Below are 72,089 nucleotides of genomic sequence, written 5' to 3' on the forward strand. Positions count from 1 at the left end.
ATTGACAAACCTCCTAATCATAGTGGACTGATGAAAAAATATGATATTTCAATCATTCTTTCTGATCCACTAAATTCTGGACTTCTGCCTCCACGATATCTCCTACTGTCTCGGCAATGAATGGTGCAATGGAGCTTGTGACGAAGCTCCCTCAAATTAGGCTTCCAAAAGCCCCTCTCCTAGTCCTTCCTCGGCTGTAGCTCCACAATGTTTACCTTCACCCTTTCGAGTCGTTTGAAGATATCACCAACCTCCAGACAATTCCATTGAAGGAGCATGCAACTAGCTAACTTTAACCTCTGAGTCATCTGGTACCTTGCATCCCCACCGATTGACATCCTCTACACCTCCCGAACTAGATCCCATAATCTATGATAGAAGGTCCAAAACTTTTTAAATTTGAATGGGCCCCTGAGCAAGCACAGGCCATCCGTCATGATGAGAATCGAGCACTAATCTGATGCAATCCTTGAGAGGTATTGAACCTGATATCCTGAGAATCATTGGAGCCACCCGATAGTGATAAGCGCTCAGTCGATCCTCTCCCAGACTTGAGCCATCCCCTACGGTTGTTGCACTAAGTGAATCTAAGATTGGAGTAGCCAAAATCAATCAGACCCATATTACTAATGAAATCTCAAAACTCTCTAGAGTCAATGTTGTCCCTAGATAGCCTTCCTCCCCTCTTCTCATGGGACTCAATAATACAGTTGAAGTCTTCAACAATGAGGGAAGGCAAGCTCTGTGACACCATCCAGGAGATCTCTAACTATAGCACTCTCTACTCTTGAGACTTGGTGCTCGTATAGACTCTGAAAAGAAGCTAAGATCCTCCAGCATGCTCTACTATGACTAAGGCCACCCGCTACTTGCATATGTGGAAGGTATCTATTTTGACCGAGCCGCAACGTCACATCATTAGGATACCCCCGGACAATCCTCTAGACTCCACCATGTAAGTGCTCCATGCCATCAGAATCTGACGTCTAGCTCGAACAAGACTCACCCTAGAGCCCCGAGTCTCAAGCAGGACATAGACATCAGGGCCATGCTGCTGAATCAACCAGTCAAAGGTCGACTGGAATGAAGGCTTTCCCACCTCCTGGGTGTTCCATATCAGGAGCCTTATAGTGAGGACTCATAGGGAGAAGGGCCCACACCCTTGCCCCCCTCAACCTGAGAGCTCATCGCCTCAATCTCAATTGCCACCGAGTCTATGGGCATCGGGCACACTCCCTCCCCTTGGATTGCTTGTCGCTCTGGTGACAACATCCTCACGGGTAGAGTCCTAGCCTCCCATCGATACATCCATGTGAACCAAGGTCCACTCCCCTGATAGGCACCAAGTCCCTCTCCATCCCCATCTCTATCCCCTACTCTGTCTGCCCCTCCTCAATTTGGCCACCAGAAGCCCCCTCCTCATAGGCCCCCTCTTTTATCTAGATCGATGCTTTCCCATCCTCTCTTGAGGTCCTAGCTGAGAAGAAAAAGACTTTGAAGTCATCAGCATCAACCGACACCTTCGTGTAGGTCTCTCAAGAAGCCAAAGCCTTGGCTTTAGCCTTATTTTTTCTAGAGGAGCTCTTTTTGGGCCCCTCATGACCTAGCTCCTAGCCACTAGGCTTGAAAGCCATCCGACCCGTGTCAAACTCAAAGGGTCGAGCATGCTTGAGCTGCGATGAGCCCATGCCCAACTATGCAGCCTACCCACCTTTACCAAGGACCGTGTCCACACGTCAGCCCAGTGACAGCCTGTGCCCAAGCTTAGAAAGTTGGTTGGGATCAGTAAGTGGCCCAAAGTGATTGCCGCATGAGCTCAGGCCTGTAAGGGTCCCTACATGCATTTTCGCATCCCCAATATCAGATCCAGCCATTGGATTAAGCTTGGATCTGATCGAAGATCTCCGTCGTGCAATTTTTGATGGTTAAATTCAGTCATCGGATCCGACCACCGAGTTGGCTTGGTCCAAGTCCCCACCTATCACTTCCGGCTCGAGTCGACTCACCTTCGGATCTGGCCTGGTGAGAGAATAACAACAATCCTAGATTTCTAACTTCAAATTAAGTAATTTCATCTCCATATGATCCTAAATACATGAGATGAGAATGGTGACTATCCAGATAAGTACTTAAGAAGAGAGGGAGGAGAATGTTCATAAAAAGGAGATATATAGAAATTAAATCAAAATAAATAATGAATGTTTGAGTTTCTAAGGTCAAGGAGGAAAGTAAAAAAATAGATGCATAGAAATATGAAAAGTAGAGGTCAATTACCTACATTAAGTAGCAGATTGTGTGGGTGCAAGTTGAAAACATTTATGGACTTATATGAAGATACAAAATTCATGGCCATCCCCAAGCAAATTAAGGACAATAAACTCGAAATTTTAATGACTATAGATATGAACCAAATTTCGAAGAAAAATCTTAGCACAGATGTGCCTTTTTTTTTTTTTGGTGCAAGCCACGACAATCATTTGTAATCTTTACGTGTGCTATGCCATCTCCATTTGCTATCACGTGTTATGCACACGAGTAGAAGTATGGAATGTTGCCCTCTGATCCAATTTAATATTTTTATAATATTTAATATAGTTTGATAAATATCTCCTATATTAGAGTGCTTTACCTAAATAATTTAAAAAAATTATTTATAAAAATAATCCAATCATGAACATCCTGTATCTCTGAAAAGAAAAGAAAGATGAAGGGGTATGAGCTTTACAGCCCAGTAAGAATTTCCATATCACACTGATATAGTAATATAGTCTGAAAATAAAGAATAGCAATAAAATATAAAATCTCATGTTCAATGTCCAGAATAATGCAAACATTCATAAATTTTCTGTCTTGTCAAAATAGATGCATCATCATATGTTAACAGGTAAAACACTTTTGTTCAACAATTGTTTCATGCCTTATCTTTCATTTCTCTTTTCATAATCACATGATTTTTAACATTTTCTTTCTGGCTCTGGACTATCCAAGTCTATACCTCAGTCATCATCCGGATCGAATCCATTTAAAAAGTCTTTCAAGACTGTCCCAGGATGAGCTCCTGGCCGGCTGTCCCACGTACCAAGCCCGTGAGAGGCTGTCCCAGGCATAAGCTCCTAGCGGGCTGTCCCAGGCATGAGCTCCTGACCGGCTGTTCCACATGACAAGGCTAGTCCATACCATATATCTCTTTCTTTTCATTTAATCATTATGTGTTGATTTCATCAATCAATTCTGTCTTGCATTATGATCAATTCAGATATGTCATATCCATATAATCATGCCATCAATCTCTGATACATATATATTAACATAACATACTCATGCTCAAAATCAAATAACAATATCTCAGATATAATAATTTCATCAATCTCAAATCTGACGATACAAAACCAACGATGCAAGACCAACAGTAAAGTAGCATATATATAATAGTGATCATGTACAGGGATTCTTACCTTTACCGGTGACTGATCCAAACACAGAAATCAATGTTCTTCTTTGATTTATAAATTTCTCTAATAAGATATTCCACTCGATATCTTATGCAGATAATCGTATCTCTTCATGACCCTGATCAAATATAAAAATCATATATAGAGAAAATTACCGATAATCGATCCTAATAACACAGATCGAGGACCTCTCTTAGGATTAATCAAAATTAGGATTTATCTAATTATCTAGATCCTCCACTGATCCATAAGACTTTTAGAGAGAGAAAATCCATGAAGAGAGAGAAAATCCTAGAGAGAGAAAGTAGAGAGAGAAAGTGGAGAGAGAAACCTTCGTATCCTTTCGATGAGGCACTCATGATCGAGATCATCAGAGGTCCTATCAGGGTAACTCAATATGAATCAAGTGTTACAAATTTTGAATAGAATCGGACTGGGATCAGATCTACCGAACAAATTTTGGAGCAATCTCAGGTCATCTTATTTTTATCTCAATTTTTATCCTAGGGTTCATGATGCAATCAGAGAGAGAGAGAGTAGAAAAATTCTAGAGAGATAAAATCCATAAAGAGAGAGAAAAGTCTAGAGAGAGAAAATATAGAGAGAGAAGATAGAGAGAGGAGAGAGAAAAAAAGAGAGAAAAAGGAGAGAGAAAGGAGAGAGAGAAAAATTCTCTCCTTCTTCTTCTTTTTATTTTATTTTATTTTTATTTTTATTTTTCTCTTTCTCTTTTTCTTTTTTTTTTCTTTTCTTTTTTTTTTCTTTTTCCTTTTTCTTTTCTTTTCTTCTTCTTCTTCTTCTTTTCTTTTCCCACGGCCTCCCTTGGCTGAAACAGGGGAGGACCGTGAGGTCCCCCCCGGTGGCTCGGGCTCCGGCGGGGTGGCGGCCTGGCCGGAGATCCAACAACGGCCGGCGGCCATGCGAGCTGGACGGCGACTAGGTTTGGCCGGCGAGCATCAAAAAGAGATCGAAAAACAGGAAATTTTTTTGTTCATGGATTTTCCGGCGAAGACGGTGGCCGACGGCGAGGCTTTGGGCCAGAGGAGAAAGGGAAGAGGGAGAGGAAGAAGGGGAGGGGCTTACCTCGAGCTCCGGCAGCCGAAAAGAACTCCGACAATCTTTTTCTTTTCCATCTAAGAACCCGTGGATCCTTTTGAAAAAAATCCCTCAATCTCTCAAAATCCTGTGATAAAAACCTAAAGGAAGGGGAAAGAGGATTTTATAGAGGAGGAATCCGGTTTTTACTCGGATTCCCCACTCCTTTTCACGGTGGGAAGAAGACTCTCAACGGGAGTCTTCTTCCTCCCGATTCCTCTATTTTTTTTTTTCTGGGTCGTTACATTCTCCCCTCCTTAAAATAATTTCGTCCTCGAAATTAGGTTATGTCGTTTGAGATATCTATTTCAAAGTATACATTCTTCATGTCATTCTCAAGCTTACAATAATGTCTTTTATTTCTCATGATCTTGTTATAACAAAAATTATTTGAAATCTCAAACTCATCCCTTCTTATTGATTTCTCAACTTTTTGAAGAACTGTAACATTTTGGACTTGTATTAATATACCACCATTACATTTCACTCGAAATTCATAATTATCTCAGACTATCTATGATAGAAAAATAAATAAAGGTCAAACATCGGGCACTCTTCACAATCATCAATTTCTTTCTTCTCTTGACCTTCCAACAAATTTTATATGTAGACTCTCATCTTAAGAAAAATCTCAATCTTCTATATCAGTTCGAGTAACAATATTAGATTTTAAAAAAAATATGAGATCTATGTCAGGACATTCTAAGTTTGAACTAATACCAGAATTATCAAGCTGTTAATAAACTTGAGATATCTAAAATTTTTTGGTCTTATCTACAATGAAGCAACCTACTGACAAGATTATCCGACTATGATCAGATTAGATCAAAATTTATAGTATCCTTTCATTATCAATAAAATCCTTCCTTATTTGTAACTAATATATTTCATCATAATATCTTTTGATTTTAAAGATTAATATTTCTAATCAATTTAATCTACCACGCTTTTGCTGCACATTCTGATCTTAATTTATCAAATTATATAAGTCTATCAAAGATAAAAATATCCTCATATGTTAGATCAATCCAGGATAGATCTAACCTTCAAATTTCATATAAGACTTAGGATAAAATTTTAAGTTTTTTTATCTTTACTACCTTTGGGTATAGCATATAAAAATTAAATCTTGATCCACTTTCTATGTTTGAAATCATTGCATAAGTTTTATCACTCTTCAAGAATCCAACATGTCTAGAATCAATTGGAGTTAACCTTAGATTTACCTTACAATCATTTAGATATATATATATATATATATTTTAAATTTAACAACAATATCAAAATACTTTTGATCCACTTAGAAAAGTAAACTTTTGACTTGAAATTCAATGCAACTTGAAAGATCAAGGAATCATATTCAGAATATGATATTTTGAGTAACCAAAAACTTTTATCAAGATGTGTATCTCGTATTCTCATAAGTATATTTTTCATCTAGGATTGAGTTTCATATATGACCTTTTATGGGTTCAGTGTTCAAAAATATTTCTCTCTTATATGATGAAATTTCTTTTTAGACCATACCTTAATTAACTTTCTTTTGATAAGTCCAAAATTCATAATGCTCAGACAATTATCATCAAAATAAAAAAATATCATGATCTTCAATCATATAAGTTTTACATTCCAAAATCATCTAGTATACTCAACATAACTTATCAATACCTCCCACTTTATTCCAAGGTCAACTCCTTTCATACTTAGGTCAACCTTACTAATTGAAATCTAAAATATAACTCATCAATTCTATTATAGATATAATATGCCACTTATACCTAAATTTCATCTTAATATCTATTGATTCGAAATCTAAATATTGAATCTTCTCTTTTATATCTATCATGTTTCTCATGATCATAACCTAAGTTCAGATATCACTAGAATTACAATTCTGAATAATTATAACCTTAAACTCAAATACCACTTAAATCATATTTTCTAGTGATCATAACCTAAACTCTAATATCATTCTATCATACCTTTAATGATCAAAATCTTAAACTCCGATATTATCAATCATACTCTAGTGATTATAATCCCAAAGTTTTGATATCATTTATATGACAATCCCTAGTGACCTTAAACTTGGGTTCTAGTACTATTCTGTCATATCCTAATCACTTGTATCATTGTCTCCAAATAAACGTAACCTAACCTCTAAGCTCAGATGCTACTCTGTCACATCCTACTGATCTTACATAAAGTTTTAATATCTCTTCATAATCTCTAGTGATCTTAAACCTGAGCTCTAATATTATTCTATCTCATCCAAATTATTTATATCATAATCTCCAATGATCATAATTTAAGCTCTGATATCACTCTATAATATTCTAATCACTTATATCATAATCCCTAATGATCATAACCTATGCTCTGATACCATTTTGTCACGCTCCGAACCCAACATCCAGGTCGGGTACGTGATGGCCGCACACTCCTTAGAGCAAGCCCTAAAGAATATGCAAGGCCAAAATAAATTATTACAACCTTAACATCTATAACAATTAATTTCAACAATAATTCATAAAATCTTGTATAGGTACAAATTAAATTTTTTCAGTTCTCTGATCAGGTACTATAACACTTTATCTATCCATCTGCTCACCCATAAATCTAAGCCATAGCCAATCATGAACATCCTGTATCTCTGAAAAGAAAAGAAAGATGAAGGGGTATGAGCTTTACAGCCCAGTAAGAATTTCCATATCACACTGATATAGTAATATAGTCTGAAAATAAAGAATAGCAATAAAATATAAAATCTCATGTTCAATGTCCAGAATAATGCAAACATTCATAAATTTTCTGTCTTGTCAAAATAGATGCATCATCATATGTTAACAGGTAAAATACTTTTGTTCAACAATTGTTTCATGCCTTATCTTTCATTTCTCTTTTCATAATCACATGATTTTTAATATTTTCTTTCTGGCTCTGGACTATCCAAGTCTATACCTCAGTCATCATCCGGATCGAATCCATTTAAAAAATCTTTCAAGACTGTCCCAAGATGAGCTCCTGACCGGCTGTCCCACGTACCAAAGCCCGTGAGAGGCTGTCCCAGGCATAAGCTCCTGGCGGGCTGTCCCAGGCATGAGCTCCTGGCCGGCTGTTCCACATGACAAGGCTAGTCCATACCATATATCTCTTTCTTTTCATTTAATCATTATGTGTTGATTTCATCAATCAATTCTGTCTTGCATTATGATCAATTCAGATATGTCATATCCATATAATCATGCCATCAATCTCTGATACATATATATTAACATAACATACTCATGCTCAAAATCAAATAATAATATCTCAGATATAATAATTTCATCAATCTCAAATCTGACGATACAAAACCAACGATGCAAGACCAACAGTAAAGTAGCATATATATAATAGTGATCATGTACAGGGATTCTTACCTTTACCGGTGACTGATCCAAACACAGAAATCAATGTTCTTCTTTGATTTATAAATTTCTCTAATAAGATATTCCACTCGATATCTTATGCAGATAATCGTATCTCTTCATGACCCTGATCAAATATAAAAATCATATATAGAGAAAATTACCGATAATCGATCCTAATAACACAGATCGAGGACCTCTCTTAGGATTAATCAAAATTAGGATTTATCTAATTATCTAGATCCTCCACTGATCTATAAGACTTTTAGAGAGAAAAAATCCATGAAGAGAGAGAAAATCCTAGAGAGAGAAAGTAGAGAGAGAAAGTGGAGAGAGAAACCTTCGTATCCTTCCGATGAGGCACTCATGATCGAGATCATCAGAGGTCCTATCAGGGTAACTCAATATGAATCAAGTGTTACAAATTTTGAATAGAATCGGACTGGGATCAGATCTACCGCACGAATTTTGGAGCAATCTCAGGTCATCTTATTTTCATCTCAATTTTTATCCTAGGGTTCATGATGCAATCAGAGAGAGAGAGTAGAAAGATTCTAGAGAGATAAAATCCGTAAAGAGATAGAAAAGTCTAGAGAGAGAAAATATAGAGAGAGAAGATAGAGAGAGGAGAGAGAAAAAAAAGAGAGAAAAAGGAGAGAGAAAGGAGAGAGAGAAAAATTCTCTCCTTCTTCTTCTTTTTATTTTATTTTATTTTATTTTTATTTTTATTTTTCTCTTTCTCTTTTTCCTTTTTTTTTTCTTTTCTTTTTTTTTTCTTTTTCCTTTTTCTTTTCTTTTCTTCTTCTTCTTCTTCTTTTCTTTTCCCACGGCCTCCCTTGGCTGAAACAGGAAAGGACCGTGAGGTCCCCCCCCGGTGGCTCGGGCTCCGGCGGGGTGGCGGCCTGGCCGGAGATCCAACAACGGCCGGGGGCCATGCGAGCTGGCCGACGACTAGGTTTGGCCGGCGAGCATCAAAAAGAGATCGAAAAACAGGAAATTTTTTTTGTTCATGGATTTTCCGGCGAAGACGATGGCTGGCGGCGAGGCTTTGGGCCAGAGGAGAAAGGGAAGAGGGAGAGGAAGAAGGGGAGGGGCTTACCTCGAGCTCCGGCAGCCGAAAAGAACTCCGGCAATCTTTTTCTTTTCCATCAAGAACCCGTGGATCCTTTTGAAAAAAATCCCTCAATCTCTCAAAATCCCGTGATAAAAACCTAAAGGAAGGGGAAAGGGGATTTTATAGAGGAGGAATCCGGTTTTTACTCGGATTCCCCACTCCTTTTCATGGTGGGAAGAAGACTCTCAACGGGAGTCTTCTTCCTCCCGATTCCTCTGTTTTTTTTTTTTTTTTTTTTTCCTGGGTCGTTACATTCTCCTCTCCTTAAAATAATTTCATCCTCGAAATTAGGTTATGTCATTTGAGATATCTATTTCAAAGTATACATTCTTCATGTCATTCTCAAGCTTACAATAATGTCTTTTATTTCTCATGATCTTGTTATAACAAAAATTATTTGAAATCTCAAACTCATCCCTTCTTATTGATTTCTCAACTTTTTGAAGAACTGTAACATTTTGAACTTGTATTAATATACCACCATTACATTTCACTCGAAATTTATAATTATCTCAGACTATCTATGATAGAAAAATAAATAAAGGTCAAACATCGGGCACTCTTCACAATCATCAATTTCTTTCTTCTCTTGACCTTCCAACAAATTTTATATGTAGACTCTCATCTTAAGAAAAATCTCAATCTTCTATATCAGTTCGAGTAACAATATTAGATTTTAAAAAAAATATGAGATCTATGTCAGGACATTCTAAGTTTGAACTAATACCAGAATTATCAAGCTGTTAATAAACTTGAGATATCTAAAATTTTTTGATCTTATCTACAATGAAGCAACCTACTGACAAGATTATCCGACTATGATCAGATTAGATCAAAATTTATAGTATCCTTTCATTATCAATAAAATCCTTCCTTATTTGCAACTAATATATTTCATCATAATATCTTTTGATTTTAAAGATTAATATTTCTAATCAATTTAATCTACCATGCTTTTGCTGCACATTCTGATCTTAATTTATCAAATTATATAAGTCTATCAAAGATAAAAATATCCTCATATGTTAGATCAATCCAGGATAGATCTAACCTTCAAATTTCATATAAGACTTAGGATAAAATTTTAAGTTTCTTTATCTTTACTACCTTTGGGTATAGCATATAAAAATTAAATCTTGATCCACTTCCTATGTTTGAAATCATTGCATAAGTTTCATCACTCTTCAAGAATCCAACATGTCTAGAATCAATTGGAGTTAACCTTAGATTTACCTTACAATCATTTAGATATATATATATATATATATATATATTTTTTTTTTTTTTTAAATTTAACAACAATATCAAAATACTTTTGATCCACTTAGAAAAGTAAACTTTTGACTTGAAATTCAATGCAACTTGAAAGATCAAGGAATCATATTCAGAATATGATATTTTGAGTGACCAAAAACTTTTATCAAGGTGTGTATCTCGTATTCTCATAAGTATATTTTTTATCTAGGATTGAGTTTCATATATGACCTTTTATGGGTTCAGTGTTCAAAAATATTTCTCTCTTATATGATGAAATTTCTTTTTAGACCATACCTTAATTAACTTTCTTTTGATAAGTCCAAAATTCATAATGCTCAGACAATTATCATCAAAATAAAAAAATATCATGATCTTCAATCATATAAGTTTTACATTCCAAAATCATCTAGTATACTCAACATAACTTATCAATACCTCCCACTTTATTCCAAGGTCAACTCCTTTCATACTTAGGTCAACCTTACTAATTGAAATCTAAAATATAACTCATCAATTCTATTATAGATATAATATGCCACTTATACCTAAATTTCATCTTAATATCTATTGATTCGAAATCTAAATATTGAATCTTCTCTTTTATATCTATCATGTTCCTCATGATCATAACCTAAGTTCAGATATCACTAGAATTACAATTCTGAATAATTATAACCTTAAACTCAAATACCACTTAAATCATATTTTCTAGTGATCATAACCTAAACTCTAATATCATTCTATCATACCTTTAATGATCAAAATCTTAAACTCCGATATTATCAATCATACTCTAGTGATTATAATCCCAAAGTTTTGATATCATTTATATGACAATCCCTAGTGACCTTAAACTTGGGTTCTAGTACTATTCTGTCATATCCTAATCACTTGTATCATTGTCTCCAAATAAACGTAACCTAACCTCTAAGCTCAGATGCTACTCTATCACATCCTACTGATCTTACATAAAGTTTTAATATCTCTTCATAATCTCTAGTGATCTTAAACCTGAGCTCTAATATTATTCTATCTCATCCAAATCATTTATATCATAATCTCCAATGATCATAATTTAAGCTCTGATATCACTCTATAATATTCTAATCACTTATATCATAATCCCTAATGATCATAACCTATGCTCTGATACCATTTTGTCATGCCCCGAACCCAACACCCGGGTCGGGTACGTGATGGCCGCACACTCCTTAGAGCAAGCCCTAAAGAATATGCAAGGCCAAAATAAATCATTACAACCTTAACATCTATAACAATTAATTTCAACAATAATTCATAAAATCTTGTATAGGTACAAATTAAATTTCTTCAGTTCTTTGATCAGGTACTATAACACTTTATCTATCCATCTGCTCACCCATAAATCTAAGCCATAGCCAATCATGAACATCCTGTATCTCTGAAAAGAAAAGAAAGATGAAGGGGTATGAGCTTTACAGCCCAGTAAGAATTTCCATATCACACTGATATAGTAATATAGTCTGAAAATAAAGAATAGCAATAAAATATAAAATCTCATGTTCAATGTCCAGAATAATGCAAACATTCATAAATTTTCTGTCTTGTCAAAATAGATGCATTATCATATGTTAACAGGTAAAACACTTTTGTTCAACAATTGTTTCATGCCTTATCTTTCATTTCTCTTTTCATAATCACATGATTTTTAACATTTTCTTTCTGGCTCTGGACTATCCAAGTCTATACCTCAGTCATCATCCGGATCGAATCCATTTAAAAAGTCTTTCAAGACTGTCCCAGGATGAGCTCCTGGCCGGCTGTCCCACGTACCAAAGCCCGTGAGAGGCTGTCCCAGGCATAAGCTCCTGGCGGGCTGTCCCAGGCATGAGCTCCTGGCCGGCTGTTCCACATGACAAGGCTAGTCCATAACATATATCTCTTTCTTTTCATTTAATCATTATGTGTTGATTTCATCAATCAATTCTGTCTTGCATTATGATCAATTCAGATATGTCATATCCATATAATCATGCCATCAATCTCTGATACATATATATTAACATAACATACTCATGCTCAAAATCAAATAACAATATCTCAGATATAATAATTTCATCAATCTCAAATCTGACGATACAAAACCAACGATGCAAGACCAACAGTAAAGTAGCATATATATAATAGTGATCATGTACAGGGATTCTTACCTTTACCGGTGACTGATCCAAACACAGAAATCAATGTTCTTCTTTGATTTATAAATTTTTCTAATAAGATATTCCACTCGATATCTTATGCAGATAATCGTATCTCTTCATGACCCTGATCAAATATAAAAATCATATATAGAGAAAATTACCGATAATCGATCCTAATAACACAGATCGAGGACCTCTCTTAGGATTAATCAAAATTAGGATTTATCTAATTATCTAGATCCTCCACTGATCCATAAGACTTTTAGAGAGAGAAAATCCATGAAGAGAGAGAAAATCTTAGAGAGAGAAAGTAGAGAGAGAAAGTGGAGAGAGAAACCTTCGTATCCTTCCGATGAGGCACTCATGATCGAGATCATCAGAGGTCCTATCACGGTAACTCAATATGAATCAAGTGTTACAAATTTTGAATAGAATCGGACTAGGATCAGATCTACCCCACGAATTTTGGAGCAATCTCAGGTCATCTTATTTTCATCTCAATTTTTATCTTAGGGTTCATGATGCAATCAGAGAGAGAGAGAGTAGAAAGATTCTAGAGAGATAAAATCCGTAAAGAGAGAGAAAAGTCTAGAGAGAGAAAATATAGAGAGAGAAGATAGAGAGAGGAGAGAGAAAAAAAAGAGAGAAAAAGGAGAGAGAGAAAAATTCTCTCCTTCTTCTTCTTTTTATTTTATTTTATTTTATTTTTATTTTTATTTTTCTCTTTCTCTTTTTCCTTTTTTTTTTTCTTTTCTTTTTTTTTTTCTTTTTCCTTTTTCTTTTCTTTTCTTGTTCTTCTTCTTTTCTTTTCCCACGGCCTCCCTTGGCTGAAACAGGGGAGGACCGTGAGGTCCCCCCCCGGTGGCTCGGGCTCCGACGGGGTGGCGGCCTGGCCGGAGATCCAACAACGGTCGGCGGCCATGCGAGCTGGCCGGCGACTAGGTTTGGCCGGCGAGCATCAAAAAGAGATCGGAAAACAGGAAATTTTTTTTGTTCATGGATTTTCCGGCGAAGACGGTGGCCGGCGGCGAGGCTTTGGGCCAGAGGAGAAAGGGAAGAGGGAGAGGAAGAAGGGGAGGGGCTTACCTCGAGCTCCGGCAGCCGAAAAGAACTCCGGCAATCTTTTTCTTTTCCATCTAAGAACCCGCGGATCCTTTTGAAAAAAATCCCTCAATCTCTCAAAATCCCGTGATAAAAACCTAAAGGAAGGGGAAAGGAGATTTTATAGAGGAGGAATCCGGTTTTTACTCGGATTCCCCACTCCTTTTCACGGTGGGAAGAAGACTCTCAACGGGAGTCTTCTTCCTCCCGATTCCTCTGTTTTTTTTTTTTTTTCTGGGTCGTTACATTATGAATACTGTAAAATAATATTTATAAAAAAATTAAATTTATCCATCTATGTGTATCAACTAATGTATCCAACTGGCACCTATAAACCCGTGTCACTCTTGTCGATACGTGATGAACGTTGAATGCAACGTTCTATCTGTTTCACAATCTACTCATGTTAAATAAATTTTATCAGATTTAAAATAGTAAGTTTCAAGTAAAAAAAGTAATATTTTTATACCTATATCCCAATAGTCCGTCTAGTCTGAATGGAACATCAGAATCATGCTGCTCTGATGGCATCTCGAGCAACTGTCGTCGTAATGGACTGATAGTCGGTATATGCTCCCATATCCAAATCTACAAATTTCAAAAAAATCATACATGATATACCCAATGTGAACTATAATTAAATATTAAAAATAAAAATTTTTAATTTACATACCTGTAATAATATAAGATAACTATCAATCTTGCTCGGATCAACATAAGAATCCCAATACATAGCTCTATACAGGCAAGTTAGTACTGTACTGCCCCAACTGAGTCTACGAGCGAAGTCTAAATCCTCTAATAATGACAAAAATATCAACTTTATCTTATTCGATGAAGTATCGGGTAATAGGACACCATCTAACAACCGCAGCACCTGACCCCTAACATACTACTGCACCATCTCCTCTGGTGCATCATCCTCAATATGAAAATATCGATAACGATCATCCAAACACTCAATCCTGAGTCGTGAATGATCGAAAAACTGGATGTCGGGCTCAAACCCTAGCAATCACAAGCACAAAGCCTGCCACTCCGAAATAGTAAGCGTGGGATCAACTCCAATAATTGGATCACCATCAACTGGTAGTCCAGTAAAGATACTGACATCCTATAACGTGATGGTCGCCTCACCAAATGGAAGATGAAATGTGTGTGTCTCTAGGCGCCATCTGTATACGATCAATCCAATATACTCCATAGAATCCAAGATATCGTAAATAATCCAGCACTCTATATGGGATGTCCTCTGTCCTCCAGAAGTTAGCATCGGATCGTCTTAGACGAAGGTGTCTGGGCTCCTGCAATAAGATATAATAATTAGATAACGTATATGATAAATAAAAAAAAAATTTAGATAGTAAGAGTAGGATTGGAATGCTTACACCATCATCTAAAATAGTCTGTGATCGATTGTGCTCCTGCAATGTAAGAATACTGCTGTCTCGAGGACCGGGATGCCATGGATCGTAAGCCATAATACGCTAATAAATCTAAAATAATGATACTATCACAAGTATATTAAAAAATAAAAAATATGATAGTCATTCATTTTATGAAAAATATATTTTAAACACAATATTGTCACACAATACAACTTAAACACACAATTCAGTTCATCTCTGGATATTAAACACGTATATTCAAATACAATCTCACAGAAATACATAAAATAATGATGAAAATACGTCTTCGGAGCCTTTAATTTCTTTCACTGCTTGAAGTTGAAGTGTGTTGAAGTATCCTAGGACAGCGACGGCGGTCATGACCCTGTTCCTTATAAATGCCACAGTGGTTCTTACTTCTTATTTGCCTATCATCCATCTCATTTTTAGTCTTGTTGACTTTGATCTTTCTTTCTGCTTGGGTCTCAAACGATGATGATCAGGAATATATTTGAACATACGTGTATGCATCCAATAATCTTCATGTGGTAATGGATTAAAGTCGCCGCTTCAAGCATTCATATATGCTGTAATTGTATATGCATCATCCACAAACCCACTAAAATATACAGTAATTTCTTGGCACACAGCTAAAACGTGTGAACATGGATATTTGTACATGCTCCACTTTTCACAAGAATATTTTTTTCAGCTAAAGTAACAGTATGAAAATTTTCTCCACCTCATAACCTTTCGTTTACTCTCCTCGTAAGCACTTCATATATGCCTCTTTGAAGATTGAATGCTGTTACTCGGTGCTGGTTAACTTTAACTTGATCTTCAGTAATCTTAATTGTAATATGAGAAGTAAAAAGATTATTTGGATTCTCCTCTACATATCTCAAGGCTTGGGCATGCATCATATTGAAGTATTTTACAAGATGATAAAATATCATTTGAACACAAGCTGTAATTGATACATTTCTAGCTCCTCGTAAAATACTGTTAAAAACTTTCGATAAATTTGTAGTTAAAACACCATAGCGCAGGCCATCATCATATGCCAACATCCACTTCTCCTTTTCTAACTCAGACAACCAGCTCCAAGCCTCTTCGTTCACTATTCTGATCCTATCCATGATAAAGTTGAACTTGCGAACTTGATGAGTGCTTCCTGCTTGCTATACTGCTCTTTTCAGCTGCATATTTTTAAAATGAGTATTAAAATTACTGCAGATATGTCTTAAGCAATATCGGTGATAGGCACGCGGTGGACTCCATCCAATAGACTCATCTGCGATGCCATTTAATATACCTGGATACCTGTCAGAATTTAAGCATATTCCATTTCTATCTTTGATGATATGTGTTCTGAGCTGGAAAAGAAATTAACTCCAACTTACAATCGTCTCCTCATCTATAATTGTATATGCTAATAAAAATATCCCATTCTCTGCATCAATTCTTGTTGCAATTAATATCTTACCTTTAAACTTTCCATACAAGTGCGTGCCATCAATGCTGATTATAGGACGGCAGTACGTAAAATTCTGGATGGATGGTTTGAAAGTCCAAAAAATATAATTTAAAACTCGGACATTGAAATTCGTAGCTTGAAAAAACTTTCATGAAATAACTGTACCGGGATTTGCATGTTGAAGTGCAGCCATATAATAGGATAATTTAGCATAAGACGGCTCTCATTCTCCATAAATATCAACCAATGTCTTCTACTTTTCACACCATGCTTTCCTGTATGACACTGTATATTGAAATTGATCATTAACGGTTCCCACAATAGCTTCAACTTTAACACCGGGATCTTTCTCAAGGATATGTCAGACTAGTGTGCCAATCATCCTTCCACTGACATGTTTGTGATCTCGATTTAATCCCGTAAACAAACAAGTGTGAGGACCCTCATATTTTATGATTTGAAAATATCCATATTTTTTCAACAACGCAGCACGAAGCCTCCATTTACAATTTTGAACATTATCTAATGATGCGCATCGTATGGACCATAATTTCGAATGCGACTGAACTACGTTGTATGTCCGATGCTTCATAATGTGATAAAGATTAATAGCTCTTCTTACATAATCTTTACTCTCAAACATGAGACCTTTAGAAAATTCAGTCATCGAAGAGTCCCAAAACTGATAGTCAAAGTTCAATCTTCGATCAGCACTAACACAACCATTATCATCTAAATTTATATCATTAAAAAATTATGGGGGTTCATTCAAATGAGGTTAAGGTTCTCCCACATTAATATTAGGCTGAACATCTTCATCATCATTCTCATCTTCACCATCATCATCATTACTGCTACTGTCCTTATCCATCCAATAGTCTTCATCTCCGCTTTCATCTGACTCAAAGCCTAGATTATCAAAATTTATTCCACCAACTACCCAGTCATCGTTTCCTATATGAGTGTCATCTCCCGCACTTACCACTACTTCTAGCAAAGGAGAAGTCACCATAGCAGAAGACATAGGAGAAGTCATCATAGGACTTTGAAAAATTGGACAAGTAGGGATGACAGTAGTAGAATATTATTCTGCAAATATGACTTCAACACTATCGATTTGCATCATAGGAGTTATGAAAGGTGAGGAAGGCCCAACAATATTGTCCGCTTGAGTTAAAAGCCGATTATAGTATTCAAAGCTCGGTACATCTTTCTTTTCAATATATAATTCTAAAAATCAATATTCTGAATATTTTAAAGAAAAAGTCAGCATTTTTTCGACATATTCATCGTCATCAATTGGAACTGAGATATACTTGCTCTGCATTAACTGTCCCGACAGATTAGGAGATTCAATTTCAATTTTATTTCATATTTTTCTTTATCCACAGGAATACTGCTGTATAAATGGTCCAATAATTCTTGACGTGATAATGATGAAGATACTCTAATCATCTGATTTGCAAGGTGATTGTACTGCACACCAGTTTTGTCATTCTGTATCATGCCATCATAATACAATAGTACACGAACTCGAGTACTGGTCATTTTCTCAGAGAAATCTATGATAAAATTAAAATAAAAAAAATAGTATTACTAATTATTTTATCATTTTAAAAGACTTACATGATAAATGCATCATATCATCAATAAATAGGTACAGATAGATCCTATCCCATTCGAAAATTATATTAATTTTATAGGTTAATTACATTAATCAAATGATACGCAACAGGGACTGAAAGAAATTTCGACAGTATTTTTTCTTAGTTCTCCCCATACGACTGAAAATATGTGAGGAGAACTAAAGAAAAATACTGTCCGAAATTTCTCTCGAACCCTCTGCATATCGTTCGAATAATATAATTACGTATAGAATTAAATGCAATTCCCAAACTATCCAAATTGGATAATTAATTGAACAATGTATATATATTATGGTATCCGTATAAAAATATATAATTAAATATATATTTTATATGGATATCGTAGAATATCCTATATTGATCAACTGAGAGGTCTACATTTTCATAAAATATAATATATTTTAAAAATTTTAAATTAGGATCGAATCGAATTTTAAAATAAATCTGAATCTAATGAGATAAAAATAAAAAATAAAAAATAATGAGATAAAAATAAAAAAATAAAAAGATCGAAATAGAAGGGCGCCGCAGGATTGTCGTCGGGGGCCCACCGTGGGGCCGCCATCGAGGCCCGTCGCGGGGCCCGTTGTCCGGGGGCCATCGCGGGGCGACCGTCGGGGGTCACCAGGGGCGCACCGTCGGGTGCCCGTCGTCGGGGCCGTCGCTGGGGAAGGGCCGCCGTGGGTGGGGATGGGGCGGGGCGGTCGGCCAAGGGAAGGGGAGGGGCAGGGTGGGGCGGCCGCCGTCGGCCCACCGACCGACCAACGAAATGGGGGGCGCACGAGATTGCCGTCGGCCGGCTGTCGTCGGCGGGCCAAGGAAAAAGAGGGAGAGAGAGAGGAAAAGGGAAGGAAGAGGGAGAGAGAGAGAGGAAGAGGAAAGAGAGAGGGCGGCCGACTAAGGGAAGGGGAGGGGCGAGGCGGCCACCGTCGGCCCACCGACGGACCAACCACATGGGGGTGCGCGGGCCCGCCGTCGGTCGTCTGTTGCCGACGGGCCAAGAAAAAAGAGGGAGAGAGAGAGGAAGAGGGAGAGAAGAGGGAGAGAGAGGAAGAGTAAAGAGAGAAGAGGGAGTTCACCACCATCGGGAGCTCGCTGTCGTGCCATCGGAGAGGAGAAGGAAGACACGGAGAAGAAGGAGACGCCAGAGAAGAGAGAGAAGAGGAAGTTTTTTTATTTTTATGTCTTAAGCTACAAAAATGCTAAAAAGAATAGCGTTTTCAAAAACGCCATTCTCTTTGACGTTTTTATTTCAATTTTTTATTTTTTTAATTTTTTTATGATATTTTTAATTTTTTTAAATTATTTTTATATGATTTTTTAATAAAAAAATAATTTAAAATAGAGATAGTAATTTGAAATGATAATTTTTATTTGAATTAAAGTTATTATTTTAAAAAAATTATAATTATAATAATTATTTTTTTCCTATTTTTTCTCTTTTTATTCACTTTTTTATGGTATTTTTTATTATTTTTTTATTTTTTTGAAATTCAAATTCAAATTTTAATTTTTTTTTTATAATTTAAAATTATAATTTTCTCCCATTTTTGTCCTTTTTGGCATTTTTTAGATTTTTTTTCTTTTGTTTGAAATATTTTTAAAAAAAATTAATTTTAAATTAATTTAGTCATTTGAAATGATATTTTTTATTTGAATTAAAATTAAAATTTTTAATTTCTTAAAATCAAAATTATAATTTTTATTTTTTTCTCATTTTTTTCTTTTTTTATGATATTTTTTATTTTTTAATGTTTTAAGATATTTTTTTAAAAAAATTAATTTGAAATGGGGAAAGTAATTTGAAATGATGTTTTTTATTTGAATTAAAATTAAAATTTTTATTTTTTAAATTTAAGATTATAATTTTTATTTTTTTCTCATTTTTTTATGATATTTTTTTTAAAGAAATTAATTAAAAAAAAAGATTATAATTTGAAATGGTGATTTTTATTTAAATTAAAATTAAAATTAAATTTTTTTTAAATTTAAAATTATAATTTTTATTTTTTTTAATTTTTTTATGATATTTTTAATTTTTTTACATCAATTTTTTGTCGATATTTTTTTAAAAAGATAATTTGAAATGAAAATACTAATTTGAAATGATGTTTTTTATTTTAATCAAAATTAAAATTTTTATTTTTTTATAATTTAAAATTATAATTTTTATTTTTTTAAAAAAATTAATAATTATATTTGTTATTTTAAATGATATTTTTAAAAATATTATTTAAAATAATAATAATTTTAATTTTTTTTTACCGTCCATGTGAAAAAAAGATGGAAAAGAGATGATGATGTGGACGCCGTAAAACATAATTTTGAATAATATTTTTTAGATTTTACATCATATTGATAAATAAATTAAAAATTTAATTATTTTTATAAATAATTTTTTTTAAAATTATTTAGATAAAGCACTCCCTATATTAAGTATTGAATTTATGGTGCGGAGTTTATTTATCAAACGGATGATCTACACACGTTTGGAGTTGTTCTTCTCACCGACGGGCTTACGTTACTATAGTGCAGAGAAGAGGTGCGTCTCTTCACGTCGAGTGGAGAGAGAGAGAGAGAGATGGGAAAGAAGGCCATGTCTCCGGCGGCGGTGGCGGCTCTGCTGCTGTTTTTGGGAATCGCTGGAGTCGTGTCGGACGCCTCCGATCACCGGTACAAGCCTGAGGATCCGGTCCCCCTCTACGCCAACAAGGTTGGCCCCTTCCAAAACCCTAGGTGAGACGCTTCTCTCGTTTTTCCTCTTTTCTTCGATCATTTCGGCCATAAAGGCCTCGGATCTCTTCCTTTTTCCTTCCGATTTGAGAGATTTCTAGGGTTTAGATACCCCCGTTCTCCAATATTTGGTGCTGTTTTGGATTCTATGGAGCATAGATAGTGATATTTCTTGAAATCTTTATCGTTTTCAAGTTGAAGTGTTCTTTTTCTTTATTGGAGATTAGAGATCTATAAATGCGGTGAAGTTTGCGGTATAATGATTATATTCTTTCAAATCAAGCATTCTTTGTACCAGATCTGCGAAAAAAATGCGAAGCTTTTGGCGACTTGATTCTTGATTTCGAGGTGCAGTGCTCTTGATCGGGCCTTTCGTGGATATCTTGGTCCCTAATTATATGTTTAATTTTTCTAGGTCGGATCTGATGTTTTGGGTAGTTTTGATGAAACTAAATTCGTCGCTACTACATTACTGTACTTTATTTTTTCTTGTTTCCATTTTAATTTCAAGTGAGAAATTTGATAATAAAGGAACTACCGATTGCGATAATATGATATCGATTGGAATTCCAAATTGATAGAAATGGAGAGAACCAGAATCTTGAAAGTAGAAAACAAACTAACAAACTACTCTAAATTTTAATAGATTTAAAAATGATGGAATGGTCTTATGACATATTGAAGATTTTTGCGATTTTTTTTAATTAATAAAGCTTAATCGTTGGATCATTTGTTGTTCATTTTTTGGTATCTTTGCTTACATTGCCCTGATAACATTTGTTTATGTTTTCCAGCGAGACCTATCGGTACTTTGATCTGCCCTTCTGCACCCCAGGTTAGTTTCTGGTTCAAGGTCTCAGACACCCTTTCGATATGTTCTTTTATGTATATATCTTTTGCTTGATTCGTACATAAACATTGAGAACAGAACACGTGACCGAGAAAAAAGAAGATCTTGGTGAGGTTTTGAATGGGGACCGCCTGGTTGTTGCCCCATACAAGCTTGATTTTCGTGTGGATCAAGATTCCCAAGTGGTCTGCAAGAAACAGCTCACAAAAGAAGATGTAGCCAAGTTCAGGAATGCAGTCATCAAGGATTACTATTTTCAGATGTATTATGATGACCTCCCTATTTGGGGATTTATTGGGAAGGTTGACAAGGAAGGAAGGGACCCAAGTGAGTACAAGTACTTCCTTTACAAGCATATCCACTTTGACATTCTCTACAACAATGACCGTGTGATTGAGATTAATGTCCATACGGATCCCAATGCACTGGTGGATGTCACGGAGGATAGGGATATTGAAGTAGAGTTTCTATATTCTGTGAAGTGGAAAGAGACAACCACACCCTTCAGCAAGAGAATGGATAAGTACTCGCAGTCCTCTTCGCTGCCACACCACTTGGAGATACATTGGTTTTCAATAATAAATTCATGTGTCACAGTTCTTCTCTTGACTGGCTTTCTTGCCACAATTCTGATGCGAGTGCTGAAGAATGATTTCGTCAAGTAAGAAGTCTTTTAAATCCTTGCTCATTTAGTTGAATTTTTCTCTGCTTTTGCAGAAGGGGTTGATGTAGGGAATTTGGTCAAGAACATGTTTCATATTTTTTGCTCAAGATTAAGTCTTATATTGTTGGGAAAGACACCAAGTTTGCTTCATACAAGGACTTAAGTCCCAGTGGGACGTTTTGTAGGACACTGAGATGGGGTACGATCCTGAATGTTGGGATATGACTGCCCTACCATTGTCCCGATCGGCATGTCTTGGAGCATTCCCTTGGTGTTGGGACGGGGTGAGATAGCAGCTCATCCCGTCCCATGGGAAAAGTAGGATAGCCCTAATATGGTCATAAAATGATATGTAAACATTAAAGTCAAAAGAGAAAATAAGATATGCTAAACTATATTTTATTACACCAGATTTAATTGCATATAAGAAAATTGTAGTGATCGTGTCTTAAGGTTATTTAATAAAATGCATTAAAGCTTGAAAATCAGTAAAGATAATTGGCAAGTCCAAATCATATTTTACAATGTAAAGCTTGTAACCATGTATAGTAAATTGCTGTAATCATTTTTCCAATTAATTAGTGGCAGTCTTACCACTGAACATACAATTCCTTAGAGTGCAATAACTGTGTTACCTTTTCAAGCCACACAAGTAGGATAGTGTGCAATGGAATCAGTAAATTATTAATACGTGTTCGATCTTGAATGTGCGGGCATGTTTGATTAATAGAAGCTGAGTAGTAGATCATGAGGGTCATGAGCCTTCTGGTTCATCAAATTCCCCAAAAATAAACCAACTCTTTAAGCATGGTGTCGGTATGATATTCATAAAACTAGAAGTTTCAACCCCCAGTTGTTTTATGTATAGCCAAATATTTTTTTTTGTGCCGATTGTCTAATTCTGATATTGCCCACATATCTTTATTCTTGATCATTAGGATCATTATGGACTGAAACAACTTGCAAAAATAGTGTCAGCTTCATTCTCATCTCCTTGGATCTTTTTCGAAAATAGAAGTGTGACCCCTAATTTGCCTCCAAGTCACACTCAGAACTCCTGCAGCCGCTTTTGTCATCTGTGCAGTTCAACAACTGTAGATAAATAGATTTAGACATCCTGATGTCTATTTGCATGTACTAGTTTATGGCTTATCTGGATCTGGTAGTCTGGATATGGCAATATCCTGGATCAGATGTTATGGGATCTGACATGTTTGAATATGGGTGGTGAGGGATTGGCAGGAACCTAGGCCAGTGACCTTATTTTAAGCAGTGGATTAGGCAGATACTTGCATACATCATCAGACAAATTGGTATACTGAAACTCTTATATTTCTAACGTCTCAAAAATTTCTTGACTTTCAGATACAGATTTTCGGTTGATTTTTTAAAGCAGAGAACAATATTTGAACAATTTTATTCTGACGTTTACATTATGCTGCTAAAGTATGTTACCTGGTCTGTTCCATGATGCTTAAATATGGGTATGGGTAAGGCACTGGGGTTTGGATTCTCAAGAACTAATTCTAAGTTAGTATGTAACAACACTTGAGCATGCCCGAAAAAGTGGTACAGCATATGTAGTATAACATTTAGTACAGGGGCTTTTCCGTATTGGTAGATTGACTTTCTGTTATCATGTTTTATGTATGCAAAGTCTATGTTTACACTTTTGGGACTGACAAGTTATGCTTTCTTTGTGTTTTCATTTTGAAGGTATGCTCATGATGAGGAGTCAGCTGATGACCAGGAAGAGACTGGGTGGAAGTATATCCATGGGGATGTCTTTAGGTTCCCAAAGAACAAGTCACTTTTTGCTGCTTGTCTTGGTTCTGGCACTCAGTTATTTGCTCTGTAAGTTAAAATTTTGTTTGCTCGATAAGCATAATTGTCATTATAAACCTTTTGCTTTTTTAGCTTCTATATTTTTGAGTACTAATATTAGTTCTTGTGGGTTAACCAGCATTTTAAGATGTTGAAACCTTACTAAGGTTGTAAACTGTGCACTTTTATTCATCTTACACCTACCTTCTTGACCTTCATTGCAGCACGGTTTTTATTTTTATTCTTGCACTGGTTGGGGTATTCTACCCTTACAATCGTGGAGCTCTTTTTACTGCTCTGGTGGTCATCTATGCACTTACGTCAGGCGTTGCTGGTTACACTGCTACCTCTTTCTATTTTCAGCTTGAAGGGACAAACTGGGTGCGGCTATATCTTTTGCACTAGTACAAATCTTTTTCTTCATGGACATTTGCAATATTTCATACGTGTGCTTATGTATAAAAATAAGACATTGCTACATGCATGCAGATCCATTCACAAACACAAAACCTATACAATTGGTGCATTCATGATATTTAAGTTACTCCATGTTTATATATATATATATATATTATTTTTCTGTTGGCAGGTGAGGAATTTGCTTTTGACAGGATGCCTGTTCTGTGGGCCTCTCTTCCTGATGTTTTGCTTCCTGAATACTGTTGCCATTGTTTATAGTGCTACTGCAGCATTACCATTTGGCACAATTGTTGTTATTGCTCTCATATGGACACTGGTGACTGCTCCTTTGCTTGTTTTGGGTGGAATTGCTGGTAAAAACAGCAAGACAGAGTTCCAAGCTCCTTGTCGTACCACCAAGTATCCTAGAGAGATTCCACCATTGCCATGGTATCGAGGAACTATCCCACAGATGGCAATGGCTGGCTTTCTGCCATTCAGCGCCATCTACATTGAGCTTTACTATATATTTGCCAGTGTGTGGGGCCACAGGATTTACACCATCTATAGCATTCTCTTTATAGTTTTCATCATTCTCCTCGTTGTCACTGCTTTCATTACCATAGCTTTGACCTACTTTCAACTGGCTGCTGAAGATCATGAATGGTGGTGGAGGTAAGCCAGATGCTTTATCCCTGCTTTATTAATAAAACCAATTATAACCTGCCTCTTGCTATTTCAGATGTCTTTGCTTTCCCGTGAGGCTTTTTCTCTGTGAATTTTGGTGGGGATTGTAGATTATCTCATGCCTGCTACAGATCTTATGTTTTTTTAAAATTTCTGCTTATGTTCCTTGCATTCTGATTAGTTATGTAAAACTGTGGTTATGTTTGTTTGTTACACAGTCAAAAATAAATTTGGAACTTGAGTTTGCCTTTAATTCGAATTTGTTTTTGCCGCCAAAGTTTTGTGTATGTAATTTAATGTAGGCTAGTGTATGATTTCTATCCCCCAGTTTGCTGTCCAATGCACATCCACAACTGCAATGCTACCTTGATGCTACTTTTCTGATGACATTTAGTATAATCACTTGTCTTAATAGAAATCCTCATTTGCTACTTGTTTGATAGTGCAGTGATTTTTAAACTATATAACCATAACCACAATCATTGAGCTTTTGGTGCCAGCTTTGTGGATCCCATTTGCTGTTTGTGCCTCCCAAATTTCTCAATTATTTCTGCCTCTTTATGATTTTCTTAAGTCTGGTCCTCAGTAAACAATTTCTGAAAATAACATTTACATCTTTCTTTACTTGTTCCCATCTTTCACAAAAATCTATTTTCTTCTGGTTAACTTGACATATCTCAAGATTTACTCCCCCTTATATTGGCTAATTTATAGATCTTTTTCTCATCCTTATCTCTAACATTCACTCTTATGTTTTCTTTTTCATGAATGTAAGCATCACACATGTATGTTTTGCTCTATGATGCTTTCATGGTGTTTTAAATTCTCTTTTGATTTCATTCTTTTTTTGAGCAATAAATGCTCAGCATTTACAGCATTATCTAGTCTGCTATGAATTTGTTGTTCCTATATTCAAATGGTAAGGTGCAATATTAGAGTTCATTTGGGTCCATCAGGTTTGAGGACCACCACCCAAGAAAGCATTCAAATCATATGCAGGTTACACTCGTGTTTGTTGCACATAGTTTTCACCAGCGTTCTCGGAACCGTCCCGAATCGGATGGTTCGGGGCGTGCCGAACCAGACCGGCTAGGAATCGGGACGGTTCCGGCGTGGAAAACGGCACATGTCGGTGCCGGAGAAGAAAGAGAGGGAGAGAGAGAGAGGAGGAGAGGGGAAGCGTCGACGCCGTGCCGGGGGTCGCTGGTGGCTCGTTGCGGCCATCGGAGGGCTGCGAAAGCGTCCGTGCGGCTTGTCGGTTCGCCTGATAGGGCTTTGAAATGAGCGAAAAAGAGAGGGGGAGATCATCGGAGATGGGAGTGGCGACGTCGCGGTCGCAGGCTTTGTCGGGGCCGGGGGTGGTGGAAGCGACGTGGGCGGCATTGCGGTCGTGGAACAGGGGCTGTTGCCTCTGTTCACACGTGACCCTCTTTTTTAAAATCGAAAATTAAGTAAAGCCGGCAAATGGTTTGCCAGTTTTACTTAACTTTCGATTTTAAAGAAAAAAAATCGTGTGCCCCTGTTTCACGCTTGCGGAGCCACGCGCGTAGACTGCGCCGTTCGACGGCCACGGCGGCCAGTCAGAGGCCGTTTGGCGGCCCCACCGACCCCTTCCCCTCCCTTCTTTTCTTTCTTCCTCTCTCTCTCTCTCTATTTCTCTCTCTTTCTCTCTTTTTCTTCTCCTGGTTTGGGCGCACTTGCCTTCATCGGTTCGCCACGATTCAGTATGGTTCGAAACTGTACCGAATCATACCGCCAGCCAGCCGATACAGCCGCCAGTATCGGTTCCGCAATCCTTGGTTTTCATTGCTGGCCATGGAACATTGAAATTTTATTTCACGTAAGCATAATAGATGTAAGTTCAGAATACTGAGTGCTGGCTTAAGATATGATAATAGAATTGGTGTCGCTGGTTTAACCATTATTTGTCATATCAGTTGGAATATGCAATTTCAAATCCCTCAAACTACAACTCGGGCTGTGTGCCTATGCATGTGTATTGCCTTCTCTTTGCTGTCCAACATTCAAAAGGATTTACTTTCTCTGTTAAGTTTAGAAATGCCACCACTTGGTCTTATTTTTGTTTCATATATAACACCCCCAAAAAACAGAATTATTTCACTTCTTTAGATAATTAAATATTAACTTGCTTTAGATAAATATGTGGATGTTCATGTCGAAAGCTAGGCAAGGAATGAGGCATTCATGATTCATGTATTCCAGTGGCTTCAGATGCTTGACTTTATGCCAGTTATTCCTCTCATTCTGCTGTTAATGGAACAGTTAGATATTAGCAATGGCTTCTAATTGTCGCCTTGTATCCTCTATCACTCTTGTCCCATATCTTTGTTATTGCCGGCATAGAGCATTTGTTTACTTGTCTATTTGATGTCATATCATTTATGGTTGCAATATCTATAAATTTTTTTTATTATTGGTCTCACCTGACTATATACAAATATTCCTTCTCATTTATTTTGTTTTGTCTACCAAAACTTTGTACCCAAAAGGGCATACATTTCCTACTAAAAGTGTGTAATTATATTGATATTTTGCTTAACCCATTATGAGACTTTCCTAAGCTTCACAGACAGTAGATGTTACTTCAAAAATTTTGTTGTTGATTGATGAGATTCATTAGCTTTGCTGGTTTATGCTCAGTGCCCAGTTCAGATTCTTAATGTTGCATCTGAAGTGATCGTAATTCTTTTTGCTTCAGCCATCTATTGTTGATTTGTGATTTCTCAAGGTACCTTAATTAGAAAAGTTCTATTTGATATGGGTTTTTGCATTAGCATGCTATATGTTTTCATTTTAATTCTGGTGTTTCATATGTATATAATACATTTTTATGGTTAGAATTTGAACAATAACATCTCTGCAAACATTTGCAAGTCGTCTTTCACCAGAATCATTTGATTGCATTTCTCAAGATTCAGCCCACAAACATGGTTGTCTGGGTTAGCAACTGGTCCTTTATATCAGTATCTTCTTTTATCAAGACGTGTAACGTGAGGCTCATGTTTTTTAGCTGCTTGCTTGTTTGTTCAAAGAAAGCACGTAACCTAGTGATTAGACCAACAAGGACATCCTGGCAGGAAAAGTCTTAAATACCTTGTTAATTTCATTTTTAATTTTTTTTGTCCATTTGTCTCCCTCATGTATGTGTGAATGTAGAAAGTAGATTTAGTCCTGCATGTTATTTACGGATGGACTGAACCTGTTCCATATCCACGATCAACTTTGTAGCATAAAATTGATCAAAAACATGATTCAGAAGTATTACACCCCCCCACCCCACCCAAAAAAAAGGAACATGATTTAGGAGGGTGTCAAGCTAAAGCAGGAGCACTAAGTAGACATTCATTTATTTTGGATGCAAGTACAAGCTTACCATAGGGCTGATCTTTTACCAAATGACTTATCTTAAAACACCTTTTTCATTTGTTTTGGGATCAAAACGCGTATCTTTTTCAAATATCATGAAATATACCTGCTATATGTACTTTTCTACATGATGCTCTGTAGATAATGATGTTGTGTTTCTGCTTGTTCTGATGCAGGGCATTCCTTTGTGGAGGATCAACTGGCTTGTTTATTTACGGATACTGCTTGTACTACTACTATGCTCGCTCAGATATGTCAGGTTTCATGCAAACTTCTTTCTTCTTTGGGTATATGGCGTGCATCTGCTATGGTTTCTTCTTAATGCTCGGGATGGTGGGCTTCCGTGCTGCCTTGCTGTTTGTCCGTCACATATACCGGTCCATCAAGTGCGAGTAGCCAATTCCCGATTGAGATCAATACATGCATCTCTTTTTGGTTATGTAAGCTTTGCTTATAGAGAAGAAAGGCATATCTGATGTGTTAAAGCCTGAATTTACATGCAAATCGCAACCAGCAGCAGCAGCAACAGTTTTAGTAGGATCATTTTTTAGGTACTTAGGCGGTGAATCATAATTTTTGGTGGGATTGCCCTTCGATCTGTTCTTTTTCCTGCTTCCTTTTCTCTTCTGTATCTTGCTGGAAAGTTTGTATCAATTCAAGTACCTGAATGTTTCCTGAAAAAGATTCCTTCTGATACCTGGATCGATGTAGAGGGCGTAATTTTGACGAACTTATGTTTGCATGGATTATTCTGTTTGATGTACTAGCTACTAGTTACATTTCAAAGCTACTCGATGAGAATCTTATAAATGGGTCTGTCAATTTAGCACCAGTCTTGAGTTAAATAAGGTTTTCTTTTTCTGCTTTGAGTAAAAATAGAGTTGCCAAAATGATGAAAATGAGATAAAATAGAATCGAATAATCTCTGATCACCGAAGGATGCATTATGTCTATAAAAAGTTTGTTTCTCACTGCTGTAAGATCTGATTGACACCTGTGGCAAGTGTTGAAGAAATTTTGTGGGTCTAGAAGATGAAGTGTTAACTCCAAGTCCAAGATTGGAAAATCTGCATTTACTCTAAACTGAAGTATTTCATTCATGAACAGAACGCTAAATCTCTTCTTTCCCCTAGGAAAAAAAAAAGAACTCTCTTCTTACCCCCAAAAAAACAGTTCGTCGGGTAATTTAATATTTCGTGCTTTTTGTTTTTTATATATAAATGTAGAGGTCCATGGGATGAACAAATAAGCATGTTTCATCATCTCCTTGGTCTTCAACATTTCTTTTATAATGCTATTACTAGCAAATAAATCATGCTATGATTAAAGATCTAAATGGATCGGATTGATTCGTTACCCAACTCGATCCAATCTATATAAATTTGATCTGAACCGTTTTAAAAGATCTACAGGTTCGGATTGGATTTTATTTTTCGGATCGAGTTTGGATTTATTGAATTTTTGATCCGATCCGTAGAGATTTTTGGATTGATTTGAGTTTTGAAATAAATAATCTGATCCGATCAGATTCGAATCCATCTCTTATCTTTTTTTGTTCTTATATTATATAAATATTAATTTTGATCGTTCCTACTTTAATATCTGTTGTTCTTCAAAAGATATTTTATTAATTTTTAAATTTTTATTTTTTAAAATTTTATTAAAATATTTTGAATTTAGATTAATGAAGTCAGGGGCGATGGTGAGAAAAATGTGATTAGACTTTTTAGATTCTTAGGTGAAGAGCGGAGGATATGGGGGTTTTAATAATCTCATATATCAAGATCAAAATTTATAGTCCAAATAAAATTTGTTTATAGATCTTTTACTTATTGATCTTGTTATTTAGAACTCAGATCTGAATTGGCCTGGATCCGGATCCGAATCGGACCCATATTTCATGGATCGGGGTTGGATTATACATGGATCTAATTTGACCCAAATAATTCGTTGGATCAAAAAATTTGATTATGGACCTAATCCAATCTGACTCGATCTTCTGTTGGACTAGATTTAGATCCAATATTTAGATCGATCAAGAAACTGGATTAGATCGGGGTCATTCATGATCTGATCCAACCAGACTCATTTGCACCCCTAGCAATGATAAAAAATAATTAATAAAATATAATAATAATAAAGTATTATTTTTAAAATATATAAAAATGTGGCTAATTATATAGAAATTACCTTTTGAACTACTGCATCGAAAATTTTTGAGATGTTTTATATAGTTTATTTTCTAATTCACACATATTATCTTTACTAGATTGGTTTAATATATCTAATTTTATCACAAAATAAAAGACAACTGATCTTTCAAGATTCACAGCAAGGAAGAATACCTCTGACAGATATTATGAGCGAAGCTTCCTTCTTAATCCATAACACGAAGCTGGATTGGGGATACGCCTCAGGCATCAGCAGATGTAATATCTCGATTTAGTGCTGGATATTGTGAGCACAAATCTCCTATGGTGCACACATGGTACCTCAAGATGCAGTGCACTCATGAATGATGTCCATCACAAGATGCATGGCCGTACATGAGTATAGATCGTGCGATGCCTGCTAGACATGTTATTTGATGACCATCCATGATGGATGTCATTCATAGGTGCATCATATCCTATGGTCGGTGTTCGGATATCATCACCATTGACAAAGGCTAATAGGTCTTGGCCTTAAATGTGCAAAAACTTTTCTGCACTAGATAATTGGCGGTGATTAGCTTTTGTTTTTTTGGTAGCGGTTAGCTTTGACGAGACAAAGTTGGCCGCGTTGATGGTGCTCGGATCAGGATAAAGTTTGGATGAGAGCAAGCGTTACTAGAAATTAAAGATGAACAAAATATTTGGGATTTTTTCCAAAGTTCAGGCTTCGTCATGGTTTCTTTTCCCAGTCTCTCTCTCCTACTCGTGTCCACACGTTTTAGGAGGGGGCAAAATCGGAAAAAGAAAAAAATCAACGGTTATGCAAATTGGTTGGTTAAATATTACAACAATTAAACAGAAAAAAAAAAAAAAAAAAAAAAAAAAAGACTGATTCTGCAATCCTTAGCCATATAGAGAGCGTTTGGTACAGGTCATCCACTTAAAATCAAAGATGATATACATAGAAATAATAAAATCATCATATTTGATTGCACCATAGTGATTCTATGTAGTGATTTCAAATCATCCTCACTTTTCAAATCACCGTCCAAGATAATGATAGAAAACCTATTTTTGAGGATAGATATCTAACATCACTCCATCCCAATGATCTTATATTAAATATGTTAATCAAAATATCTTCACGATCGAAAGGCTTTCAAAAGAGAAAATCATTTTTTTTTATTGCAATATTTTTTCTATACACATAGGTGGGTAGCTGAGGTGTCTATTGCTCTACGGAAGAGAAGGAAGTGCACAAGTATTTGGGGCATTATCTTTAGGGAAGAGAAAGAAGTTCTTTCTTCTCTCGCCGTACAAAGAAGAAAAATCTATTTTGGTTTTGTTTTAAAATTTTTTCTACCTCAATCCTCGATCCGAACTCTCAAAGGAGCGTGATTCGAAGCGGCAATTTTGTTTTCCCAATCCAATCATGATAATCTGAGGCTTTTCTTTTGTTCCATCCCTTCTTATCATTTTTTTTTCAATTGTATATTATCTCTTTCTTCTATAAAATATTAAAATGTAAGATATTATTTAAGAAGAATAAGTAGCAATACAAGTATTTAAGATTTTCTTTCAGATCCGGTGATACATCATGTATGGGTAGGTGTACGCAAAGAAGCAGAATTTTAGGTTCCAAGGGTCTGTAATGGTTTTTTTTTTTTTTTCGAAGCGGCAATTTTGTTTTTCCAATCCAATCATGATAATCTGAGGCTTTCCTTTTGTTCCATCCCTTCTTATCATTTTTTTTTTTCAATTATATATTATCTATAAAATATTAAAATGTAAGATATTATTTAAGAAGAATAAGTAGCAGTACAAGTATTTAAGATTTTCTTTCAGATCCGGTGATACATCATGTATGGGTAGGTGTATGCAAAGAAGCAGAATTTTAGGTTCCAAGGGCCTGTAATGGTTTTTTTTTTTTTCGGAAGATACACGGAGTAGAACTCCATCCATCAGAAATTTAATTAAATTCATATAACTATGGTCTCTAACGCAAGATGGTGAGGAGAGTGATCAAAGAAAATAAGTCGGATGTGGTGTTTGGATATCTCTGAACTCTGTCGCTATTGACATCTCTCAGAATTATACATGCTGCGTCATGGTCTCCTGGTTGTCCCTCTTCTACTCATGGAATGTATATTTAACCATTTTAGCTTTTATTGGGGGATCTATTTCGTGTTCAGGATAAGAAAGCCATAGTTTTTTGGAGCTTTTTTTTTTGGTTTGTTTTCGAGGAGGCCATTTTCTATTGCTTCCAAAATCTATCCCATGAGTATGACTGATTTGTTCTCCATTCTTGCCAAAAAAAAAAAGGATGATGGATCCATCAAGGCCTCTACTCCCTCTCTCCTCTGAATTTATGTTTTATCATTTGGTTTTTCTCTTTTTTTTTTTTTTCGGCTGTCATTCTCTTTTTGTTTCTGTTCATCAGCTGAAAGCTGTAGTTTTCTGTAGAAGATTTTTGTTGTTTTCTTCAAAATGGATCTATTCGTGCCAGCACCACTCATTTGTTTTCCAAACTTAACCATAATAAATGGGTTGCTGGGGGAGATTACAACAGTGTCACTGTCCTGTGAAAATAAATTTGATTCCAATGCAAGAGATGAAGGCATGCTCCACTGTTTGTTCCAATAGGATATTGATTATGTCACGTCGTTGAGGGTCCATAATACTGCTGTTTTCTCCTCTCGCAATGCTTGTTCATGATTTGGTTTATATTTACTAACTCTATATTGTTTTATGTGCATAAAACCACCTTGTGCATGAAGTGGAACCTCATTATATTCTCATAATTAGTTTTGCTTAGAGATTTACGCATGTCATTGGCTATGAGACCTTGCAGACATCTCTTTATCTCGTATTATGGATTCAAGTTGGCATTTGTTTCTATCATTTATAACTTTCTTTTACTCATGTATCAGGTCATTGTTAGTTGATTATAATGTCTCGAGTTTTTTTTTTTTTGGGGAACATTTATCACTTCTTTTCTCCATTCTAATTTTTTTGACTGAACATTTATCGCTTCTTTAGGTAGAGCATAGATACTATTAATCTTCACATAACAAGCACACAAAGCACATGAGATAGATACTGTTTATTAGCTTTTGGCATTTGAATTTTAATTATCTCTAATCTTATTTTGGTATGTGTAAATTTAATTGTCCATATTATTATTTGTAGTAATGGCTCGATTTCCAAGATCAAAGCATTTGCAATTACTTGGCGTCTTAAGTTTTCAAATTACAATGATGGAGTATATATGCCTCATCTTGCAATTGATTACTATTCTTATACGTAGGAACCAATCTAATTTGAGATTAGGATGGGAATGAGAATCACTTGGTGGGCAGTATATAAGGTCTATGAATTTGGGTAAAATTGTGTTTGATAGTGATTTAGCCTCTATTGAGAATATGCGGATGGATAGGAGAGCCTTTCGCAAGTTATGTCATTTATTGAAGATACAAGGGAAACTCAAATCCTCTAAGAACATGGATGCAGAGGAAATGATTGTAATATTCTTACATATAATTTCACATGATATAAATAATAGGATAATTAAAAGATAAGTCACTCGTTCTAGTGAGATAATAAGTAGATAATTTCATACTATTCTCAACTTTGTGCTGCGTCTCCATTCCATGTTGTTACGGAAACCTGAACATGTGACATAGAACTGTATAGATGAGAGGTGGAAGTGGTTCGAGATACCCTTCTTCATTATTTTTTGTTGTATCAATCAAATTATACTATTAAACTAAATAAATAATTTTATAAATATAGAATTGTCTTGGAGCACTTGATGGGACATACATAAAGGTCAATGTAAAGGAGGATTACAAGCCTAGATATCGAAGCCACAAGGGTGAGATTGCTACTAATGTCCTAGATGTTTGCACTCGAGACATGCAATTCATTTATGTGTTGTTTGGGTGGGAGGGATCAGCTACTGATTCTCGAGTGCTTCGAGATGTCATTTCAAGAAGAAATGGCTTAAAGGTGCCCTAAGGTTAGTTAAGAAAAAGAAACATAGAATACCCAGATTCTCATACAAATTGATTCACTATTTATTTTGAAAGTAATTACTATAATTTATTATATACAGGTTACTACTATCTATGTGATGTTGGATACAACAATGCTGAAGGCTTTTTGGCTCCTTATACAGGACAAAGATACCATTTGAAAAAGTGGAGACAAGGTCAACAACCTACAGATGCTCATGAGTTTTTTTAATGTGAAGCACTCTCGGGCTAGGAATGTTATTGAGAGATGCTTTGGGTTGTTAAAAGGAAGATGGGCAATTCTAAGGTCCAAGTCTCTTTACTCTATAAAAACCTAATGCAGAATCATAAATGCTTATTATCTTCTTCACAACTTTATCAGAGAAGAAATGCCTATTGATCCAATGGACTTTGAGATTGTTAAGGATGTGACTAGCTCACAAGAGGAAGATGTTCGTAATAGAATAACCTATGTTAAGACAAGCGATGCTTGGACTGCTTTTAAGGAGAATTTGGCAAATGATATGTTTGAGCAATGGCTGAATAGTCGAAATGCATAGGCTACCATATTTAATAAAATTTTTATTTGTATTTGAATAATTATTTTCTATTCTTATTGTAAGTTCATTATCTATTTTCCTATTGTTTTATGTATTATGTTTGCAATATAATATTCAATGTTCTATTTGTCACTTCTTTTATTCAATTAAATATGTAGGATTACTTGTGTCACATGTGTGCAATATATTATTGTTTGTGTCTAATTTTTAGGATCGAAGAAATGTCTTCCCAAGAAAATAAAAGAGCAAACTCAAAAAGTCATTTCTATATAATTAGCCACATATATTGCCATCCAACCAATTACACTATTGATCTCTCTATAAACATGATTCCCTTCACAGGGGAGTAGAGAAACAACCATGCTTCAATAGCCGCATGGTATTGGATGGGAAGTAATAAGCCAAGATTGCCATCAAGGTGTGGACAACCTTGAAGGACAAGTTTGCACAAGGCGGCTCCCAAATGCATAGATTTGAACTTATTCAACACCTTCAGACCATGAAGTTGGGCACGTCTGGCCCCTCTACATATCTTCATGATTATAAATCCGTTTGTGATGACATAAATTCCATTGGAAAGCTTGTTCCTGTTGATCGCGAAGTATTCTGGCTTCTATCCGGTCTTGGACTATGTTATGGGTTAAAGCTTCTTTTGTCCTTGGATCCGAACTAATTCTATTACTTCATAGCCATGGAAGGATTGGTAGCCATGAAAGGCGCAACAAATATCATGAATTGGTCTTCCAAATCAGCCAATGGCATTTGTCTTTTGATGGCTTTTTTATCGAGGTCAAGAGAAACAAGCAACATTCTTTTCTAAGAGGTGTGTGTGTCTATATATATATATATATATATATATCTGTGTTTGTGTTTGGCACCAATGCTTGGAGCACCCAAATAGCTGTATCATGTGTCATTTGGATTACACTTCGCCTCTCAGCCACAGTGGTGGTGTGGCATATCTATCGAAAGATGAATAGTGCGGCAGATTGGATCGTATTATTTGTTGCTGAGCACTCTGAAGATTGGTTTGGTGATAGGATGACAATTTCCCACCGGCCCTGGAGGAATTTTTGTATTATGACTTCCTGGGCTATTCTCACACTATAGTGGTGTGACCGTCCGCATGTACCAAAAAAAATGATCCAAGTCGGTAGATGAAGTAAGCAGCACTCCATAGCCCTGTTTGGATGTGCTATCCAGCGATAAAATCTCCTGTTCTTCGATATTTTTCCATTGAAGGTGGTCTTACACAAGAGAGCTCAATGAGATCATGGGCATGCATAGATAACTGATTCAATTGAAAAGATGATTTTTCTCATCCATGAAATTTAGGGATAATGGCTTCTGTGGCCTCTTCCATCTTTAACTTCATCATTAGTGATCCCTACATTATTAGGTGTTTTCTTGGCAGGAGGATATCTTATTATCACCCTCCCTCTTCTCTCTCAAGGATTAATCATCACCTTTTTGATTGGACTAGCAGAGGTTGGACTGTCGGAAGGCTGAAAATGTAGAGGGGTAAGCATCATGGAGGTGGTGGTGTCATTGGCTATGGCAATAGCTTAGGCCATGACTATCAGGAGAAGAGAAAAGAAGAGAGAGAGATAAAGGAAGGAAGAAAAAAGTTGCATGAGAGGATGAAGAGAGAGAGAGAGAAGGGAAGGGGAGAGAGAGAAGGGTCATACCTCCGCCATTGTCAGAGCTGAGGAAGAGAAAAGATTGGTTAGTACATTGGAGTAGAGATCAACAACCAAAAGGCCGAGGATGTGGAGGGGTGCATCATGGTGGCAGTGGTGTCATCGACCGTGGTAGGAGCTCAAGTTACAGCCATTGGGGGAGGAGGAGAAGAGAGTAAGAGGGACAGAGGAAAAGATCAAATGGGAGAGGAGTGAGAGAGAGAGAAAAGGGATGACAGACTTGCCATCGTTGGAGTTAAGAAAGAGAAAGGATCGGTCAACACGATGGATGTAGAATAGAGATCGGGCCGCTAGGAGCTGGAGGACGTGGAGGGATTGTGGCGTATTATTATGGAGGTGGTGTCACTGGCTATGGCAGCTACTTAGGTCATGGTCATCAAGGTAGGAGGAGAGGAGGAGGGAGGAAAAGATCATATGAGAGGGGGAGAGAGAGAAGGGAGGGGGGAGAGAGAAGGGGGGACACATCTATCACTGTCGGAGCCAAGGAAGAGGAAGGATTGGTCGGCATAGCGGACACGGAATACAGGTCAGACCATCAGGAGGCTAAGAATGTGGAGAGGTTGTAATGCATCATAGCGGCAATGGTGTTGCTAACTGTGATAATAGCTTATGTCATACCATCAAAGGGAAGACGAAAGAGAGGGAGGGAGGAAGAGATCAAATAGAAAGGGGAGGGAGAGAGAGAAAGGGGAGGGAGGAAGGGGCGACACCTTCACCACCATTGGAGCAGAGGAAGAGAAAGGACTGATTGATGTGGTAGACGTGCAGACCATCGAAATGACTTGATCTTAGGGGATAATTGGGAGATCACCGGTGACATCACAATGAGAGGGATTGGAGGTGAGAAGAGAGAGAATGGAGGATGAAAATTGTGATTGATTTTATTTTTTATGTTTTTTGTTGATGATTTAATTTTTTTATTGATATATTGAATATGATTGAATTGGTCCAAAAATAATATGATGGGTGTAATTCGACTAATAATTTTTCATGAAAGGGACAAAAAGGCCCATAATGGCTGTATATGCGGCCGGTCATAATCTTGATTTCTATGGCCCCATTCATTAGGTATTGGCATTGATGAATGAGGCGGACCGTGGGTCCCCAATATCAGCCCACCACCCATTATATTGTGGCACCATGAGTGCAAAGTAGGGTAGTGCGGTGAAGCTTTTCCATTATTCTTATTTTCGATTCTTATCAATCATTTTTGGAGTTTTTCAATCAGTCATCAGTAACTCAAGTAATACATATATATTTTTAAGTTCTTATATTCTACTACTCCGAGAAAAGTGATAATAATGACGGGTGGGGAAGCTTGTCCCGTAACATGAAAATCTTTAATTTACATTACATAAAATTTAATAATATAAAATAAATCATGAATTACTAATATTTGTCCCATGAGCTGTTTGAGTTCGATTTGGATCCAAGCCCAACTTGATTCGTTTGTTAGTGAGCTTAAATAGTTTGAACAATTTTTGAAGCTTGAATAATAAAATATTTGATTCAAAAATTTATATATTTAATCATATATATGTATATATATTGAATATTATATTTTATTTATAATATATTATTTTATATTTTTAAATAAAATATTATTTTTATATTATTTTGATTATATATTTTTTAAATTATGATCAAGGTTTGAATTCGAGCACAAGTAATCTTTAAATCGAATCGATCTCGAATTATTATTTTTTTTTATTGAGTCAGATCTGAATTTGAATATTAAGATAATTTTAGATCTAAATATTTTGAATCAAATCAAGTTTGGACCTTTATATTCGTACTGTTGTCATGATGATGTTAATCTAGCATCATCTAATTGGACCACCTCTTGTGAATTTTGGCTGGGCGTTCGTCCCTGTTCCTGGTTGTATTTTAGAACGAGAGGATAAAAAAAGTTTCAATATAAATTTTTCTCCTTCCTTTCACTCTCTTGATTATTTAACATTTTAAGGAAAAACATAAACTCTGATCTATCTTCGTATTTCTATGATTTATTATATTTTTTTTATAATTTTTTATTTTTAGAGAGAGAGTAAGAAAAAGTAGAAAGAAAAAGATTGTGTTCTGTCTCCAAATTCAAACAACTTGGAAGATAAGGGTTATCTTATCCAATTTCCAAGATAACCCCCATCATTTTCACGAAGGCATCTAATCAGGTGACAACTCAAGACTTCAAAAATTTTTTTTTTAAAAATATTATTTTTAGAAAATTGATGCTTAAATATATAATATTTAAAAATATATATATTTTTTATATGATTGATTGATCATGAGAGTGATATATTACAAAATATATTGTATTTGGTCGAATAATTATATTTTTGAAAAAAATATATTTAATATATATTATATCTCCAATAAAAAGTAGATGTTATCCCATTCTACCTAAAAGCTTAAGAATTTAAAAAAAAAAAAAATAAAATCTTAACTTTTAGTTAATGAAAATTGAACTTTTAATATTATATATATATATATATATATATATTTTATGAAATATGAAAATTTTATTTTCATAAAAAATCTATTTTCTCTATGTCAAAAAAAAAAAAAAAAAAAAAAAAGCTGCTTTCTAATTTGTCTTCTTTGGGAACTCCAACCAATTATTAGACATTACACAAGAGTTGTGTTGGCTTACAAACACTGGTATTTATAGGGCCTCCGTGATTCAGAGAGCAGAGGAGATCATCAAAAAGGGCCAAAAAAAAAAAAAAAAAAAAAAAAATTTAGAGAGTGGAGGAGAGAAACATGGGAGTGGTGCCGGAGATAGTTTTGAATTCAGGGAGGGGGATGCCAGTACTTGGTATGGGGACGGCCACCTATCCCGAACCACCAGAGCAGACCGTCTTCGAGGCCGTGGTTCATGCCATGGAGCTCGGATATCGCCACTTTGATTCAGCTAGCGTATACGGCTCGGAGAGGCCTCTCGGCCGGGCCATATCCTTCGCCATCGAGAAAGGCCTCATCGGGAGCAGAGACGAGCTCTTCATCACCACCAAGCTCTGGTGCACCGACATGCACCAAGACCATGTCCTGCCTGCTCTCCGTCACTCCCTTGAGTAAGATCTAAACCCTCATCATATACCTAAGAATCATCCCTTTTTTTGTGAAAACTAGATAAAGGCAGCAATCCTGGATGAGATGGCGAGCGTTAACACTTCATCTCTCATCAATTACAACGTTGAAAAACCTGCAGCAGTGTCCTGTATTGAAGCTTGTGGAGATTCATATGCACCATTTGATATGAGACCAATACTAAGCTATTCTTTGTTTATTTTTAATTTTGTTATAGTTTATTATACACAGATCAGATGGTGTTAGTTTGGAATTCATTTGCATGCTTACACACATGTGCAGAGTTCTTGGGTTGGAATATGTGGATTTGTACCTCATTCATCATCCAATTAGATTAAAAGGAGAGAAGAAGATGGAAATGTCAAGTGATGACATTCTTCCAGTGGATATCCCAAGTGTATGGGAAGGGATGGAGGAGTGCCAGCAGCAAGGTCTGGCCAAGTCTATAGGAGTAAGTAACTTCACATGCAAGAAGATAGCCGAACTCCTCACCCATGCTAAAGTCCTGCCTGCCGTGAACCAGGTAGGCTCTTTACCGGGGATTCACATACTTAATGCTCGAAGAACTATGTACTACATCTGCAACATGGTTGGTAATTTCTTAGATTGACAACAATCTTACAAAATCGATCTAGCTTTGATAGAGTACTTGATTTCTTCTTCTTCTTCTTCTTCTTCTTCTTTTCTTGATCATTTATTTTCTCGTACCGTTGTTCTTCTTCTACTTGCTCTGTTTTCCCCTACTGTATTGGATGCTCTTCTTTCTTTTTCTTTCTTTGCACTCTATCTTTTATAAAGTTTTAATAGTCAAAAGGAACCTTTGTCCTTCTCCTTCATATCGGAGAAAAATCCTATTATATCCGTACTATGCAAATATGCGCGTTTGTGTACTAGTCGGGCTACAGATTAGCAGAAGTCTTTACCAAATGATTCAGAGTTTCAAAAATATACTAACAACATATTACAATATTATTAAAAATATGGTATGAGTTAATGAAAATATGGTTGTTGCGGCCAATCCCCCCGTCGCCTGATCATCAGAAACGAGCGCCTGCAAAAAAGGAAAGTCCACACTGACCGGAGGCGGCTCCGGCGGGGACCCTCCGACGGTCAAGTCAGAGAGGTGACTGGGCAACAGTGAAATGAAGACAGAGAGCTCAATCGAGAGAGAGAGAGGGGGAGCAAGCCTGTGATTTTGAGTCGAAGTGGAGATCCCCTGCACTGTTGCCTTCCCCGATTTATATAGTGGAGCGTGGTATGGCGCCGTCATTAATGGCGTGGACAATTGAGGAATTGTCAACTCACTGTAGACTGTCAGAGTCGCCGTAAAAGTGTCCCATCACCGTGGGGCTGTCAAATCACTAGGGTTGACAATGCCCCTAGGCGGCAGTGCCGCATGCCGTTGTCAGGGCTGACAGTTTGTGGCAGTCGTACGGCGATCGGAAGAGTCGACCGATCCTAGGTCGGTGGTCAGCTGTGCGGCGTCGGATGGAGGTTGGGGTTCCTCCGAAGGCCAGCCGGGCGTGTTGCGAGAATCGGTCATCAGACCTCCAGGTTCAGTCGGTCGGGAGAACGGGAAAAGTATGCCCGACCGACACATCCTCAGTCGGTTAAGGGCCGTTAATCGGCCGGTGATAGCGTTCGGTCGATCGGTCGGTCGGCCAGTCGGTCGGTCGGTCGGCCAGTCGGTCGGTCGGTCGGTCGGTCGGCCAGTCGGCCGGTCGGGGTCGTCGGTCGGAGTCGTCCGTCGGGGTCGTCGGTCGGTATATCCCAACAGTTGCCCCCCCCACTCCTGAGCCCAATGTCGTGTTGGCTCGCGTGAACACGTGGGCGACGGCTTCGGACGAAAGGAGTGGTTTTCCGTCTTTTCTTGCCCCGACTCTGACGATCACATCAACGAACGATCCAATATCGGTCGTCCCGACTGTAGGTCGAGCATGCACGTCGGATTGGAGGTCAGCCAACCTCCGAATGTTGCTCGTCGACACGATCATTCCGCAGAATCTGATAGTCGAGTAGCATCCGACGTATTCGGATAAGATAACGATGGCAAGTCGAATATCCATTGTCCGGCCCTTGGTCGGACGTATGCGTCGGGATGTATGATAAATGGTGGCAAGCCGAATATCCTTCGATCGGTCGTGACCAGATCGGTATGTCGCGAATACGACTGCGGTCGTCTTGGCGTTTTGCCTTTCTTAGTCGAAGCTAAGTCGGCAAGTTAGCCAGCCGCATTAGTCGAAGCCCTTTGCCTTCAGAGGTGGGGGCCGTCGGTTCGACGATCGATGATCGAGCCGTTGATTCGACGATCGGTGATCGAGCCGTTGATTCGGTGATCGACGATCGGCCATGTTGGTCGGGGCCTTTTGCCTTCAGAGGCTGAGACCGTCGGTTCGACGATCGATGATCGAGCCGTTAATTCGACGATCGGTGATCGAGCCGTTGGTCGGGGCCTTTTGCCTTCAAAGGCTGAGGCCGTCGATTTCGGTGATCGATGATCGAGCCGTTGATTCGGCGATCGACGATCGGCCATGTTGGTCGGGGCCTTTTGCCTTCAGAGGCCGAGGCCGTCGGTTCGACGATCGATGATCGAGCCGTTAATTCGGCGATCGGTGATCGAGCCGTTGGTCGGGGCCTTTTGCCTTCAAAGGCTGAGGCCGTCGATTTCGACGATCGGTGATCGAGCCGTTGATTCTGCGATCGACGATCGGCCATGTTGGTCGGGGCCTTTTGCCTTCAGAGGCCGAGGCCGTTGGTTCGACGATCGATGATCGAGCCGTTGATTCGGCGATCGATGATCGAGCCGTTGATTCGGCGATCGACGATCGGCCATGTTGGTCGGGGCCTTTTGCCTTCAGAGGCCGAGGCCGTCGGTTCGACGATCGATGATCGAGCCGTTGATTCGACGATCGGTGATCGAGCCGTTGATTCGGCGATCGACGATCGGCCATGTTGGTTGAGGCCTTTTGCCTTCAGAGGCCGAGGCCGTCGTAGATTCTCCGCTCCTTCGATCTCCGTTGTAGAATCCGATATGTCCTCGACGATCGAGACGTAGATTGAGCCATTGGTTCGGCGATTCGTCGATTAGGCCGACGACGGAGTCGTAGATTCGGCGATCGGCAATCGAGCCATGTTGGTCGGGGCCTTTTGCCTTCAAAGGCTGAGGCCGTCGATTTCGGTGATCGGTGATCGAGTCGTTGATTCGGCGATCGACGATCGGCCATGTTGGTCGGGGCCTTTTGCCTTCAGAGGCCGAGGCCGTCGGTTCGACGATCGATGATCGAGCCGTTAATTCGACGATCGATGATCGAGCCGTTGGTCGGGGCCTTTTGCCTTCAAAGGCTGAGGCCGTCGATTTCGGCGATCGATGATCGAGCCGTTGATTCGACGATCGACGATCGGCCATGTTGGTCGGGGCCTTTTGCCTTCAGAGGCCGAGGCCGTCGGTTCGACGATCGATGATCGAGCCGTTGATTCGACGATCGGTGATCAAGCCATTGATTCGGCGATCGACGATCGACCATGTTGGTCGGAGACTTTTGCCTTCAGAGGCCGAGGCCGTCGGTTCGACGATCGATGATCGAGCCGTTGATTCGGCGATCGGTGATTGAGCTGTTGATTCGGCGATCGACGATCGGCCATGTTGGTCGGGGCCTTTTGCCTTCAGAGGCTGAGGCCGTCGGTTCGACGATCGATGATCGAGCCGTTAATTCGACGATCGGTGATCGAGCCGTTGGTCGGGGCCTTTTGCCTTCAAAGGCTGAGGCCGTCGATTTCGGCGATCGGTGATCGAGCCGTTGATTCGGCGATCGACGATCGGCCATGTTGGTCGGGGTCTTTTGCCTTCAGAGATCGAGGCCGTCGGTTCGATGATCGATGATCGAGCCGTTAATTCGACGATCGGTGATCGAGCCATTGGTCGGGGCCTTTTGCCTTCAAAAGCTGAGGCCGTCGATTTCGACGATCGGTGATCGAGCCGTTGATTCGGCGATCGACGATCGGCCATGTTGGTCGGGGCCTTTTGCCTTCAGAGGCCGAGGCCGTCGGTTCGACGATCGATGATCGAGCCGTTAATTCGGCGATCGGTGATCGAGCCGTTGGTCGGGGCCTTTTGCCTTCAAAGGCTGAGGCCGTCGATTTCGACGATCGGTGATCGAGCCGTTGATTCGACGATCGACGATCGGCCATGTTGGTCGGGGCCTTTTGCCTTCAGAGGCCGAGGCCGTCGGTTCGACGATCGATGATCGAGCCGTTGATTCGGCGATCGATGATCGAGCCGTTGATTCGACGATCGACGATCGGCCATGTTGGTCGGGGCCTTTTGCCTTCAGAGGCCGAGGCCGTCGGTTCGACGATCGATGATCGAGCCGTTGATTTGGTGATCGATGATCGAGCCGTTGATTCGGCGATCGACGATCGGCCATGTTGGTCGAGGCCTTTTGCCTTCAGAGGCCGAGGCCGTCGTAGATTCTCCGCTCCTTCGATCTCCGTTGTAGAATTCGATATGTCCTCGACGATCGAGACATAGATTGAGCCATTGGTTCGGCGATTCGTCGATCAGGCCGACGACGGAGTCATAGATTCGGCGATCGGCAATCGAGCCATGTTGGTCGGGGCCTTTTGCCTTCAAAGGTTGAGGCCGTCGATTTCGGCGATCGGTGATCGAGCCGTTGATTCGGCGATCGACGATCGGCCATGTTGGTCGGGACCTTTTGCCTTCAGAGGTCGAGGCCGTCGGTTCGACGATCGATGATCGAGCCGTTAATTCGACGATTGGTGATCGAGCCGTTGGTCGGGGCCTTTTGCCTTCAAAGGCTGAGGCCGTCGATTTCGGCGATCGGTGATCGAGCCGTTGATTCGGCGATCGACGATCGGCCATGTTGGTCGGGGCCTTTTGCCTTCAGAGGCCGAGGCCATCGGTTCGACGATCGATGATCGAGCCGTTGATTCGGTGATCGGTGATCGAGCCGTTGATTCGGCGATCGACGATCGACCATATTGGTCGGGGCCTTTTGCCTTTAGAGGCCGAGGCCGTCGGTTCGACGATCGATGATCGAGCCGTTGATTCGACGATCGATGATCGAGCTGTTGATTCGGCGATCGACGATCGGCCATGTTGGTCGGGGCCTTTTGCCTTCAGAGGCCGAGGCCGTCGGTTCGACGATCGATGATCGAGCCGTTAATTCGGCGATCGGTGATCGAGCCGTTGGTCGGGGCCTTTTGCCTTCAAAGGCTGAGGCCGTCGATTTCGGCGATCGGTGATCGAGCCGTTGATTCGGCGATCGACGATCGGCCATGTTGGTCGGGGCCTTTTGCCTTCAGAGGTCGAGGCCGTCGGTTCGACGATCGATGATCAAGCCGTTAATTCGAGGATCGATGATCGAGCCGTTGGTCGGGGCCTTTTGCCTTCAAAGGCTGAGGTCGTCGATTTCAGCGATCGGTGATCGAGCTGTTGATTCGGCGATCGATGATCGGCCATGTTGGTCGGGGCCTTTTGCCTTCAGAGGCTGAGGCCGTCGGTTCGACGATCGATGATCGAGCCGTTAATTCGACGATCGGTGATCGAGCCGTTGGTCGGGGCCTTTTGCCTTCAAAGGCTGAGGCCGTCGATTTCGACGATCGGTGATCGAGCCGTTGATTCGGCGATCGACGATCGGTCATGTTGGTCGGGGCCTTTTGCCTTCAGAGGCCGAGGCCGTCGGTTCGACGATCGATGATCGAGCCGTTGATTCGACGATCGATGATCGAGCCATTGATTCGGCGATCGACGATCGGCCATGTTGGTCGGGGCCTTTTGCCTTCAGAGGCCGAGGCCGTCGGTTCGACGATCGATGATCGAGCCGTTGATTCGGCGATCGGTGATCGAGCCGTTGATTCGACGATCGACGATCGGCCATGTTGGTCGAGGCCTTTTGCCTTCAGAGGCCGAGGCCGTCGTAGATTCTCCGCTCCTTCGATCTCTATCAGGATCTGCGCACGAGGAGCGGGGAGAGGGGTGTAGGAGTCATACCTGCGATGCGTCGGTCTTGGACTCCGTCGTCGGGGCAAGACCCGTCTATCGGTGGAGGGCCTGCTGGGTTCAGCATAGGCCCGACCTTTCTTCCATTTTCTTTTTCGGCCCGTGCCTTAAGTCAGGCGCCGGTCGGAAGCTCCTTCGTCCGCGCGCATGTACTTGTACGCGCGCTCCAGCAGTTCGGCGTATGTTCGGGGGAGGGTTTTTTCCAGGGAGTAGGTAAACCGGGATGTCCTTAGCCCCCGTTTCATGGCCGAGATGGCCATGTCTCCATTGAGGTCCCGGACCTCAAGCGTGGCCGCGTTGAATCGCGTCACGAAGTGTCGTAGAGTCTCATTTTCTCTTTGCTTGAGGGAGAAAAGACTGTCCGAGGTTCGTGGCGGCTTCCGACTGGTGCTGAAATGGACCACGAAGGAATGCTCGAGCTGTCCGAAGGAGTGGATACTTTCCGATCGAAGATCGGAGTATCAGGCCTTGGCAGCTTTGCGGAGCGTGGCGGGGAAGTCGATGCAAAAGAGAGCGTCGGTTGCCCCTTGAATCGTCATGAGAGCTTTGTAGCTCTCCAAATGGTCGATTGGGTCGGTGGAGCCGTCGTAAGACTCCACGTGCGGCATCTTGAACCGACTGGGGATCGGTTCATCGAGAACGAGTCGGGAGAGAGGTTGGGCGGTCTGGAAGTCGACGTCGTTCGAAGACTTCTGACCGTCCACCTGCAACTGCGCAAGCCGACGGTCGATTTCCTCGAACCTGCGCTTGTAGTCGTCCGTCCGTCGGTGCTGGGAGACCCCAGGAGTGGAGTCTCCGGAAGATTCCGAGAGGGAGGCGGACGGCGTTCGCGGTCGCTTCTCCTTCCTCGCCCGTTTCAGCAGGGAAGGAGAGAGCTGCCGGGACTGTCGGTCATCGCGCCATGGCCGTCCCTCCTCCTCTCCGTGGGAGCGCGGTTGCGGGCGCTCGCGCGGAGGCGACGGGGATCGACGCGGGCGTCGGCGGCTGCTCCTGGAGGGCATCGGACGGGCCGCCGGTTATTGCTGGAGGCTCTTGACCGCGTCCGTCAGTATGGTCATCTGCCGTACGATGGCCGCGATCTGCGCCTCCGTGGTCACCGCGGGGTGTGGAGAGCTGGGCTCCGCTGCTGAGGGTGGCGGGGAGGCCTCTTCCCGGTGGGAAGAGCGCCTCGCCGACCCGGTGACCCTCGATCGCTGGGCTCTTGTCTTCGTCATTAATATCTTCTGCTTGGGAAGGCTTGGTGCCGTGTCGTTTAGCCCCTTCCTGGCGCGCCAATCTGTTGCGGCCAATCCCCCCGTCGCCTGATCGCCGGGAACGAGCGCCTGCAAAAAAGGGAAGTCCACACTGACCGGAGGCGGCTCCGGCGGGGACCCTCCGACGGTCAAGTTAGAGAGGTGACTGGGCAACAGTGAAATGAAGACAGAGAGCTCAATCGAGAGAGAGAGAGAGAGGGGGAGCAAGCCTGCGGTTTTGAGTCGAAGTGGAGATCCCCTGCACTGTTGCCTTCCCCGATTTATATAGTGGAGCGTGGTATGACGCCGTCATTAATGGCGCGGACAATTGAGGAATTGTCAACTCACTGTAGACTGTCAGAGTCGCCGTAAAAGTGTCCCATCGTCGTGGGGCTGTCAAATCACTAGGGTTGACAATGCCCCTAGGCGGCAGTGCCGCATGCCGTTGTCAGGGCTGACAGTTTGTGGCAGTCGTACGGCGATCGGAAGAGTCGACCGACCCTAGGTCGGTGGCCAGCTGTGCGGCGTCGGATGGAGGTTGGGGTTCCTCCGAAGGCCAGCCGGGCGTGTTGCAAGAATCGGCCATCAGACCTTCAGGTTCAGTCGGTCGGGAGAACGGGAAAAGTATGCCCGACCGACACATCCTCAGTCGGTTAAGGGCCGTTAATCGGCCGGTGATGGCGTTCGGTCGATCGGTCGGCCAGTCGGTCGGTCGGTCGGTCGGCCAGTCGGTCGGTCGGTCGGCCAGTCGGTCGGTCGGTCGGTCGGCCAGTCGGCCGGTCGGGGTCGTCGGTCGGAGTCGTCCGTCGGGGTCGTCGGTCGGTATATCCCAACAATGATAATAATTGCAATTGGTCTATGATGAAAGGAAAAATCACGGTTCTTTTCATTAATCAGATATAATTGTTGTTAGCTAGATTTTTAGAAGTCACTCAGCATACATCTAAAAGTATTTTTACCTTACCGCTCTGATATGGCACAATTAATTTTTCTTGATTCCATGCGTAATATTTAGTTATGATCCAACAGCAAATTTGATATTTTAAATCTTAGAATTGGAATTATAAAGGTCTTATACAATCATGAACTGATAAGTAGATAAGACCATTAGTATCTTTGAACTATATGTCTAAATTATTTTTGAACTTAGCGTTCTATGATCGACTCCTGCTATGACTATGAGGTAATTGCAAAATAGTTCACAATTTGTGAGTGAAGTTTAAATTTGACCCTGGGTCAATATTTTAATCTTAACAAGGGACAATTGGTTGGTAAATGTAGAAAGAATTGCTGGTTATTAGCAACTGTAACTATAATTTTATTTTTTATTTTTTTGAGCAATACCAAGGAAACCCAGGATTTGACGCTTAAAGAATGACAACACAATCACTCCTAGGAAAACAAGAAGGGAAAATAAAATAATGTTCCTTTTCTTTCAAAAGAAGGTGCAAGATATTTTGTTTTTCATAATAGCAGGCGACTGCCTTTAGACATATAAATTAATATATTTGCTAATGTTTCATGACTAATATCTAAATGTACCACCAAAGATAGCCTTTTGTAGAAAAAAATTCAAATGTGTGTATGATTGTTATCTGGTACTATCTCTTTGCATTAGGTGGAAATGCATCCTGTTTGGCAGCAGGGGAAATTACGAGAATTTTGCCAAGAAAAAGGTATCCACATAAGTGCTTATTCTCCCCTGGGTGCGTTTGGAGCCTTTTGGGGTAGTAATAAAGTTCTCGAAGCAGAAGAGATTAAAAGAATTGCCCAATCTTTGGGAAAAAGCAGAGCACAGGTAACTGCATAGTTTTATTTGAAGTTTTGCAATTCTTGTTTGTCCATTGGGAATTGAGTTGCACTTGATTATTTCATACTTTAAATGTTGAAAATTATATATTGTTAAGTAGTTTTTATTTGATTCAAGATTCTACTTCCTGATTTGTTAATTCTATAATAGGTGCTAACAATGGATCAGTGCTTTCTCCTCAAAAACTATTGGATTCGTGCTTTAAGGATGTTTCAATTCTTTGGAACACATCATTACATAGTATTGATCAGGATACATTTCTTGCATGGACAGGTCTGTTTAAGGTGGGCTTTCCAGCAGGGGGTTAGCTTTGTGCCAAAGAGTTATAACAAAGAAAGGTTGAAAGAAAACATGGAAATATTTGATTGGTGTTTGTCTGCAGAAGACATGGAGAAATTGAGCCTTCTGCCACAAGAAAGGTTTAATCTTGCTCATCCATTAGTATCACCAACCAGTTTCTACAAAACTCATGCTGATTACTGGGATGGAGAGGTGTGAAATACTTTGCATCAGTGATGGGTTGTGATTTCTCTTAGTTGGACACCTGACATATTATTATGTTTTGTATAAATTTAAAATTCGAACTGCTTGCTTATTTGATAATGGACGAATACCTTGTAAAACCTAGTTATGCCTATATAAACTTTGTTCATCTTTTACATGCAGCATATTAAGGCATTATTATTTGAAAAGGGAGCTTTATAGGTTGTTTGCAACGTCCCCTGACAATGCATTCGGATCAAAGCATGACGAGCTGAATGGCAACATTTAGTTATATGAGAACTATTCTGTGACTTGTCCCTATGGAAGATGTTGTAAATTGTGGGCGTAAATTTGGATGAATGCAACTAGGAGAGATCTGATTACACTGATTAGTTAATATCACCTGCAAGATTTATTATGAGTTTAAGAAAAAATACGTTATATTACTTAAAATGGAAAGAAAGAAAGAAAAAAAAGAAAGAATGAATGAAAGGGAAACTCATTCGTGACAGATTTTTGACTATGTGTGGATAACATTTTCGACCTTATGAAAAACCTATCTGTAATTAATGAGATAGAATCTAGTTCACATATTTGAGAACTCCTATTGTTTGATTACTCATAATTGAGAAATGTGTGGGAATCAGCCATTTTGTATGGACAGGATCCTTGACGTATAAATTTAGCTATAGACTAGGATAGACTTTGAAATGCTTGCACAATAAATCTAAAGAAGATAATAAAAGAAGTAACTGACTCAAATACACATCACAAAGAAATGGGCAAAATTTATCACTCTTGAAGCCTCTCATCTAGTTGGTGGCAGAGCAAATAGGTAAACAAGGAAAAATGATTTATGAATATGTGAAGCTATCCAATTCCTTGGCATTATTGATGTTAGCTTGAGATGTGTTACATGCGTCCCTGGTGAAATCGAAGATAAGAATATCCTCTAAGTTTCCTAATAACATGAAAGAATATCCAAATGCCCCAGATGTATGGCAACAAATCCTTTACAACTCAACTTGTAGGAAATTCTCATCTAAAAAGATTTGTAGAAAAAATTCCATAACTTGGGCATGTGGCAAACATCGACAAATTTTTATAGGCAAATTGTCATGCCCTTAACCTAGCTCTTGCGGCCATGTGATACGGCTACACACTCCCAAGATGAGATCTTAAAGGATATGCAAGAACTTAAAATCCATTACAACATCAAATTTTCAATGAACTAATGATCTCAATCCAAACAAATAACAAAACTTGTATAATTATAAAATTTAATCATCTAAGTAGTGCTACTAAAGTTCTATCTTTTCAATCTTTTCATTGGTGATCCCAATGATAGTCAAGTACATACATCCTATAGCTGAATAAGGAAAGAAAAAAAAAGTTATGAGTTTTATAGTCCAGTAAAAATTTTCATATAGCAACACTGATATAATAATAAATAAAAAATTAACAATGGTTATTATTCATATAAATTTCATGCTATAAGATACTATGATCATAAAACATGTATAGCAAATACATCTTTTAATATAATAAATTATATTAAATAGTTATATTAAATTATTGTATATTAGATCCGATAACATTTAGGTGGTCGGCTCTGAATTACCATAACCATATTTTCGGTTTGTGGTAGAGCATCAACAATCCCATACTTATTTTTATTAAAATGTAGATGATAAATACATATATATTTCTAAGTAAGAATAGAATATCATGCAGGATGAGGGTGCCACTAGCTTGAGCCTCCATTTAGTGTTTCAGGAATGTTGCTCCAGGGCCTACGATAAACAATATTTCAAACCACATAAAACAACATATGTTCTCATGTAAAACAAGCTTTCCCATATAAATTGGATGCAACCTCTTAGTTGCACAACCATTAAAAATCTGTGATGTACTTGAACCATAGGAATTTGATAGGATTAAGCTTGTAGAGGATTGATATGCATGCTTCGGCACGCGTAGCTAAGAACGCGGAACCAGACATACTCCCATGGTAGAGCATGGATCCCGTGATGCATCGTAAAGTGCTGTGCCCCGCACTGTGGTCCATCATACGGTAGAAAGCAAACAATGCGCATGCCATGCATGCACATGCATAAACTGTTTGCTAGCTATGCATGCACATGCATAAATTGTTTGCTAGCTATGTATCGTGTGATGGATGGCCAGAACGACGCACCACACGTTGTGGCGCAGCAGGGGCGGCGGGTTCCCCATAGCATCATTGAATTTTCTTGCCCATATGCCAATCCATAAGCGTAAGGCTGTCAGCTTTCGATGTGAGACCAAGGAGTGCGATCTTTTTGGTTGGATTCTGAAAATCTAAAGCTCCTCCCACCATCTATCTATTAGCTTTGAGGATGCGTTCTCTTCTCACAACTCCATCCCAAATATGCCAAATATCCCAGAAGTGTCACTGGGCTCAGGCTCAAAAGCCATGCCCCTCGTTGGCATGGGCACTGCAGTCTACCCCTTCGCCCCATCCCATACCATGCGATCAGCCATGTTGCGGGCAATCGAGCTTGGTTACCGACACTTTGATACTGCCGCTCTCTACCAATCTGAGCAGCCTCTTGGTGAGGCCATTGCTGAGGCTCTTCGCTCCGGGCTGGTCAACTCCCGGGATGAGCTCTTCATCACATCCAAGCTGTGGTGCAGTGATGTCCACCATGACCGCGTCCTGCCTGCTTTGCGTAGAACCCTTCAGTAATACCATGCTGACATGAAAACCATTTCTTTCTGCTCCTTTCTACTTTGATATCAGTATTGATGCTTTCCTTGTCACAAAAATCTACTCAATCCTTCCATGAGGCCTTCTCAGCTGGAAGTTTGTGTTTTGTTAACGTTCCTGTTTTGGGAGGACAAGGCTTGATAGATGGTTCTGTGATTGTTGTAGGAACCTTCAGTTGGAGTATCTCGATCTCTATCTCATACATTGGCCCGCAAGCACGAAGCCAGGAAGGTACGAGCTGCCATTTCCAAAGGAGGAGCTTTTACCATTTGACATGAACTCAGTGTGGGAGGCCATGGAGGAGTGTCAGAAGCTCGGGCTAACAAAATTCATTGGTGTCAGCAATTTCTCTTGCAAGAAGCTGGAAACATTACTTGCCACTGCGAGAATTCCTCCTGCTGCTAATCAGGTGAATTTGGCTTTGCTTATTATCTGGCTCTAGTCGCAGCATCGAGCGGACTCTGACCATTGGAACCAACTTTTTTTGGTAAGGTTGAAGTGAATCCTCTTTGGCAGCAAAAGAAGTTGAGAGAGTTTTGTACCGCCAAAGGAATTCAAATTTGCGCATACTCGCCTTTAGGAGCAAGAGGGACTCTATGGGGCACAGGTTGTGTAATGGAATGTGATGTTCTGAAAGAGATAGCTGCAGCTAAGGGAAGGACTCTGGCTCAGGTAAGTTGCTGAATTAATTGGAAAATTTGAAGTAGTGGAGTGATTTCCTTGAAAGCCTAAAATGTTCGTTTGAGCAAGTTTAGGAATTCTATAGGATTTGTAGGATCTAGTCATTACATTTTATACAAAATAGGATTACATCTGTTAGCATCCTCACAGGTTTGCCTAAGGTGGGTGTATGAGCAAGGGGACTGCGTGTTGGTGAAGAGCTTTGATGAGAAGAGGATGAAAGAGAACCTAGACATACTGGATTGGGAATTGAATGAAGAAGAGAGGCACAAGATTCGCCAAATTCCACAGCAGAAAGGATTTCCAGGCCTGGAGTTTGTATCAATTGATGGACCATATAAATCCCTTGCAGAACTATGGGATGGTGAGATTTAATGGATGAAAAGATGGCAACCTGCATGCTTATGTGTCGTATTTAATTATCAGCCCATTCCTAAGAAAGAAACTAAAATAAATGTTCAAAGTTCAACAGGCCTTTTTTCTTGGTATAAAAGTTTGATCTACGTATCAGGAGGAAGAAGGTAAAGATCATCCCAAATTAGCTTGGCTAATCTGCCCACCTGAAGATTGCCCACTTGCTGCACTGAACTGTTCTCCTTGACCAGATGGATAGCTGTTACCTTGCTCAACCTTCTTGCACTTGTTTTTTGTGGACTTTGAAGTATTATACATTAGTAATATTCAAAAGTAAAAGGTTTTGTGCTCACATTTTCTATACATGATTTAATGATGAGGTCTTTCCTTACAGCAGGGGACGAGGGATCTCTTTGTTTCTTACTTTGTGTTCATCGCTCGTTAGAAATGAGATGCATGCATAAAAGTCTAGAAGGATGGAGATACAAAGCGAAGCCAGCTTCATGCTAATCATCACCCTTTAGAAATGAGATCCATAGCACTGAACCTGACCTTTTACATGGAAAAGATCCTTAGAAGATTAATGATTTTGACGAAAAACTGGTGTAATATTTTATGATCCATGCATCAAAAAGCCAAGGATGATCATATTAAGTGAAGCCAGCTTCATGGTAATCACCACTCTTTAGAAATAAGATTCATAGCACTGAACCTGACCTTTTAAGATCCTTAGAAGATAAGTAATTTTGATGAAAAACTGGTGTCGTATTTTATGATCCATGCATCAAAAAGCCAAGGATGATCATGAGAGAAGGAACTAATGCTCAAGTACAATGACAAGAGAAGTGAAAAATCTCCAAAAGTAGATGAGCGAAACAATTACATTTGACAACACAATAGGCTCTACCAATAAGTGAAGCTAACTTTGATCCTTATTGGTACCACTTGCATGCCAGTAGGACGTAGTATCCTAAAGGTCCACTTGGAAATGCTAAAAGGGACAGAATCCACTCTCAAAAAATTAACTGTTTTATATGGTCCATATATCTGCCCTTCAACGTAAGGTAATCAATTTCTGACAGGGACCGAGGTTAATTGATCCTGCAATCAAAACAGATCCATATCAAATGCAATAAACATCCTCTTAGTTGAAACCTTGATAAAATTCTTCGTCAATCTCACCTCCTTATGCTTTGGGACTGCTGCTTTCTACCCATCTGAGCAGCACTTGGGTGAGTCCTAGCTCAGCTCCTTCACTCCAGGCTCATTAATTCCAGAAAAATTAGCATAGTGATACTTATAACTTCTCCTTCCTGTGCTCCATGGGACTCTTGGTAATACCAAAATGACATTACATCACTTCTCCTTGCTTTCTTTCTACTTAATTTTAGTTCTGAAGCTTTTTCTTGTTACAGAAAAAAAAAAAACTATCCAATTTTTATTTGGCTAATATGCCACCTTCAATTGGAAGAGGCAAAAAAAAAAAAATCTAACCGACACTTCTGTAGAGCTTTCTCTGTAGAATTTTATAGAGCAAGATGTCTTACAGGAAGATGAAGCCACTATTCGTTGATACTAGGATCTTGCCACAATATGAAAGAAGATCAGTACATGCTCCTCGCATCCACGAGCAGCACCTTAATTTTCCAAACACCGATTCTGAGCAATCTTGATGAAAAGAACTTCACCAGCACTCTTGCATGAGTTAAAGACCAATTTTGTAGTGTATTTTTTTATAACATACCTCACCCATCAAAGATAGCTACAGAGTATCAAGATGGGCATTGTCTCATATTCGGTTATGATAAGAAAAAAGAATTTATCCCTCATCATAACAACCATATTCAAATCCTACCATTCTTTTCAAAGACCCAGTTCTTAAATGCAGAATCTAAATCAGAACATATAAGAAAAAAAAGCCCATTGACGTGCTAATATGGGCCACATTCGGATAAGTTCTAACCACATCAGGTCCACCATTTTCTACCTTGGATTCCAAAAAAATTTAACGGTACACAGCTTGATGGAAATGTTTTTCTCATTATCATAGAAATTTTCATTTTGGAGTATTTTTGATTTCTAAATAGTACAGTTCTTGACCCATGCCCTCTTTTCAAGAATGACTGTACAAGGATAAGGTTATCAGATATGAACTGGACATTTACCTCGCGACCTGCAAGTCCATTCGCTTAGCAGACATAACATACTGTATAAAGAAACAAGAACTTATATTACGGTACATTACATATGGTGCAGATTTCAGGCAGAATACTTTAGTTCATAAATTCACATATCTTGTATTATTATCTTCGACATTTTGGACTTGGATACCCAACTACAAATCTTGAACCAACTAGTCATTCTCGTCTTCCTCATCTTCTTTTACGCAATGCCTTGACTGCAGCAGGTTTAAGGGTGGCTATGGGTTGTCCAGGGATTGTCTTTTTCTTTAAAAAAAAAAAAAAAAAAAAAACAGGAGTTATTTTAATCACCAAATCTCATTATCCAGCAACTAGAGATTCTGCCTTCGAAACTTGAATTATCAAACATCTCAAAGAATATATTTGATTGGGGAGAGTCCCATACTTTGATCATTCTGATTTCTATTCTAATTTATTCCGACTTCGATTTCGATCACCAACCAAATGTATCCTCAATGTATGAACCTTAACACTTGCAATTCAGATATCTCCTGTCTTTCTCTCAGACAATATGACAATAAACCATCAGCTGAGATAGGTCAAAGCAATTAGTCTGCCAGTCCTATACATGCTTGCAGCTATATTAGCCCTCAAAATCTGGAATTTACTATCCTGCAGCAATCCAATTCCAAGACTTACATCAGCAAGAAAGGCGCAATACACACACACACACACACACACACACACACACACACACACACAGACACACAAAAACATATATTTTTAAGAATTCGGTACTAAACGATACATATAAATAGGTGCTTGTTCCTTGGATGGTTATAATTATTTTATTTTTTTATATAAATAAAAGAGGCTGAAGTCATCTAGTGCACTATGGGCTTAAATGGAAGCCGAAGTACTTGAAAGATAACGGGTCTCAAGTCACGGTGCCACAAGCTTGCGGTCTTGTTTTTTGGAAAGTAATTTTATGTTTTCTATGGAAGACAATCCCAGATGTACAATAATTATTGATCTGATAAGGGAGCCAGAAGCCAGATTGGCATGGGAAGCCATACCGCAAATAAAAACAGCAGGCATGTGACCGATCAGCCAATCTCTCTGGAAATTAAGCCTTGTTTTTCTGCTCTTCGACACTGCTATTCTCAGCAATTCTGAGCAGCCCTCAGATAAGGTCCTTGCTCAGGCCCCTTGGTTCATCAAATCCTAGAATAAGCTCTCCGATACATACATACATACATACATACATACATAGTTTTCTTTTCTTTTTTTTTTTTTTTTTTTGAGGAAATATGGAGGAAGTGAGTTACTTTCCCCCAGTTCATTAAGTTGTAATGAAGTATTGGTCCATCACATGCGTCCTATAGCGGGTGCAAAGAAGCTGGTCCACACCATGATTAAAATACCTAGTTCTCAAGCTCATGGTCTGAGTAGGCCTTAACGTCTCATGAATTGGATGGAGGTCCTCAGTCCCTCGTTCTCAAGCTCATGGTCTAAGTAGGCCTTAACTAAGTTCAAGTGCTCTAGATTAGTCTTGAATAAAAGTTTAAAGAGTGGACTTGTTTTTTATTTCTAAAGATAAGCATTTTAAGAATCGAAGTTCTTTTGGAACAGGGGTGGAAAAAGTTTTTATCTTGTCTCAGCGAGACAAAAACTGGTCGAAATGTTTTTCTTTTAGTCATACAAAACTTCAGCTGGAATACCGATGACATGTGACATCTTTTAAAGAATGGTTGTTGTTGGTGCAAAAATCCGCTTGCGCCGGAGAAGCTGGAGTTGAGGAAATCGCGGTCGCCGTCGGGACCTGCAAAGGAAATCTAAACCGGAGGTGGGGTTGCTCCGGCAAGACCCTCCGACGCTCAAGTCAGTTCTCTGCCTCAACAAGAATGGAGTGTTCGAACGGAGCATTTAGCAGAGTTTTAGGTAAAAACTAGAGCTTATAGAATAACGTATCTGGAGCCCCCCCTTTTATAGGCGGAGGGGGCAGTAGCCTGATAGCGACGTCTGTAACCGTCTGGCAGTGGGCTGCCCTGGGTCAGGCGGAGTTTGCTGCGGAGAGTAGTGGAGTGGACCCGTGGCTATCACCGGGGTGTGCCACGTGGAGTCTGCCGCGGGGAGTGGGGCGGCGTCTGTTGTTGCGATTCGCCAGCAGATGCGAGAATCGCGCGGTATCCGTCGCAGGAAGTGGAGCAGGATCGTGGCCGTTATTGTGGTCTGCCAGGGAGTAGTGGAGCTGCGCGAGACCCGTCGTAGGGAGTGGAGTAGTGCTGTGACCGTTACTGCGGTCTGTCAGGGAGTGATAGAGCTACGTAGAGTCCGCCGCAGGAAGTGGAGCAGTGTTGTCCGTTACTGTGGCCTGCCTGGGGGGTCCAGACTTATCGGTCGAAGTTCGGTTGGAGTCGGTAGCGAGGTCCGGCTCCCGTAGGAGTCCGGGCGGAGTCTCCCTGCAATTAAAGTTAAAGGCGAAGTCCGGCTCCCGTAGGAGTCCGGACAAGGCTTACCGGCAGCTGGTGTTGAGGACGGAGCCCGGCTCCCGTAGGAGTCCGGGCGGAGTCTACTTGCGGTTGAAATTGTTGGCGGAGTCCGGCTCCCGTAGGAGTCCGGACGAAGTCTGTCTGCAGCCGTTGGAGCCGAGGATGAAGCCTGGCTCCTGTAGGAGTCCGGGCGGAGTCTCCCTGCAATTAAAGTTAAAGGCGAAGTCCGGCTCCCGTAGGAGTCCGGACAAGGCTTACCGGCAGCTGGTGTTGAGGACGGAGCCCGGCTCCCGTAGGAGTCCGGTCGGAGTCTACTTGCGGTTGAAATTGTTGGCGGAGTCCGGCTCCTGTAGGAGTCCGGACGAAGTCTGTCTGCAGTCGTTGGAGTCGAGGACGAAGTCCGGCTCCCGTAGGAGTCCGGGCGGAGTCTTCCTGCAATTGAAGTTAAAGGCGAAGTCCGGCTCCCGTAGGAGTCCGGACAAGGCTTACCGGCAGCTGGTGTTGAGGACGGAGCCCGGCTCCCGTAGGAATCCGGGCGGAGTCTACTTGCGGTTGAAATTGTTGGCGGAGTCCGGCTCCCGTAGGAGTCTGTCTGCAGCCGTTGGAGTCGAGGACGAAGTCCGGCTCCCGTAGGAGTCCGGGCGGAGTCTTCCTGCAATTGAAGTTAAAGGCGAAGTCCGGCTCCCGTAGGAGTCCGGACAAGGCTTACCGGCAGCTAGTGTTGAGGACGGAGCCCGGCTCCCGTAGGAGTCCGGGCGGAGTCTACTTGCGGTTGAAATTGTTGGCGGAGTCCGGCTCCCGTAGGAGTCCGGACGAAATCTGTCTGCAGCCGTTGGAGTCGAGGACGAAGTCCGACTCCCGTAGGAGTCCGGGCGGAGTCTTCTTGCAATTGAAGTTAAAGGCGAAGTCCGGCTCCCGTAGGAGTCCGGACAAGGCTTACCGGCAGCTGGTGTTGAGGACGGAGCCCGGCTCCCGTTGGAGTCCGGGCGGAGTCTACTTGCGGTTGAAATTGTTGGTGGAGTCCGGCTCTCGTAGGAGTCCGGACGAAGTCTGTCTGCAGCCGTTGGAGTCGAGGACGAAGTCCGGCTCCCGTAGGAGTCCGGGCGGAGTCTTTCTGCAATTGAAGTTAAAGGCGAAGTCCGGCTCCCGTAGGAGTCCGGGCGGACCTCCTGGAGCCGATTCTGCTGAGGACTTCGGCTGTGGGTATTTTATACCCAATAGTTGTCATTGTGGTGGCGTCCCAGCAGGATAGATCTTTATTTTTAATGACGTGATCTGGATTCGAATAACGATGAATATCGAATTGCAATTAAATGTCATGATACATATTCACCTGTTGAATTCGTCTATATATAACGGAGAGGAGATCGTTTATTTAGCCAAATTTGATCTCGAATTGTATATTCTTCAATAAAAATTAAGACTCTGTGCTCGTGCTCAGAGAAATTAAATGTGCCAGATCATCCTCCTCTGGCTCTCTTTAGCAACAAAAAAAAAAAAAAAAAAAATAATTATAAAAAAATTATTAACATAACTAATTGGATGTCGACACCATCACCTGTGTCAACATTATAATTTGGGATTCTTGCAGCGGACATAAGATTGTGTTACCAATAGAAAAAGCACTTGATTACAAAGCGTTTCACGAGGTGCAGATCGTGAAAATAATTAAAATATATATTCACATGCCTTTTTTGTTTCTTCAATTATTATTTTGGTATTTGAGCCCGCTTGGATAATTGAAGCTAGATGAGCTAAGAGTACGAGCACGTTAATTAAATATTCATGAACGAACCATGACGAATAAAACTTGTTCCCAATAGATGCTTTTATGATTCTAGGGTAGCAATGATTTGGCTTGGGTCAAAGACCATTAACAAAAAAATAAAAAATAAAAATAAAAAAAGAACACCCTTAACCACCGCCAGCAAAATACCTGGAGATGGTTAATATAAAAGTAATCACCAATTGGGATGGATTTTTATTTTTTTTCTTTGGCCGAGTTGATCTGAGGTGCTAGTTTCAGGTTAGCTAGATAAGTTGTGAAAGAAAAAATGTAGAGGTACCAAACTTCTCAAAAAAAATAAAAAATAGAGAACTAGAGATAAATCTCCAGCTATACTTTTAACTTAAAAGTAGCTATCCACTTGAGTTTTAAGTAAAAGTAGCTATCCATTTGAAACATAAGTTAAAAGTAACTATTTATTTTGACTAAAATGACCTTTATACCCTTATACCTTTATATCCTTTAAAATACTGCAGTATTATATTATTATAATATAGTATTCCTTTACAATAAAGTATTATTACATTATATTAGTATAGTATTGCTATATAATAATGCAGTATTACTTTATTATATTATATTAATATAGTATTTCTTTATAATAAGATAGTGTTATATTATATTAGTGTAATATTTTTTATAATAATGTAGTGTTGCTTTATTATATTATACTAATATAGTATTCTTTTACAATCAGATAGTATTACATTATCATAGTATAATATTCTTTTATTGTAGTATTACTTTATAACAATACAATTTTGCTTTATAATAGTATAGTATAATTTTATAACAGTATAGTATTACTTTATAATAATATAGTGTTGTTTTATAACTGCAAGGATAATTAGGTCATTTCATCCTATTTGGGTAGTTGCTTTTAAGTTATGTTTCAGATGGATAGCTGCTTTTACTTGAAACTCAAATGGGTAGCTATTTTTAAGTTTAAACTCAAGTAGATAATTTTTCTTAGTTTATTCAATAGAAAATAACTGTCAAAAAAAATATATTTGACATCATTATTATTTTTATTTTTTTCTTCAAATTATTTAAAGCTATGCAAAGGTTAAGAATATAGCATGTCATGCCTCCTATCCGAGATCGTGATCAAGGGTCATGGCAACCACCATATATTCATAAAGAACTCTTTTTACAAGCATGCAAGGTATTTCAAATACAATATCAATGTATTACAATTGAATTAATAATAAATTAATTTTAAAATTTAACTAATTAAATTCAACTTTAATCTCTCATAGAATTTCAATAATATACAAAAGATCTTACATTAATTATACCTCAAATAATAATCTTATAAAAATATAATAATAAATCTATATTGTCGACTCTCACTTTTAACTTATTTTTAAAGTAGTAGCCCATATCCGTAATTAATAATTTAAATTTAAAAAATAAAAGAGAGAGGTGATGAGCTTGATAGCTCAATAAGTAATGAATATCTCAACTAAATATTTCAGATATTATTATAAGATATCATATTCAAAATCAATGATATGAATAAATATAAGAATATATTTCATACTTAAATAAATTAAATATTTTTAAATATTTATATATATATATAATTATATATTCGATTCAAAATAAAATACATATAACTTAACAGTCTTAATTATGACTATACTTATGCCTGTTGCAGGGCCAGAATAGAAACAGTGACCTCAAATAGAGTATTAATGCACAATTTTTATTGGTAGGATCTAGAATCTAATACACAATCTCTATTGGTAGGGTCTAGAGTCTAATGCATAATCTTTATTAGCAGGATCCAGAGTACCAATGCATTAGCCTTATTAGTAAGGTCCAGAATATAGTGAGATTGAGAGCATAAAATTTAATCCGTATAAAAGTACTTTTGCAACATAACATATAGATATCATAATTTTATTGAACATATGCATATTTCATAATAAATCAATAAACTGTAATGTTCTAAAATTTTAATTTAAAAATTATTTTTCATTCGAAATAATTTTATAAATCATGTATAATTCAAAGAATAATTATTTGTATGTAAAATAAATAATAAAATATCTTGAGAAGATGGTTCATTATTTATCTCTGTGAAATACTGAACGGATATATTCAATCAATCCTGAAAGTATCTTTCAAAATCTATTATTTAAATTATATTTTTCTATTAGTCTTAAGTCATAACTAATAAAAATTCTAAATTCCAATACTCTCATAAGATTGGCAAAAGCAGTAGTATTCAACATCTTGATTGGTCGAATCAAACGTAATTTTATTTGATCATGATTAGAATAGAAAATAAATGATTGAATAGAGATCAATGGTGATTACATCAGTAGTGCCCGATAAAAGTCAACATGGAGGCTGGTACACCAATTGGCAATCAGAGATCAATTTGATCAAATAGCTTTATCTAATTAGGATCATTTAAAATATAATGAATTGATAGAGATTAATAAGGATCAGATCTTGCGATGCTTTACAAAGGCTCGAATGGTGTGGGTTTGTTGTCTAATTGACAAAGTAGTTCAAAACTTCTTATTGAAATCAACTTAGATTCAAAGCTATAAATTAGATTCACTAGATTCATAAAACACATAGAGAGAGAATATCAAAGAATTGACAATGTGAAACATGACGATCAAGCAATAGTGTCCAACAATCCGATTGGTCTAATCAAGATTATCTAATCAAATCATGGTTGAATTAGTATATAGATAGTTCAATAAAAATCATAGATAATCAAATCTAATGATATTCGGATCTGGTCAAGGTGGATGCTGGCATACTATTCGATGACTATAGATCAAGACTCTTTGTTAAGATCAAATCAGAGTTATTAGAAGAAAATTTTTTACTGGACCAATCATAGAAAGAGAAAATTTTTAAGAGAAAAAATTCATAGAGAGAGCAATTAGAGAGAGAAAGTGAAATTTTTTAGAGAAAGAAAATAATGGGGATGCATGTGAAGAGAGAGAAAGGAGAGAGAGAAGAGAGAGTCTCTTTCTCTCTCTCTTTTTTCTTTTTCTTTTTTTTTTTCTTCTTCTTCTTCATTTCTTTAATGTAATAGGGGAACTCTTCTTCCCCTTGTTTTCGATGCAAGGGAGGCTCTCCTCCTAGCCAGCAAGACTTGCGGCCGAAGGAGAAGGCCATAGCGGTGATAGTAGGCTTGGTCCAATGATTGGTGGAGACCAATGGTGACGAAAAATAAAGGATGAAACCCAAAAAAAAGGAAAATTTCTTGTTCGATCTTTTTCAACAAAAGTCCAATGATAGCAGGAATCCAAGTTTCGGAGGCTGAGGAAGGATTAAAAAAAAAGTAAAGCAACTGATTTTAACCTCTTGTCTGACTTTTTGGTAGTGGTTGAGCCCCAATTATGGTGACACAGTGAGAGACTTTCATGAAGAAAAAGGAAGAAATCACTGTTGCTCTTCGACGAGCCATGCACTTCTCGATGTGGGATAGATGGGAAAGGTATGGGATTCTTAAATAGGAGTGGAAGGAGATGTTTGAGTCTTTCTTAGGGGTGAATTTCATTGGAGAAATGGGAGAAAGAGGGAGTTTTCTTCATCACTATTTTTTTTATTTTTTTCATGCTTTACAATTTGTGCAGATTTTTTTTTAGTGTCGTTGTTAGATGTATACTCTAGAAGTCAATCAGACCGACATATTAATTTTTTTTAGGATATAAGTTTGTATTTGATCAAATTAATTAGGATAATTAATTTTATTCATGTAGTATATGTGTCCATGAATCATTCAAAGACTTAATAGATGATGACACATTCTCAAGAGTTGAGAATTTAAAATATGTGTCATTGATGGTTAATTCTTAAATTACTTTCGATCGAAAGATCATCATAAAGATGGTGATTGATCGATCCAATAAGATTAATATACGGATCACTTTTCTTAAGATAGATGAATCTCAAGTTTATAATGTTAGGATACTGAAGTGAGAGTACAGATGGTTGTTAGAGAATAACGGTATTGAACGTGATCAATACGAGAAGTCGCTTGAATGTCTACTCACTCGTTAGTGACTTTCTCGATGCTGTTGTAGTGTGACTAGTTCTTAGACCTGTGGTGCTTTGGCTATTTACAGTAAGGTTGCTATAGTTTGACTGCACTATAACTTGATCTCCTAGTCATATAGAGCCTTGAAGTGTATATTGACTGCAGTAGATTCATTATAGGAATAGGATATATACTTAGATGGAATCTATTGACCTTAGTAGTAAAGTAGTCCTATGTGATAATGAGATTGAGCTCAAAAGATTTTAGTCAGGGTACAGTGAACAATAGAAGGGAGTTTCCATCAAGTTTTATAAATAAACTCAAATCGAATAAATCTTATATATGACGGATGATGAGATTTGATGAATTTTTCATAATCTCTGTCTTATCGAGACTCACGACAGAAAAATTGAATTATACGATAACTATACCTAGAGGTTCATCATTCTACTCTGCTGGGTTGTCACTATATGCTGTTAGGCATCACTGACGGATTGTGAGACTATTTTGATAGTTAATAATTCTCGATTGGTGAGTTATAATTATTTCAATTTATGGAAAGGAGTTTCAGTGATATTTTGATGGAGATCAAAATATTTTTCACTACCAGACAGAATAGAATCTATGAGGTCACACATAAAAGAGGTTCTGATTGATTGGACTGTTGAATCATGATTTTGAATCATAAATCGTAAGTGATCTTAATTATCAATTTGATTAATGACTGAATTTAAATGTAAAAGTTATATTGAAGACTTACTAAGATTTAGTAAGTTATAAGAGGACTAAATTATAATTATTATAAATTATTTATTTTGATCAAATATGTAGATTGGATCCTAATCAAATTAAATCAGATTTAATTTGATTAGTTTTGGTTTAAGTTTGACTCAAATTAGATTTCATAAGTCTAATGAGATTAGACCTAATGAATACTTGATCTAAATCTATCTAGATTTGGTTTGACTTAATTTTTATCCATGTTTGATTTGGCTTAGGTCTTAGTCAAATTAAATCAGATTTAATTTGATTAGATATATTTTTAATTTGATTTAGATTGGATTTCATTAGTTTAATGGGATTGGACTTAATCTAATCTAAATTGGAATCCAATCTACACTTGGATTTAGACTTGACTTTAACCAAATCAAACTACAAGATTACCCATTAAATCCCCATGCCCCTTAAGCATCTCACCCCCTATTTTCTTAGTGTGGAAGGTGTTCAATGTGAGAAAAGGGAGTGGGCGTGAGAAAAGGTGGTCGTGGAGATTTTCTAGGGAAAGGGTGGGCAGCAACTAATAGGGGAGTCCTATCCTTATCCTACTCTCAACAAACCCTAGTTTGAACTTCAAATAAATAGGGATTATTGTGGGCGTCTCTTATCTAGATGAGATCAAGGTGGGATGCCCCAAAAAAAAGGGAGTTCGGCATTGAGAGGCAAGACACGCCCTAGGTGTTGGGCGTGTGGCCTTTCAATGTGCATAAGGTGAGATGCCCCTCTCATGATCCTTCTTTCTAACAACCAAGTTGTTGGTTGTTGAAGGTAATTCTTTTCTCTCTCCCTTGTCTAAGTGTTGGACATGTTTCCCTCTTTCTCTCTCCTAAAGATGTCCAAGAGTTGGACATGATTAAATCAAATTTGATTTGATTTAATTTTTTTAATCCAAGAGATGGATGGTTCTTCTCTACTTTTCTAGATCTAGTCCAAGGGTTGGATAAGAATGAAAGAAGAAAGAGATTAGATCCCTTGTCTTCTTGAGTAGATCTTTGATTTTCTCTTAAGAAGTGAAAAATAAAAAATAAATTAGATGTAATTTGATTTCATCATCCTTCTATAGATCTGATTGATTCTCTTGAGAAGAGAATTAAAAGATCAAGCTAATTCGACAATCCAGGAAGCGATCTCTGCAAGAAAGCTAGCATCCTAGTGAGATCGAGTCTTTCTGATCAGATCAGCCTTAGTGGATATCCGTAAAAGGTTGAACACATGTGTGGCTCTGTAGGAACCTCACCAGATTATCTCGGACCATCAGATCATGGTGAAGATTCACCCACATAATGATAAAGATCTAACTCTAAATCTGATTTTATTTTTCAGCATCTTAATTTCAGCATGTGAATATTCTTGGTATGTATAGATTAGATCTATATTTATTCATATTATATTTAAAATTATTTTAAATCTTGATCAAGTTCAAATTTTGCTGTATTTATAATTTTTAAAAGTTAAAAATCTGTATGTTCTGATCTCTGCATACATATTCTGGATGTGTGACATTTGATCAAGTGATATAAGAGCCACAATTTTTGTTTCACATGCATGTTATTAAGATCTGAAAATCAGATCTTCAGATTTAATAAATTTGATTAGATCTAATTTAATATACATGAGATGTATTAGATCTATATTATACATGAGATGTATATACATATATGATATGTGTAGATTTAAAAATTAAATTTTTAGATTTGAAAATCAAATCTAGTAAATTAAATTAGATCTAATTTAAATACATGTGATATATTAGGTCTTAAATATACATGAGATGTGTTGGGATAATTCAACCGACCTCCGATTCTGACTATAGATCGGCTTCATAAACCCAGTATGCCGACTCATAATCAGTTGACCGACCTACAGTCGGTAATTCTCAACCATCAGCAGACAATCACGATGACTCAATTAGTATTCGACTGATGATCATCGGTATATCAGAATTACTGATCGATGTTTATTTGGATCTACCGACATATAGTCGGCTTATCCTCCCACGATCACATAAGATCAGAATATGCAGAACCTACACATCTAACCATTATAATTGGTTATCAACTATATATCACGATCATTAGTGGGTATAAATAACTCATTAATTCCATGATTATGGTTTGATAATTTAGTGTCATAAAAAATGAGACCACATGTTCGACGGTTACATCTGAATCATCTATAAAAGGGAGGTAAATGAATAGCATGGGTAAGATAATTCTGGTCTAAAACTCTACCATTTTAAATATTCTTCATCTGCTGTTCATCATTTTTTACTGACTTAAGCATCGAAGAATTTTCGTCGGACATAATTTCAATCTGTGAGGACTTCATTTTGCAGGTGCTCTTCACCAGCGATAGGGACAATAGGGGATTGCCGCAACAGATTGACGTGCCAAGTAAGAGGGTAAGATACAAGCAATCATGCCAAAAATTAGAGTTCAATACTCGACGGGATCGATGCGACAGTCTTCCCATCGGAAAGATATTTCTTCCCTACCTTCAGTGGCAGAGCCCAGTTCTTCACATTCTGTGGTCACTACGGATGCGTAAATTGCTGCACTCATGTAGCAAATGAAAGTATTAATGGAGGTGGTCTAAAGCCTCCAACAACAACAAACTCAGTAGCAGCAGCAGCCACCGGTAGAGGAGTCGATGGCTCATTCAGTGCCATCTAGGTACAGTCGCTGTCCTCCATGGTGTTCACCATCCTCATCTCCAGAGCAGCGAGCATCTCGGCATCCATATCGAGATGGACAGTCATGTTCTCAGCACTCCCATCGTGCCACCCATCATTCACAGTGTTCTTCTTCTCCTTCTTGTGTACATAGTATCAGGAAGGAGAAAAGGTCGCGGACACCTTCTGCTTCTCCATCGATAAGCTCTTCAGGAGATTCTACCCCTAGAGTTTTCTAACAATGACGGCTGGATGACTATGAACGCAAGTTCAAGAAGATCGATTGTCAGCTTGCTTGACTTCAGGTGGAAGGTCAAAAGTTCTTCAACGACTATGACTTCTATACTACCTAGCCTCTCTCTCAGCATATTCTGGATGAATCAATTCTCTCTCAATTCAAGATGCCACAGATGGAGCCATATGATGGTTCCACCAATCCGATCGACTATTTAGAGAGCTATAAGACTCTCATGATGATTCAGAGGGCAACCGACATCTTTTTATGCATCGACTTTTCCACAACTATTCGGAAGGCTGCTCGAGCCTGATATTTCGAGCTTCAATCATAGAGCATAAACTCCTTCGAGCAGCTAGAGTATTCTTTCGTGATCCATTTCAGCACTAGCCGAAGGCCACCACGGACATCAGACAGTCTCTTCTCTATTAAGCAAGGTGAGACAGAGACATTGAGAGATTATGTGGCTCGGTCGATTTAATACGATCACACTTGAGGTCAGAGATCTCAATAAAGATATGGTCATATCGGTCATGAAGAGGGATCCAAGGAGATCCAGATTTACCTATTCTTTAGATAAAACTCTCCCTCAGACTTATGCTAAATTTTTAGAGCATGTGTACAAGTATATACGCGCAGATGAAGCCACTTTTGACTGACGCCAGACAGAAAGAAAAGGTCAGAAGAAGAAACAGAAAAAAAGTAGAGCTCCGACCGAATCAAGTCAACCAATGACCAATAAGTGAGCTTCACCTCAATGATGGAGTCTGAAGCTGAACAGCTACAGCAGGTATGATTCCTATACTCTTCTTTCTGCTCTCCATGCGCAGATCTTGATGGACATCGAAGGAGAGGAGTATTTACAATACCCCCCATTGATGAAAGTGCCATCGAAGAGCTGTGATAGGAAGAAGTACTGTTGGTTCCATCATGATCACGGTCACGATACTGAACAGTGTATCTAGCTCAGGGATGAGATAGAGATCTTGATTCGATGAGGCTACCTCAAAAAATTTTGATGCGATCGCCCGACTCAACCTCTCACCGATCAACAATCTCAGTCACAAGATGAAGAGACAATCAACAATCAACAATCAACCAATGGTGGGAGCAATCAACATGATCTTTGGATGACTAAAGAACGAGGGATAACTTTCGAAGAAGAATTGACGAAGAAACGATGACTCGATAATATAATTATTTTTTTGAAAGATGATGTTCAGAGAATACAAACTCCCCATGATGATGTTATCGTTGTCTCGGTGATGATAGCAAATTATGATGTAAAAAAAATTCTAGTTGATAATGGAAGCTCAATAGATATTCTTTTTTACTTGACTTTCTTCTGAATATGACTACCGACTGATCGACATAGAAGAGTCTCGATGTCATTGATCGATTTCACTGGAGATGAAGTTACTGTGGAAGGAGAAATCATTCTCCCATTAACCGCAGAAATAGATCCACAACAGAGTACTGTTCTATTGACATCATAGTTGTCTGAGTTTTTTTGGCTTATAATGTCATACTTGGACCATCTAAACTTAATGTCCTGAGAGCAGTAGTCTCAACATATTATCTATTGATCCAATTTTTGATAAGAAATGGAGTCAGAGAGATGCATGGAGATCAACAACTCATCCGACATTGCTTCCTAATCTCCACACAGAATAATCAACCTGAAGACTCTTTGTCCATTGATAAATTGGATCAAAGAGAAAATGAAGAAAGGGGTGAACCAGCTGAGCAACTGATTTTCATCCCATTAAAAAAAGAAGATCCTGAGAAGATGGTCCAAATTAGATCACAGTTGCCTGATCTGGAGCGACAATAACTAATAAATCTACTTAGAGCAAACGTCGATATTTTTGCTTGGTCGGCTATTGACATGCCGGCATTCCTCCAGAGATAATAACCTACCGACTAAATATTGATCCAAAAGTTAGGCCGATGAGACAAAAGAAAAGATCTTTTGCTCCTGAAAAGTAGAAGGTCATCGATGAAGAAGTCGACAAGCTCCTTGCAGCTGGCTTCATCAGATAAGCTAATTATTCTGATTGGTTCGTAAATGTAGTAATGATGAGAAAGCCAATGAAAAATGAAGAATCTGCATCGACTATACAAATCTAAATGAAGTCTGTCTGAAGGACAGTTTTTTTTATCAAAAATTGATCAACTAGTTGATGCGACTTTGGGATACCGACTTCTAAGCTTCATGGATGCCTTTGCTGGATATAATCAGATTCGAATGGTACCTGAAGATGAGGAGCACACAGCCTTCGTAACCGATAAAGGCATCTATTGTTATAAAGTAATGCCTTTCAGTTTAAAAAATACCAGAGCTATTTATCAACGACTGGTTAACAAGATATTCAAGGCACAAATCAGGTGAAATATGGAAGTCTACATGGATAATATGCGGATAAAAAACTCTCAAACTACTGTTCATGTTCGAAATCTAGAAGAAATCTTCAGCATACTTCGACGATATTAGATGAAGTTAAATCCGACTAAGTGTGCATTTGGAGTAACTTTTGAAATTTTTTTTGAATTTTTTGTGTCACAATGAGGAACTGAAGCCAATCTCAAGAAAATAAAGGCTATCATCAATATGAAGCATTCAAGTTCCAAGAAAGAGATACAGTAACTTAATGAAAGGATTGTCGTACTCAGTCGATCATATTAAGATCGACAGAAAGATATTTGCCCTTCTTCAAGACTTTGAGATAAGTAAAGGACTTCACATGGTCAGATGAGTGCCGACAGTCTTTCAAAGATCTAAAAAGATATTTGACATCTCCATCGCTACTTACAAAATCAAAGGTTAGAGAAACTTTGTATCTCTATTTAGCAACTTCGACTGAAGTAGTTAATTCGATACTCGTCCAGAAAGATGAGAACCGAATTCAACAACCAATTTATTATACAAGCAAGGTGCTTCATAATACTGAAATAAGGTATTCGAGGGCAGAGAAGATGATCTATGCTCTAATCATATCATCACAACGGCTTCATCCATACTTCCAAGCATATCTCATTGTCGTCTTTACAGATCAATCGTTGAAAGCAATTCTATACTGACATGATACTTCAGGTCGAATGGCAAAGTGGACAATAAAACTCAGTAAATTTGATATCCAATATCATCCACATCCATCGATGAAGATACAAATTTTGGCTCACTTCATCACTGAGTGTACTATACCAGACAATAATTTTGAGGATGAATCCAATGATAAAATAAAGTCAGTTGAAACTCTCAAGCTTGACTTAACATTGGCATGGGTGCTACATATTGATGGAGCATCTAATACACAAGACAGTGGAGCTGGTCTCATCCTCACCACTTTCGAAAGAATTGTAACAAAATATGTCCTTCGATTCAATTTCAAAACTTTAAATAATCAAGCCGAGTATGAAGTACTTCTAGTTGGCTTAAAGATTGCTAAGAAACTTGACATTGACAACCGAAGGTCTTCACCGACTCACAGTTGATTATCGGACAGGTTAAGGGCGAGTTTGGAGCCTAAGACCCTATTATGATGAAATATCTTCAGAAGGTGAAAAATCTTGCATCAACTTTAAAATATTTTGAGATCTCTAACATCCCAAGAATAAAAAATGCTCGAGCTGACATACTTTTCTGACTTGCGACCACTTCATTCAACTCACTGGGTCGGACGTTCGTTGAATGTCTTGAACAATCAAGTATTGATAAAGTCGAAGAAGTGCTGTAAGTCGATGATGAGCCAAGCTTGATAGATCCAATCATCCAATACTTGACTGATGAAACTCTACCTACAGATCCTTTCAGAAGTCAAACAACTCAGATTGACAGCCTCGCAATATATTTTGATGAATGGCCAACTTTATAAAAGATCGTTCTCTCTTTTCTTACTGAAGTGTTTGAAGCCAACAGATGTTGACTATGCACTCAAAGAAGTTCATGAAGAGATTTATGAAAATCACTTGGAGAGCAAATCTCTGGCTTACAAAGTCTTACAGTAAGGATATTATTGGCCCACCATGAAGAAAGATGCAGTTGAACTTGTCCAAAGGTGTGAATCATATTAGAAATACGTAAATATACAACATCAACCAGCCAATCAGCTGACATCAATTGTTGCACCATGACCCTTCACACAATAAAAAATTGACATGATCCTTTCTCTCCGATATCTGGTCAGAAAAAATTCATAGTGGTTGCCATTGATTATTTCATCAAATGAGTGGAAGCTGAACCTCTGGCACAAATCACTGAAAGTAAGATGAAAGACTTCATTTAGAAATTAATCATATATAGATTCGGTCTACCACATACCATTATCATTGACAATGATTGACAATTCGATAATCAAAATTTTAAAGAGTTCTGTGCGAAATTTTATATTACACATAAGCTCACATCAGTCGGCCATCCACAATCCAACGGTGAGGTGGAGGTAACAAACTGAATAATCTTGCATAGTC

General features: G+C 38.6%; 3 protein-coding genes across 4 annotated transcripts; all 3 read left to right on the forward strand.

The window, feature by feature from the left end:
• The first annotated feature begins 20,595 nt into the window (after positions 1 to 20,595).
• On the forward strand, positions 20,596 to 29,394 carry LOC105056366 (transmembrane 9 superfamily member 3). Its single transcript, XM_010938536.4, has 7 exons — positions 20,596 to 20,856; positions 21,648 to 21,688; positions 21,782 to 22,364; positions 24,084 to 24,221; positions 24,416 to 24,572; positions 24,781 to 25,265; positions 28,841 to 29,394. Exons 1-7 carry the CDS (start codon positions 20,702 to 20,704, stop codon positions 29,058 to 29,060), a joined length of 1,779 nt encoding a protein of 592 aa, XP_010936838.1. The 5' UTR covers positions 20,596 to 20,701; the 3' UTR covers positions 29,061 to 29,394.
• Positions 29,395 to 39,781: 10,387 nt separating this feature from the next.
• Positions 39,782 to 49,897, forward strand: LOC105056367 (7-acetyl-epi-neemfruitin B aldo-keto reductase). Of its 2 annotated transcripts, none has more exons than XM_073247914.1 (4): positions 39,782 to 40,161; positions 40,460 to 40,700; positions 49,047 to 49,226; positions 49,389 to 49,897. In XM_073247914.1, exons 1-4 carry the CDS (start codon positions 39,851 to 39,853, stop codon positions 49,734 to 49,736), a joined length of 1,080 nt encoding a protein of 359 aa, XP_073104015.1. In that variant the 5' UTR covers positions 39,782 to 39,850; the 3' UTR covers positions 49,737 to 49,897. The 2 variants fall into 2 exon arrangements, with proteins under 2 accessions (XP_073104015.1, XP_010936839.1); XM_010938537.4 differs by having other exon boundaries at positions 39,786 to 40,161; positions 49,512 to 49,897.
• A 2,188-nt stretch (positions 49,898 to 52,085) lies between these two features.
• On the forward strand, positions 52,086 to 53,857 carry LOC105056368 (deoxymugineic acid synthase 1-B). The gene is made up of 4 exons (XM_010938538.2): positions 52,086 to 52,445; positions 52,636 to 52,879; positions 52,963 to 53,142; positions 53,302 to 53,857. Exons 1-4 carry the CDS (start codon positions 52,132 to 52,134, stop codon positions 53,524 to 53,526), a joined length of 963 nt encoding a protein of 320 aa, XP_010936840.1. The 5' UTR covers positions 52,086 to 52,131; the 3' UTR covers positions 53,527 to 53,857.
• Positions 53,858 to 72,089: the final 18,232 nt, after the last annotated feature.

This window comes from Elaeis guineensis, chromosome 13, assembly GCF_000442705.2.
Source record: "Elaeis guineensis isolate ETL-2024a chromosome 13, EG11, whole genome shotgun sequence".
NCBI classification, from domain to species: Eukaryota; Viridiplantae; Streptophyta; class Magnoliopsida; order Arecales; family Arecaceae; genus Elaeis; species Elaeis guineensis.

Bases quoted from the DNA above. Each gene is read 5' to 3' on its own strand.
- LOC105056368 (XM_010938538.2), top strand. From the start codon at position 52,132: ATGCCAAATATCCCAGAAGTGTCACTGGGCTCAGGCTCAAAAGCCATG. The intron at 52,446-52,635 runs GTAATACCATGC...TGATTGTTGTAG, and splicing joins GCTTTGCGTAGAACCCTTCA to GAACCTTCAGTTGGAGTATC. The intron at 52,880-52,962 runs GTGAATTTGGCT...TTTTTTGGTAAG, and splicing joins TTCCTCCTGCTGCTAATCAG to GTTGAAGTGAATCCTCTTTG.
- LOC105056367 (XM_073247914.1), top strand. From the start codon at position 39,851: ATGGGAGTGGTGCCGGAGATAGTTTTGAATTCAGGGAGGGGGATGCCA. The intron at 40,701-49,046 runs GTAGGCTCTTTA...TCTTTGCATTAG, and splicing joins TCCTGCCTGCCGTGAACCAG to GTGGAAATGCATCCTGTTTG. The intron at 49,227-49,388 runs GTAACTGCATAG...ATTCTATAATAG, and splicing joins TGGGAAAAAGCAGAGCACAG to GTGCTAACAATGGATCAGTG.
- LOC105056366 (XM_010938536.4), top strand. From the start codon at position 20,702: ATGGGAAAGAAGGCCATGTCTCCGGCGGCGGTGGCGGCTCTGCTGCTG. The intron at 21,689-21,781 runs GTTAGTTTCTGG...CATTGAGAACAG, and splicing joins TCTGCCCTTCTGCACCCCAG to AACACGTGACCGAGAAAAAA. The intron at 24,222-24,415 runs GTAAGTTAAAAT...CCTTCATTGCAG, and splicing joins GGCACTCAGTTATTTGCTCT to CACGGTTTTTATTTTTATTC.